The 66,477-nt window shown below is 35.4% G+C and overlaps 2 protein-coding genes across 2 annotated transcripts in view; one reads left to right on the top strand and one right to left on the bottom strand.

The window, feature by feature from the left end:
• The window catches only part of LOC125840834 (protein LSD1-like), an 11,926-nt gene extending 10,966 nt beyond the window's left edge, over nt 1–960 (bottom strand). Inside the window, exons 1-2 of the mRNA XM_049519806.1 lie at nt 808–960; nt 263–376 (exon numbers count right to left, since the gene is read on the bottom strand). Coding sequence (XP_049375763.1) covers nt 263–374 — 112 coding nt within the window. The 5' untranslated portion in view covers nt 375–376; nt 808–960. The remainder of the gene's footprint in view (nt 1–262; nt 377–807) is intronic.
• Nucleotides 961–20,667: 19,707 nt separating this feature from the next.
• On the top strand, nt 20,668–59,123 carry LOC125840831 (vacuolar protein sorting-associated protein 54, chloroplastic-like). Its single transcript, XM_049519803.1, has 20 exons — nt 20,668–21,549; nt 29,954–30,016; nt 30,566–30,645; nt 31,067–31,184; nt 31,619–31,693; nt 32,929–33,085; nt 33,428–33,516; nt 34,468–34,724; nt 39,794–39,965; nt 40,057–40,140; nt 40,228–40,497; nt 40,563–40,648; nt 41,775–41,928; nt 47,698–47,779; nt 49,392–49,471; nt 50,119–50,280; nt 56,683–56,750; nt 57,643–57,723; nt 57,945–58,181; nt 58,793–59,123. Exons 1-19 carry the CDS (start codon nt 20,782–20,784, stop codon nt 58,075–58,077), a joined length of 2,979 nt encoding a protein of 992 aa, XP_049375760.1. The 5' UTR covers nt 20,668–20,781; the 3' UTR covers nt 58,078–58,181; nt 58,793–59,123.
• Nucleotides 59,124–66,477: the final 7,354 nt, after the last annotated feature.

The raw sequence follows: 66,477 nt of genomic DNA, 5'->3' as shown, positions 1-66,477 counted from the left end.
CGTATGATATTTTCTACCCATGTTTCTATAGAGAAGTTAATCAAATTCCAAAGATGAACTTATAGTTTTGAGATATCACTCTTTGTTCTTCTTTTCCCCGTTTTCATCATTGGCATTTGGCTAGCACCAACTATCACCACCAAATGAAACAGAAATTGAATAGTATCAAAAGAAAAGGCACAGACTCAGCCCAAGTGTCAAATAAACTTGTGTTGTGTACTTCTATACAAATCATCGATAATAGAGCAGAAAGGACAGATACCAGGAGGCGGGACAGGGGTGAGAGCATTGCACACTGCACAACAGACATTAGTAGCTCCTCTGGGATAAAGAAGAATTGTCCTACACCCACTGCACACCAACTGACTCTGCATAGCTGCACTCCAAAATCAAAACCAAATATTCATACCAATCCTACAGTATAAAACAAATGCTTAACTCTCAAGCCCCCAAATTACACAAATCAAACAAAATTCATGAGCTGAACTGATTACAATAAGTAACTTTCAAATAATTTACTTCAATCTATGCCTAAAATATCAAGCACTATCAATCACCCATCCTTCAATACTTAGGGGTTCAAAAAATAAAAGAAATCCCAATCCATAAATTCATCAATACTCAGATTCTCAAACACCAAGCAAATAACCAAATTTCATCAACTAAAAAGTCAATTAAGCTTATTTATACATCAAATTTACCCTAATTTCCATATCCATAATTTGGATTCCACCACCTTCATAAGAAACTGATTTTCAAACATCGAAACAAATTAAAAACCAGAAATTAAAGAAAAACAATTCTTACCAGTGTAGGTAGGATGAAACAAATTGGGTAATATACAGCAGAATTGGCGATTCCCAATATTCTGGAAAAACAATGGAAATTTTGTAAGAATGGCAATTTATAGATTTTCAGAATGTGGATTCGGTAATCTTATCGGAATTTCTCCTTTGTGTTTTTTTATTCTTATTATTACTACATCTTCTTCTCCGTTAAATAAATAGTATTCAAAGGATGTGTTTTTTTATTCTTATTATTACTATATACATCTTCTTCTCCGTTAAATAAATATTATTCAAAGGATGTGTTTTTTTATTCTTATTATTACTATACATCTTCTTCTCCGTTAAATAAATATTATTCAAAGGATGTGTTTTTTGACTTTTTATAGGTTATCAATCGGAAGCTTCTTTTCTTTTCCCCAAATCCATCCTGGTCGCCCCGTTTGTTTCATGGTTTTTTAGGGAAAAATAAGTAAATACCCCATAAAAGTAAAATAATTACAAACATATATTTCTTTACATTCATACCCACTAAATAATTACACTATATATCCTTTACTAAATTCGCTTAACTGATACTACAGTATCATATATTATATTGGTATCATTAAGGTGGATAATTTCGCTTAACTGATAATCAATATCATATACTATATTGGTATCATTAAGGCTGATAATTTCGCTGAATTGATACTAAAATAATACATATATATATATATATATATATATATATATATGTATGTATGTATAACTTACATAAATCTCATAATGTAAAGAGTAAATTACATTTTATCCCTACTCTTTTTCTAATTACAATAATCCCTTAAAATTTGTACCTTTTGGATATATAAGTCACCATCCAGATACATTTAGTATAAATTCGAATTTACGTATCATGTCTAAAAAATTAGTGCATGATACATTATTATTTATGTAACTTATTTTGCTTGAGAGCAGAATCTATATATATCAGGAATTTGTAGATGAAAAGGTTGATATATGATAAATGATACATTTGGTAGAATTTTTGTATCAAGTATCAATACTAATTAAGGTTATGTATCAAAACTAATATTTGAACACGATACATTGTGCATGATATAATTGTAATGTATCATAATGTTGAAACGAATGCAGTATACATTAGTTTAAGAAACAAAATCAACTAGATACATTAAAAATCTGAACCTATATTTATCAGAATAGATGAACAACCAAAAAATCAGGAAAAAAAAGTCAATAATCTAATCAACGGAAAATAACGAAGATGTATCCTTCTCGAACTAATTGGGTAAGCCCAATATTGAAAGATCGAACCAATGGGATGAAGTGTATCAAGACCGCCATTAGAAATTCCTGGAACAATTCCAAATACACTCTAAAATGAACTCTCTGCATTAGCAACGTTTTCCACCTCTCTTCAAGTAAAGAGACTGAGAGTTATGTCATAAGATTGATGATATCAATAAACATATGAAAAACTGACAACAAAAAGCTTAGTTTGGCATTATGTTAGCAATTACAGTTATATGCCCATATCTCCTCGTCATATATGTGTTTAGGAGATCAATTTGTCTATGCTTAATCAATCACAATTATTTTATTTTATTTTAATTTTTAAGATGAAAAAATTGTTTTTTTTTAAAGAAATTAAAAATTAAAGTGATGGAAAGAAATTTACCTCTTGAATAACTTGAAATCATTAATTGGAAAGAGAAAAGATTTGAAATTCAAAAGTGGATTAATGTAGGTAACTGTAGAGAGATTTGTGGCTTGAAAAAAGGAAAGAAAATCATGGGTATGAGATTTCAAATTAATGTAACCAGAAAAGGGGATGATGGGAGCAAAAGAGGGGATTTTGATATTTTTTGAAATGGTAGGAAAAATATGATAATAAATGGTGTGTAGTTAGGTGATTTTTCCTATATATATTGCATTAGTATCATTAAGGTTTCTTGTTAAGAAATTACTCATTAGGCAATGATATTATAAGAGTATATATATACTCTTATAGTATCATTGACTAATAAATAATTTTTGAACAAGAAACCTTAATGATACCATATGTATATATATATACACACACGCACATACACTCTTATAGTATCATTGACTAATGAGTAATTTCTGAACAAGAAACATTAATGATGCCACAACAATATATATATATACTCTTATAGTATCATTGACTAATAAGTAATTTGTGAATAAGAAAACTTAATGATACCAATACGGTATATATATACTGATTTAGTATCAGTTAAGCGAAATTATCAACCTTAATTATATCAATACAATATATGATACTAATTTAATATCAGTTAGGCGAAAATTATCACCATTAATGAATGGGGGTATGGACTGTAATTATTTATGAGAGAATGGATAATTCAGATTTACTTTGAATTTGGGTATGAACTTGTAATTATTTTGAATTTTATGGCCCATTTACGTAGTTTTCCCTTTTTGAGGGGCTTCATGTCTCTGTAATCCACCTTTATTTTTATTTTTTTTCTCTATATTTGGAAAGTAAAATAGAGAATGCCTTTTTCAACTACCCTCTATATCAATCTTTGTTCTCCATTTATAGAGAAGTGAATAGTACTTCTCCAAATTTGGACTCTTTATTTTACCTTTTGATTATTTTATTATTATTTCTATTATATAATATTTGTAGTTAAAATATTATAAATTATATAAGAACATTAATTAAATCTCTACTATTAATACCTTTTTAATGTAATATAACATTTTAAAAAATATATTATTTAATATATACTACTTTCATTCCAAATTAATAATATTTCAATTTTATTTTTATTTTCGACACTTTAAGTAATATGATTTAAAGTTATTATTATTATTTTCACTATGACGATTGCACAAAATTTAAATGATAAGATGAAATTTTTAATTCTAAAATACAATACATAACATAATAATTCAAATACAAAATTGCTCATTTTGATCTTTGTAACGCATTAGTAGAGCATTTATGGGAGTGACGTAATAATCTTGAAGATTAAGTATTTATGTAATGCTTATGTATTATATATTTCAATAATGATTTCACTTTTATTTGAATTGTCTATTAATATGTACTATAATATATGATATTTAGTTGCAATTTATGTTATTTAAAAATTTAGAATAAAATTCTATATTACATGAAGATTATATAGGGTATTATTTGGAAAAAAGAAGAAAAGATTTATATTATGAAATAAGAAAATTAAAAAATGAAATAGAAATAAGGGGAAATGACAGTTATAGACACTGTGTTATTATCATATTATGGTTTTTTGATCCTTGTATTATTAGTCTAAATATATTTAACCTTTAATTAAATATAAGCTAATAATACAGGAACTAAAACTATCATTTCCGCTAAAAATAATAATATAATGTTGAGGAGAGGGAAGAAGATTCATTTTTAGAGAGTAAAATAAAGAATTGAGTTGTAGTTGATTCTCTCCAAACATAGATAACTCAATATTTAGAGAGTAAAATAGATAATATGGTTGGAGATGCCTAAAATCAAATTTCTCCTCCAAATTTTAATCAATTTATATTTACCCTGCTTTCCAATTGTTTGAAATATTTTGATTTTTTACACAAATTAAAAAAAACAAAGATTTTGAATTTTATGTTCTTAAATTAAAGATATATTAAATGTATCTAAATTTTATTTAATCTTGTGGTCTTAAAATGCTATGTAGAAAATTAAATTTAAAAAAACGATTGAAATAGAAAAGAGATAATCTTTTTAAAACGGACTAAAATAAGATGGGAAAATGCACAAGTACCTCCTTCAACTATACGCAAAATTCGAACAATTCACCTTAACTATACATGCGACCTATTACCCTTTGAATTATTTTAAAGTGTAATAAACGCACCCTTTCGTGTTGAGGTGGCACAACGAGTGTGTTCACTCTTTTAGAGGCATGTGAGATACAAAAAAAGGTATTAAAATCTGATTAATATGGACAAGTGTTCATTTTTAATTGAACATTTTTATAATTAATTAGTAGAGATAGTTAATCAACTTTAAAACTTAAATTGATATTTTTTTAATTAAATTTCTTTTTTTCTTTATGAAATATAGTCAAATTTTATCATTTTTCACAACATATTTAAATTATCAAAGAATTATTTTCAGTGTTTTTCATTAATTTGTACAGTATCGAGAGAATTTTTTTCTTTTTCATTTTTTACTCAAATACATTACTTGAAATTCGCTAATGAGGAAAAAATTGCATATTAGGAATTTAATTTAGGCAACATATAAAGATCATAATTTATATTAGAGTTTTTTTTTTAAAAAAAATTTAATAAATAAATAATTTAACTGTCATCCTCTCCTCAATTATCCATGTCATACCCCTACTCCTACCCCTACCCCCGGCCCTCACCCCGCCCCACCCACATCCCCACTCCTGCCCACCCACCCCACTTCAGTTCTCCAACAATATGACATCTCACCCCTACCCCAACCCAACCTCCATGCCGCTTCAGTTCTCCATCAATAACACCCTCCATCATTCTCTTCCCTTCTCACTTCAATCAGCCTTTATCTTAACCCAAATTCAATCAGAAAAAAATGACCCCAATTTTGAATTCTACTCGAATTAGAGTTCAAAATCTAGGTAGTTTCTTCAATAGAGATTTTGGACCATGTTTTATGAAATTTATTTGGATTGAAAGAAAAATAAAATTGATAGTAGATATTGAATCTGGTGGTAGTGAAGGGATAAATTTGGTGGTGGGTTATAGTTTTCATGGTGATTGTTAAGAGTTTTAATGGTTAAAATAAGTGGGTTTAGTGGTTATGGAATGAGTGTTGATAATGAAGAAGAATGAATCAAATGACATGGAATTTTTTTTTGATAGATCTGATCATTTATTGATGTGGCGCTGACATAATGATGACTTGGAGACGAGTGTAAAACACCTCCCATCATGTGAGTGGCTATACAGGTTTTAGGTTGTGTTAATGGTGCATTTATTACACTTAAAAATAATTCAAAGGGGATAATAGGACTCATGTATAGTTAAAGTGTGTCGTTGGGATTTCGCGTATAGTTGAGGGGGGTACTTTTACATTTTTCCAAAATAAGATCAAATGAATTGAAATGGAGAGAACTTATCTTACCCTTTATAATTTCTATCAATATATATATATATATATATCTTCTTTTTACGTTTTTTTCTAGTATAATGGTAATTTTCTCTTTCCCAAAGTCCCAGTTATGGACTTATATATATATATAAATAAGTCTCACTTTTCAAATAATAACTAGTATACGTGTTCATGCAATGTACAAATATTTTTTAAAGAAAAAATAACACATTATAAAATGTGTGATGTAAAGAATCTAAAAGTACTTTTTATCAAACAATATTTTGGTACAATAAAATTAGTCACAATATTAGGACTACGCAATGGTCCAACAAAATTAATATTTAAGACTTTAACATAAAAACAAATAATGTGTAGAGTTTTTTTTTTAAAAAAGATAGGGAGTATTATTAGGAAAAAAAATAAGAAAAAATAAATGAAAAAAAACATGTAAATGTCTCCAAAGACTCACCATTTACCTCAAGTCCATTTGTTTTTTTCCATGTATTTGCCACATTACTATATTATACTTGTGTTGTATGAACAATAAACTAGTATAAACAAAGTACTCATATAATTTTTGTGGATAAAAAATGATAAATAATTAAAAATATGATGAAACCTTTTGTAATGTGATATTTGGAGAACAGATGACAAATTAAAGTGCAGGATAATGGTACTCAATATAAAAAGTGAGTGGTTTGCATTGCTATAGTTTAGATTTTGAATTCAAATTAGAAGATATCATGCATGTTTTTGTAAGTTAGAGATATGGACGTGCATTTTATTTGTTTTAAACTGATAAATTTGTTATTTAAAATCGCCTATTTATAGTTAAAATGTCATTACTATTTTTTAATCTAAGTAAAAAAATAGAAACATGAAATTTTAGTTGGGTATTCAGATTATTTTTTTTGCATGTTAATTTTAAATACAGATTTAAAAGTTTTAAATTTTAATTTTTGAAACTAATTAGTTTTGTATTTTTGTGGTTTAAAACATTTCAAAAATTTTAATTTAATTTTTCTTTACAAGTGTGTTATTCAAGGCATACATAGAATCTTTGCAAAATTCTTGTGGTCTTTTAATGAAGAAAAGAGATATAAGCATTGGATGTCTTGAGATAATATTTGTCTACCTAATGAGGAAGGAAAGGTGGGTTTTAGATCATTGTTTGATGTGTCAAAAACTTTATTTGCAAAGCTCTGGTGTTCTTTCAGAACAAAGAAGTCTATGTGGACTAATTTTTTATGGAATAAATACTGCAAAAGACATAAAACCGCAGATTGTTGATTGGAATGGAGGGTCTAAGTGTGGAAGTTCATGTTAGAAGCTAGAAATACGTTTGATCAAGAAATATGGTGGGTGTTGCTTCCAATTGCACACGCAAGTGTACGTGGTCACACAAGTAATATAGTGGCTCTTAAAAGAACAAGATTATCGAACCCAAAGGATTTGTCGATTACCTATTTACTAAATTATACTAGTCTAATTATTTATTTAAGAGTGTCAAAAGTGTTTGATTTTTTTTATTTAAATACTAAGAATGCAGGAATGAAATAATAAAATTACTTACAATGATTTGGAAAATTCCAGGGCTGCAGCATGTTGGACTTCATGTATCGTATCTCAGGCAATGAACTAATTCCGGTTATCAAGTTACTAATTTACAGGGTTAATTATATGAGCAGGGTCTCTCGGCCTCTAGTCACCTACTCCAATTAGCTATCTAACTACATGGTTGAGCGGGATAGACAATCCTAATTGGCGAGCATTTATATTTCATCATGTTTCGTAACCAAGCTAGTTATTCGTCCAGGTGTCACTCCTAAACACAAATCAACTCAATGGAAGATCAAACTTTTTATATTCTTTGCTCTAGCTACCTTATCCTCTCTCGATTTTAAGAATAGAAAAGAGATTTATTTCTATGGTGATCAAGCATGAAATACTAAAGCAAGAATACAAAAGTAACTTAAAACGATAACCAAGAATTAATTCAAAAAACCTTCAATATTCAACAATCAATCCGTAGCTACAGCCCCAGAACAAGGGCGTTTAGCCACTAATCTCTAAGAAAAGAAAGAAGAAAAAAACACTAAAAAGTATTGACAATTTTATACTTAGATGCCCTATGATTGATGATCTCTAAATAATTATTTCTATGGATCATTTATAGAGGTAGAAAATCCTAAACAAAATAATTGAGTCCAAAACAAGTTGGGAAACCAAAACCCAAACGGAATTGAATTCTATTTGAAGCGTGCTTTGTCCGCCGCCTTCAAGAATTTGTGCACAGCTCCTTGTTTCATATTGTGACATGTGGCAGGCTGGAAGGTAAACTTCAAACTTCTTTAATTTCCTTTCTCCGCCGCCTTCAAGAATTTGTGCGCAACTCCTTGTTTTATATTGTGACACATGGCAGGCTTGCAGGTGAACTTCAAACTTTTTTAATTTCTTTTCTTTGTACGTTTGAATGTATATTATAATATTCAATTTATTTATTAAGTTGTCTGCTTGATTTTCTTTTTCAATCTTCTATTTTAAATTCGTTTTAGCTTTAAACTTCTTCAACTTTACACCAATTTACTCCTACAAATAAAATACACTATTTAGCACAATCCATAAAATTCATGCTAAAAAAGGACATATATAAATAATAGATGTGAGGTAAATAATGATTAAAAATATGTATTTTTGGCCTCACATCAGTGGGAACCAAGATGTGGTCATTCAAGTATCTTGTTCGACAACTGGACTAAACTTGGTGCTCTTCATTATTATTTACCTATTGGGGTTGATAACCATGATCATTTGGAGGAGGTGAAATCCTTGATGACACAAGGGGGCTGGAATGAAGAGTTGCTACAGCTAATGAATTCACTGAAGAGGTTTGTCATCACTTAACTCAGGAGGTCCCGGTGATAGAAGGGCCTGGAGATTGGGATAAGACCTGGTGGATGCAAAACAACTCAAGGAATTTCTCTGAGAACCGATAAGGCGGAGGCAAGAGGTGCAAGATGATTTAAAAAACATATGGCTCAAAGGGGTTCCTTTCAAAGTCAGCTTTCTCTTTTGGAGGCTATGGAAACAAAGGCCATCAATGAGAGAAATTCTTATCAAAATATGCATGGTAGATGAGGTTCATAGTTGTTGTTGTAATGCTAATGTACAAGAGATTGTAGAACATCTATTCATATCATGTCCAACAACTCAATTGCTATGGGTGAGTTATGCAAATGATGTAGGCATTTAAGGTCCATTTATACAGTTGCAACAGACAGTTAAGAAATGGTGGGAAGCTGATTGTGCAAATAAATTGAAGTCTATTGTTAAAGTTGTTCTTGCTTTTATTATTTGGGAGATTTGAAAAAGAAGAAATAACATTGCTCATGGAGGTAAAAAATCTATTCATGCTATGCATTTGGAGGTAAATAGAAATTTATTCCGATATGTTTCCTATTTATTTCCATGGTTGAGAGAATTGCCTAAGGGATGGCCAAAGATGGTGCAATTGCTTGAAGGTTACACACCCATCTTAAAATGCAAAGTTGTTTATTGGAAGGCATCCCAACAAGGGTGTACAAATATAACTCAGATAGGTCAACAAAAGGAAATCCTGGACCTAGTTCTAATGCTTTTTGTATTAGAGATTGTGAAGGGGAGTAGATTTTTTCTGAATACAGAATGACTGGGGATAAACCTATTTTGGAAGCAGAAGTCAAAGCTTTGTTAATGGGTTTGTAATATTACATCAATAATCAGTTGCTTCCTTTGATTTTGGAGACTGATTCATTGACTCTTACCAGGATCCTTGATGGGATTTTGGAAGTACCGTGGGCTATTTCTTTAAGGATTTTAAAGACCAGGAGGCTAATGGAAAACCAGTTGGTAGAGATGAAACATACGCTAAGAGAAGGGAATTCCTTGACGGATAATTTTGTTAACCTAGCTTTTTGTTTTGCAGGTATAATGTCAAAGCAATTTAATTCGATTTTAGATGTCCCACATCAAGGTAAAGTTATCATAAACATGGAAAAGAGCAAAAATCCTAACCTTCGATTTACTAGATGCCAAAACAGGAATTACAAATTGATGGACACCACAACAACACACAAATAATCAAGGTATTGAATAATACCACAATCACAGATAGCTAGTGATAGAGTTGAAATGTACAAAATGGTAGGAGTCTAAGAGACGAACCTCTAGATCTGGACCTTTAGTTGTGGTATCAACCTCCTTGAGGTTCAACCTGCTGAGGAAAAGATTAAATGGTAAGTTTTTGAAGCTCCGTCAACAGATTTGAATTAGTTTTAAGAGAAATCTTACAATACAGTTGATTAGAAATGGAGATAAAATGGAGTTGAAGAAGTCTTCTTTGATACCAATTTCATGACGTTCGTAAGAGCTTTGAATGTCTAGGTGAAATTCGATCAACTTCTAACTTATTTCTCCTTATTAGTAGTTTCTTTTGGTTGAGAGATCTCACGTTGAGACTTCACTGGTTTTATTGGTTGCCAATAACTTGGATTGATTGGAGATGATGAAGATGGAATCCATTGAAATTTGGTGGATAAAAGCTTCTTGTATAGAGTGTCTCTGTTCACTTCCCTTTTTAACTTTTTTTGCCTTCTTGTTGTTTTATTTTGGGTTCAGATCTTAATATGGACTTTTGTATTGTTTTTGTTTAATAATAAATAGTTCAGACCTTTTTTAAAAAAAAAAGATCACAACGTTAGTACAGTTGTTTAGACACTAAAACACATAAAACGAAAATGAACCAATTTTAGAGTCAAACGAGAATTATGGGACTCGCGCCTGGATTTACGGAATTGACACCGTCAAGAATTCCTAAACTACGTCTCAAACTTGTTTTCCGAAATTGAACATAGTTCGAGGCCTAAAACAAAGGAAATAACAATCATGCAAAGAATTTCCAATTAAACAATCAAAAGAGATAAGGCAACAACTTTAATGTGAAAATCACCTCAAACAAATATTTCTCGATGCAGCCTGATCACTCCACCACGTAGCCTCGACAATTATAGATGCGTGGGACTTTGAATCACCAAATTTCGATAAGAATCAACCAAGAATCGCCACTTGAAGCTTTGGACCAAGGCTGGTTCACGACTTGTCTTTAAATAGACCAGTCATCACGCTACTTCGTGAACATGGAAGGCCTCCACAAATGTGAGCCTCGCGAACGCCGCAAAAGGCCATGTGAACGTAAGCCTCGCAAACACGGTGAAAGCCCTACTAATGCAACTAGGAGCAAACCAGACATCCGCGATCGCGCCAGGGCTTCGCGAATGCGGTCCTTAGGTCAACTGACCTCCATGATCGCGGTCAGGGGCTCGCGAACGTGAAGAAAAAAATTGGCTGGCAAAAGTTGATGCATATTAGCTGGTTTTTTGCAAGTTTGACATCTCCAATGAGGCATCCGAATTCGTTTGGAACCCTGTGCATGCAAAATCAACCTTACCAAATTCAACATTCTGGACTCAACGGAGCAGTCATAACTTTCGTACAAGGTCTTCTTGATAGAATATGGGTTCCACACCCAACTCTATTTTAAGCCAAAATCCACAATGGGGATCAAAATTATCTCGTAAGCTTCGGGATCCAAATGAACCAAACTCAACATTCAGGAGCTAACTGCGCTGACGGAATTATCATCCGAGCTCATTTACTCAGAATGATAATTAAAGTCAAGCTTAGGCCTTAAATTGGAAGATAAAATGCTTAGGCCGTAAACTTAGGCATTATATCTCTGATTATGATTTACTTGTTTTGGGTGACGAATGCTCATTATTTTTATTATCTTCACTGTATGTAGTGGCTTGTATGTCTCTAGTTAGTTGTTGAAGCATAGTTTTAGCACTATTGAGCCATTTTTATTTATATAATTTCTATCTGAGCTCGGACGACCTAAGATGCCTACTGAGTACCTCATGTTTTGGTACTCATATTACACGTTTGCATCTCTTTTCTGATGTAGCTCCTCGTACGAGCTACCCCCGTTGATTTCAGATTTTTCTAGGTCGACACTGTTGGATCGTGGTGAGCTCTTAGTATCAAGAGTTTTACTATTTTTTCTCTTTTTGTATTGTCTATGTATTTTGTATTTTGATTAGGAAAAATTGATGTATATAGTCCCTTTTTGTACTTAGATGCTTTGTATCGGTGACACTAGGTCTGCAGTTTTGGTTCTTATGTATAGTTTTGTTTTGCTCGATCACTTTAGGGGCCTTCTATATATTTTGTATCTTATATACATATCTATGCTATGAACCCCTCCTTTTTCTTATTATTACTTCCGCGTAGTTTTATCTTGTAGTGTTTCATCACTTGTACTAATTGACTTTTTGCTTACCTACTCGGGAGTTTATGGTAGGCACTATCATGGCTTGATTTCGGGTTGTGACAGTTTAGCTACAATTTGAGGTTAACATTTGGCTTAGTTACTATTTTGAGAAGTTTAATGTGGGTTGTATCTAGTCAGGCCATTATTATTGCTTCAAAGGTTCGAACTTTTCACTATCGAGTTCTTGAGCAGTACAAATATGCAGGCTTTGGGTTCATTGTTGAAGATGATTCAAGCTTAAGCTCGAAGCAAAAATTAGTGAATGAACACTTTGAGATACTTGAGTTTGAAGATTTGAACTGAAAAGCTACACTAAAGGAGCTTGAAGCTTGAAACAAAGTTTTCAAATTTATTGTTGAAAAAAATATGTACGCAAAAGATCGGTGACTAGGGTGTTATAAATCTGAGTTGGGTTTGTTGTTTGCACTATATATTAGAGGTTTTCTTTGGTTGAATCATTTTGAAATGAAAATCTCAATCACCAACGTTGAATCTCTGAAAAAGAAATTTAGTGGACTGAATATGTCATTCACAGTCTAATATTGTTTTAACTTGTGAGCGATTGTTGTTTAAAGTTAAAATCAAGTTCAACTTCTAATTAACTGTACTAAGAAGATCGACATGCTACAACAAAGACATACTATTCACCTAATTTTTCCTCAATTGTTGGATGTTGTTTAGAGGTTATGTATTTTAGTTCTTGTGGGTTTAATTAGTTTCGTGGATCGATTTAAAAGAGGCGACCAAGTAAATCGGATGATTTTAAGTAAAATCAGGTAATTAAGGTTGATTTGGGGAATCCATCCAATTAAGAGGTATTTTTTAAACGAAAATTTTGCTCACAATCTATGGAATCCCTGGAAAAGAAATTTGGTGGACTAAATAGTCTATTCACGACCCTGTCATGACCCAGGAGTACCCCCTAGATGTGACACGGTGTACAAGACTCCGAAAAGCCTCTTAGCATATCATAACATAAGATAATAGGAAAACGGTGCGAAAATTTAAAAACTTTAACCATACAATCGAAGTCTTTTATAAAAACAAGCGGAAGTCTACACTTTGTCTCAAACCATCTATAACCATTGAAACTAAAACTTTGGGACGCAGCCCATACAAAAGTCTAAAACATAAAAGAAGGATTTAAAGGACATGGTGGTCAAGACCTCAAATGCTATGATGACACACCCATAACTTCTTTTCTTGATCTACTGTAACATCTCGCAATTTGAAATAACTAGGAAGAAACTAATAATTGGAAATAGTCATTTTTTGGAATGAATGAAAATCTGGAAATTTTGTTAAGTTAGGAAAAAGTGAGTTTTTGGTCAACTTCAAACGGCCATAACTTCTAACTCATGATGATTTAGAGGTACTTCCAGATATGTTAGGAAAACTCTTAGAATTATCTTTCCAACGCCGCTGAGTTTGTGCGATTTCGAGTTCGTATGAGTGAGTTGTACCCTTTGGAAGTTGGATTGTTGGAATAAGGAAAGTCCAATTCGGATTTTGAAAGGGTAGTTTGGTCTTTTCCTTGCCCAATTATTTTATTTCGTTTTTGGTAATTAAGTTAGGATTTAATCAAAATTAGATCAGCTTACGCTTTTACCAAAATACGCTAGGGCTTGGAGAAAAGAGAAAAGAAGAGGAGAAGCAAGATTCGTCAAAGATTGTCGAGTTTAGCTTGTGGATTTCGTCGGGGGTGATCCCTAAAAGGTATGTGAGATCACATAGCGTTGGGTTAGTTCAACCACGCGCCAATCATGATTCAATTTCAGCAAAGTTATTAGATTTGAAAGTAAATCTTTGAGTTCTTGAGTGGAGTTTCAGTGTTGATTGGAGTTTTCTTGAGATCGATTCATGTTATTAGTTGTGTTTTTCGAGTAGAATATGATGTATATTGAGGGTATTGATGATTCTAAGTGTTTGGGAAAAGAACCAATCGAGTTTAGAGTTGAAAAACGAAGGAGGAAATTCGTAAAAAAACTGGGTAAAGGGGTTGGGGCGCCCCAAAACAGTCTTTGAAGTTTGGGTCTTGGGGAGTTGGGCCAGCCAGAGCGCCCCACCCAGCTCTTTGAAGTTTCAAGGCTGGCACCCTGCGCCTTTCAGAGCGCTAGGGATGCCAGTTTTTCCCATTCGTCCCCCATCTTTTCGTACTAGTTTCGTAGCAATGTACCTATGTTTTCTAGTTGATTCCAACACTCTTAGGTACATATAAACATCATGAAATCATCCATAAACATGAGATCAAGAACCTTGAATCCATAATCCAATTCAAGGAAAGTTAAGATCAAAGTCAAGAGAAGTTCTTAGAGTTTTTCAAAAGTCTTTTCCAAATGTTTTAACTTTGTCTTAAGACTTAAAGCTCAAGTTGAGTAAAGAGTAAAGAGTAAAGTTTGAAGTTCATTTCTTCAAAGGTATATGGGGACTATGTATTCCCAAAGGGTTTAAAATGTTTTTCACATTTAAACAAGAATGGAAACCTTGATTTCCAAAAGCCTTCGGGTTAGTTTTCAGAAAAGAGTAATCGTTTTCTAAATGGAGCAAGAGAGGAAACTTTGATTTCCAAAATAGCCTTGGAGCTAAGTTTTTTTAGCACTAATCTCAAATCACAGAAAGAAGTATGTTTTTAAGCATAAGAGATAATATTATATTTTTGGGAGTAGTATTTAGCACCGATATGGGGAGAGTTCAGATAACTCACAACCCCCATAAACTATGTAGCCATCATGGGTAGAAAAGGGTCATACTTTTTAGATGATTCCTTTAGTGCTTTTTAGCATAGACTAGTGGATCCACTTAGTAGTTCATATTCTATACCCTCGGCAAGGTATATGATGGCCCTGGCAGCGTGAGGCAAAATGTTGTATCATCACAATAGCTCTTACGTGATGGTTGTCGGTTAGAGAAACTCCCACATAAGTAATTGTATTCTTATATACACAGTTTATTGTATTTTTACATACATTTCAGAGTTATATGTATCTTTGCATACACAGAGTTGACATCATGTTTTAAACAACTTTTCTTTATATTGCACTTGTTTTAAGCTGCTTTATATTGAAATGAGTTCAGTTATGTTGAGCCAGGTAAGTTCTTCAGATTCTTGTCAAGCCTATGTTGTGTTTAGCATTCCAACTCGCATACTCGTACATTAAATGTACTGATGCCAGTTGGCCTGCATCTTATTATGATGCAGACACATATAACTAGGATCGGCATCCAGCGCGTCGTTGATCCAGTGAGCACTCTAGAGTCAGTTGGTGAGCCTCCTTGCATTCCAGAGGACTCCTTTTATTGCTTTCAGTTACTTTGTTAGTTCATTAGGATGTCGTGAGGTTTGTCTCAACATCCATCTCAGTTGTTTTAGAGGCTTCATAGACAGTCATATGTTAGTTCTTTAGTCTTTTCATTGACTTTATCATTTCATATGTTAAGACTTGAGTTGCCATTTTGGCTAAGTTGAATGTTTGACTTTTAAGCATTCTCAGTATTTTATTATTCAAGTGAGTATAGTGATTTTGATCATTATAAATATACATAGAGTCTTCCGCTGAGTTAAGTAAGCCAGGCCAAGGGTTCGCTTGGGGCCAACAATGGTTCTCGAGTGCCAGTCTCCCCCAGGGTGTAGGCACGGGGCATGACATCTACTATGAACCTAGCCACGAGGATGGAAGTCAACATCGCCAAAACCTACACTTCGGGAAAAATATAGAAAATATGGGTTAGTACAAAAATGCACTAAGTATGATAGTCATGCATAAAAACCTTTAAAACATGTTAAAAATGACATTTTAGTTGAAAAACATGCATTTACCAAGTTGAGAATCATCATGCACTTTAGTATAAAAACACAAGTCACAAGCATATTCAATATATAGATCATCATAGCATAATGGAAACATACCATAATAAACTCAAAACATCCTTATGCAATGCATGAATAAGATCCCATAATCCTACCCACACTAAGGAAAGCTTCTTGAGTAACTATAGTTCATAATTCATATTCTTGTTCATACTATCATAACATAAGAGAACCATCTCATGAGTGACCCTAAGTTATACTTGTGCAATGCATAGATAAAGATCCCATAATCCCATCTATACTAAGTACCACTTTTAGGGCCACCATAATCATCCTTACCATTCTTTGATCTCATCTTTAGTTAATACTTATAGACAAGGAAACCTTTACATTTATTAAATCATATCAAGGAATGCAACTCTTAGCAACAATCCACACTAAGCATACTTCATTACAAATTAGCCTACATATCAACATACTTAGTAGCATCATCATAAGCATATTTCATAAAACATTATAACATTAAGAACACACCATAACTACTCTCAAAGCCTACTTGTGCAATGCATGGATGAGGTCCTATACCCCCACCCACACTAAGTAGTGCATTCTTGAGAAGCCATAGTTCATAATCATTCATTGTGGGGGTAAGCCTTAACCGACATAGACCATGTGAGCAAATCATGGAATCCGGTGTTACCCACACCGAAAAGGGTGGTCTATTGCCTAAGGTAGGACATATAACATTTAGCTTATGTGGATCCACTAGCTAATAACCTACGAGGGCACATAGTTTATAGGATAAATAGATTGTTAATAGATATCCCGCCTCAAGTCACATATGTGCATCCATCTCAAGAGATTGCTACTAGAATCCCCGCCCATCTCAATCAATATCCATTCGGTGCTTGACATTATTCCCCACAGAGTACTTAACATTTTTATTACTTTAGTTCATTATTATGGTAGAAATGGGATAATGAGATTGCTACTAGATACCCCACCTCAACTCACGTATGGGCATCCATCTCAAGAGATTGTTACTAGAAACCCCGCCTCAACTCACGTATGAGTTTCCATCTCTATCAATATCCATCTCAACCCAACATCATTCATAAGATAGCTCATAGATTCAATAGGTGAGAATAACCTTTCACCTAAGAATCCCCATATTGTGAGAAAACCTTTCACAACATGTCATCATCATTCATAAGTGTATAATTGAGAATAACCTTTCAATCAACACATCATCCTTATCATAATCATAGAAACTTCATTCATAAGTGTGTATGTGAGAATAGTCTTTCAACAACACCACCATTACATCATAGTCATAATCACTTTATTCTCAAAGAATTCATAAAACATGTACATAAACATCATGATCATACATAAATCTCGTAATTTGCCATTCAAGGACCATAGATCACATTCAATCAACACACATACAATTACTACATTAGTCGTGGACAATAACATGATTCAAGTAATCAATTCATAACATTCATAATTCTATAACATTCTATTTGCATCAATCAATACCCACATTTTAAGATCCAATTTGAGAAATTAGGGGAATTCATGGATTCTTGAAGAATTCAACTTAAAATCATATAAAATCATCAATATATCCATAAAAAAAAACATAATTCAATCATTTAAAACGAATTTGAAAGGAACCAATGAGATTGAAGTCAAACCCTAACTTTTGGGTTTTCTAACTTTGAATTGGGGTTTTTTTGAAGGGGCTTTATGGGTGAAGGCTACCCATAGATGAAGAGCTACCATACCTTATTGATGATTCACCATGAATTTGAGGAGAAAATCTTGATTCTTCAACCCTAGCTTCACCTTTCTTCTTTTTTTTCCTTGGAATTCTAGAGATAGTTTATTTGGGGAAAGTAGGTTATGGGTTTGGGTTTTGGGATTTTATGAAGTGAATGGGTCAGTAATGACTTAAAAACTCTTATATAGGTGTATTAAACCAATATAAAATGACCCCACATCAAACTAACCTAAAAAGGAATTACCTAAACTACCCCTTACCTTGGCTGACCTTGGACAGAATTGCAGGCATGACCCATGACCATGAACCGTCCTGGTTAGGCGTGGTTCGTGGTCTGCAGCCTGTTGAGTGGGGGCTTGAGCTACGAAGCTTACCCACAAGGCATGGATGGACCTACGCCTCGTAGGTCCCCATCCATAGGTCACTTTTTGGGCAGTTTTGGGGTAGACTTTAGGGTTCTCTTCAAGGACTCTTGGTTGGTTCTTGGGGAGTCATACCTTGACATTTAACCCCTAAACCCTTCATGCGAAGTACGAGAAGCAAATTTTACGAATCTAACACTTATGACAAGCTATAGTTAAGCTTACTAATTTCCATGGTGTTATAGGCCCAATACTATTTTAACTTGTGGGAGATTGTTTTTTAAAGCTAAAATAAAGTTTAACTGCTGATTAATCGTATGAAGAATACCGATATGATACACTAAGGGCATATTATCCACCTGAATTTTTCTTATTTGCTGGGTGTTGTTTGAAGGTTAAATTAAGTCAAATTTCTTCACTTCAGTTATGAGTCTAATTTCTTACAAGTTTAATTAGGTTAGGTGAGTGAAAATAGAAGACTAGGCAAATTAGGTAATTTTAGGTGAAATCAGGTCATTTGGGGGAATCCATCCAATTAAGAGGTATTTTTAATACTTTAATAATGATAGAGGTATATTTGACTTTATAATATAACGAAAGACAAAGTTACCAATAAATGAAGGTAGATGGATATTTTTGGCCCCTTTTCTATTTTGTAAGCCGATGATGCAAATTGATAACTAGTGAAAATTGTCTTAAAAGAAAAAGAAAGACATCTAGTTGTGTTTGGTATGAATGAAAATGTTATCCTAGAAAATGTTTTCTTGGAAAACAAGTTGATTTCTAACAAGTGGTGAGTGACAAATATTTTCTAGTGTTTGCATAGTGAATGGTTTTTTTTCTGGAGAAAATATATTTTATTTAAAGCTAGAGACTAGAAAATACTTTTTAGGAAAATAGTTTCTGACCCGAAAATCAACCCTGATAATCTATCCATGATCCAACTTCGACACTACCCTGACGATCGACCCAAAATCTGACCCTGAGACTTGATCGAGGACTTGATCCCAACTCTTGACCCATGACCCAACACCAACTCCCGATCTAGGACCCAAATGACTCCCGACACAGGCCCGACCCGACTTCTTATCCGAGATTCAACCTTGAATTTGATCAGGACCCGACTTCCAAATCGGGATTTGACAACGACACCGGAACTCAACATTTGACCCCAACTCTCGACCGAGAACTGATCCTCGACTCCCGATCCTGACTCTGACTCTGACATCTGACACTAATGATTGATCCGGGACTCCATCCTAACATCCAACTCGGAACTTGAACGCAACACCCGATCCCGATATGAGATCGAACACCCGACGCCCTACACTCGAACTGGACCCGACTTCTGAACCAAGACCCGACCCCGACTCGTAATTTTTGACTTCCAACCTGAGACCCAACCTCGACATCTGATCCTGGACCCGACTTTCGAATAAGGATATGATTTGGCCCCGACACACAACCCCGACATCTGACACGAGATCCGAACACAACTCTCGACTAAGACCTGACCCAAGACCCAACCACGATATCAGACCTTGAACCCAACTTTGAAATAGAGATCTAATCCTGACACCCGACCCCGACCCCAACATCTGACACGAGACCCGGTCTCGACTCCCTACCTAGGATCCGACTTATGACTCGACTTTTAAATCGAGATCGACCCCAACTCCCGATTTAGTACATAAGTTTCAAAGTGGGACCTAATTATGACACCCGACTTTTGAACCATGATCTGATTCCGACACTCGACCTCATCGATCGATTTGGGACCCAAACCCGAATCCGACATTTGACTTGGGACTCAACCTCGATTCTCAATATGAAACCCAATTTCAACACTTGACACGAACCCCCATCCTGACACCTGATTTGGGACCCAACCCCGACACCCTACCCGAAATCTGACCCCGATTTCTGACTCAGGACTCTACATCCAAAATGGGATCTGACCTGGGACCTAGGAGTTGGGTCTCGAGTTGAGGTCGGGAGTTGGACTCCAAATCAAGAATCATGAGTTGAATCTCGGATTAGTAACGGGAATCGATACTCGAGACTTGAATTAGGATGGAAAGTTGAGGTGTAAGTTTGAAAAAAAAGTTTTCGTATATTTTGGAGGCAAGTCACTTTCATTAAATTTGAGGTAAACAAGTTAATTTGGAAAACATTTAACAACAACCAAATATCAAAAATTGGAAATTTTCCTTGGTCCCAAACACACAAGGTACTCTGTTTTCCCCAAACTAACTGGATCCTTTTTTTAACCATAGTCTTCAACCTGCTGGTCCAAAATCAAACGATTGAGGTCCTACTTGCAACTATACTAGTCATTTCCCCTCCTTACCCGCCCACTGGCACTGACTGGCTCCTTCCATTTGCAGAGTGCAGATCCGCCTAAGCATTCATTCATTCAGCCAGCTCTTTCTCTCTCTCACTCCATGCATTTGATCCAAAAACGGTAACGTAATTCTTCACAATCAACAGTTATTACTCTTCAGATCTACACACATTCTTGTATAGATCACACCCATAGCTGAAAAAGATGGATTCAAAGCCTTCCCCATCATCGGGAAGGTACGAAAATAGCAAGAAACCATATTTGTCGAAATCAGTATCCGATGCTAATAGCCATAACCAAAGCTTAGCATCAATTCTTAACAACCCACATGCTGGAAAATCAGATGGATGGTGGTGGCCATCAAATTCCTCATCCCTTCCCGTCGTTCCTGAATTCACCCCCCTAAACCCACTTCCAAAACCCGGATCTGATATAGCCAGAACCGATTTTCTCCCTTACATTACATCCTTTTCCGACCCTTTTGCTCGTTTTCACGATATCCAACAGCACAGTAAATCCAGCCTCCTCGACGATCAAAATGGTGAAAATGCCCTTGTCGCATGTCTTCGAGAAGTGCCCTCTTTGTACTTCAAAGAAGATTTTCAGTTAGAGGATGGTGCCACATTTAAAGCTGCCTGCCCATTTAGGACTACGGCTGAGAATTTGGTTATGCAAGAAAAGTTGTCACAGTATTTGGATGTAGTGGAGCTGCATTTGGTGAGGGAGATCTCTTTGCGTTCAAGCTCGTTTTTTGAGGCACAAGGGCAACTGGAGGATCTGAATTCAAAGATAGTTGAAGGGTGTAAGAGGATCAGGGAATTGAAAGAGACAATAAGGCTACTGGATACTAATTTGGTGGGGCCTGCAAGAAAGTTGCAGGAGCTGAATGTAAAGAGGAGTGATTTGGTTGCTCTTCAGAACAAGCTGAAGCTCATTATATACGTTAATCAAGCTTTGTCAACTCTCAATTTGGTATGTTTGGTTCCGGAACATCTTTAGTTCTATATCTGTTTCTTAATTCTGCCAACAATCTGCACTTATGCTTACATTATGGATAATGCCACTAACTGTTATCTAGAGAATAGATGAAGTCGGAGAAGTTTCATGGAGACTATGTGAAAATGATAGTGGATAAACAGTTTTTATGATCTTCTTTGATAGAAGAAAGAAGTTGTACTTATGTAGCTCCTCATATATAACACGGTCCAGAAGTTGAAGGTATTGGAGGAAACCCTCTTTTATGATGTTGTTAGAATAGTGTACTCTCTAGTTGACAGTTTTTGAAAAAATAGATTTATGATAGATGTATGAAAACAGAGGATTGACAATTTCTTCTTAGGTGTAGCTTAAGGCCAGGTTATAAAATTCTGACAATAAAACTCTTTATCTTTTAGAAATCTTGTTTTTTTCTTTGTGGCAACTTGAATCTCAATGGTGATTTGGTAGGTCCTGGTAGTTCAACTTAAGGTTAGAAATGAAAGAGTGAGTAGAGGCCGTGATAAAAAATAAAAGAGTGAGAAAGAGGCCCTGTTAAAAATTAAAAGAGTGAGAAGAGGCCCTGATATAAAAAATAATAAAAGTGAGTAGAGGTCTTCCATGAAAGAAAGGTAAGAACAAACTAGTTACAATAAAAAGGCGAGCAAAGAGAAAACCTCTTAAAAATACAATCTTGCACTTAGAAATTGACCCTATGACGCACTAAAGCAAAGTGACAATCAAATGGAAGAATACATGGAACTTTCTTAGTGTCCTGTTAACATTAACTTCAGTAATATTAAAGCTTTTGGTGGAGATGCCAAACATAGATGCATATAAGATTATAATTGTTTTGATATTGGAGAAATCCCCTGTGACTTCTGCCCGTCTTTAGTTGGCCCAAAGGTTTGAAATTTCGAGGAGTATGACCTCGCCACTTTACCTTCCTCCCAACTTAAATACTAGCATGCAATAGGGATCGAATCCATAAATGTGCCCTAATCCACATATCACGTGCTGTTTTCTTACTACTAAACCAAAGCCTCGGGACATTTTTTTTGGATTATAATTAGGGGATTAAAAATGTAACTTGTTTCTTGTTTTTGGGTGGGTCTTCCATGGAAGAGAAGTAAAGATGAAAAACCCGAGGTTAATCTCTACATGGCTTACACCCAAAGTTAGGGATGAGGATAAGGAAGAAAAAGTGTATACCAACATGATTGAGAGAGAGGAGTAAAGACTTGAATGGGTCAAGTGTAAAACTTCTCCCGACAAGTTTTTGGGAGGAGATAGTGATATAGAATTAAATAGATTGTTTTTAGATATCTACTATGTTGGAATTGCAAGAATTGGCAAAGCTGGAGGAAATTTCATGGAGGCAAAGATCCAAATTCTTGTGGATAAAGGCTGGTGATAAAAATATAAAGTTCTTTCACAAGATTGCAAATGCTTATAGAAGATACAATAAATTGAGAACCCAAAAGTTTGGGGAACTGGTGGAAGACCAGGAGGAGATCAAAGGGAAATCGTCACTTTTTACAACAATTTGTACATGGAGTATGAGAAGTGGAGCCCAACCTACTACTCAGATTGTTCCAGCATATCTGAAGAGGACATTGAGTGCTACAATGCCTTTTCTCTGTGGAAGAGGTCTAGAAAACCATTAGAAGTTGTGAAGGAGAAAAGGCTTCGGGTCTAGATGGATAGAACATGGCCTTGAAAAATAAATAACATTAGAAGCTTAGGGTGTAAAGTTCATTAGCCATTGAGAAATAAATAACATTTCATGAAACAATATATAAAGTATTAACATTATTTATAAAAATTAATATATTTAATTATAAACTTTATGTATATAATTTATTGCTTTGGTTCGGCTTTTTCTTCGGGTCGTTTTTAATAAAGTCTTACCAAATCAAATACTATCGTTTTAAAAAAAAATTAAAACTAAGTCAAACCAAAATAAAATTTGGTTTATTTAATCGGTTTGGTTCGGTTTACGTTTGGATCAGTATTTAACCAAACCGAGAACACTCCTAACAACATGTACAACTCGTAAATGAATCTACTAGTCCACTGCATCCAAGATGGAGCATGGTACAATTGAAAATCTTGCCACAAAATTCTCGATCATATTATCTCAAGAAGAGATTGTTTTGTTGTTGCTATCACTTGGTTAGTGATAAAGAGAGCATGTTTAACACAAGAAGTTCTACAGAAGAGTAAAGAGAGCATGTTTTACAAATTTCCTATCAACTCTACAATTTGATCTACATCCACTATACATAATTGTTTACACCAAAAAAGTAAAGATACTAAGCAATTCCATTTTCCTTTGTGAATGGAATTGGATCTATCTTCAAAACATCTTCCATTCCTTCCATTCCTTTCTCTCCACACAGACCACCATATACATGATGGTATCAATTCCCACCATTTCTTTTGAGTCTTGCTTCCCCCTCTTCTGCTCCAACAACTGAATAGATTAGCTGTGCTCTGGTATGGCCCAACTTTGACTGGTGATGTTGAGAAAAAGTTCCTACAGCTGTGCTGTGAACTTACAATGTAGGCATAGGTGACTCTTTGTTCCCCAGTTAGATTACATAGAAAACATCTTGGTACTAGTGTCCTTCCTTTCTTCTGAAGGACTCCTTGGGATAGGCATGCTTTTCTGATTACTAACCAGGTGAAACTTTGCACTTTTGTGGGAATTAAACCTCTCCAAATATTCTTCCTTTTTTTTGAGAAAAAAAAAAAAAAAAGGAAGAATATTTGGAGAGGTTTAATTCCCACAAAAGTGCAAAGTTTCACCTTATAGGCACAGTTAACTGTGAACTTGCCCTCCTTGTTGTGTTTCCAGATAACCCTGTCTGTTGCATTTGCGTCAAGGCTAGTACCCCCCAATTTTTCCAGTAATGAGGCCACTCTCTCTATTTCCCAATCATTCAAAAGTCTTCTGAAGGATAAGTTCCATCCTTGTGTACCAGCAATCACATACCTTGGCATCAGGATTGCTGCAAATGGAGAAGAGGTCCGGAAATGATTCACTCAAAGGGGTCTGATTAATCCAACCATCTCTCCAAAATTTTAAGCTGTTGCCGCTTCCCACTTTTAGAATCAGATTTTCTTCCATAAAGCTCCATAATACTCTTATTTTATGTTATGTTGGAATTTGAAATAAGAGTAATATGTTAATATTTTTTTTTTTGAATTTATGGTTTATTTTGAGTTCCAATTTATTTCCTTTAGTAGTATGGACGTGCTATTTCACATTACATGCCATTCATTTTTCAGTTAGAATTGATAGATTATTTTTTTGGTCAAACATTTGAATAATTTTATAAAATTATATTTATAACATTGATCTTTTTGTCAAACATCATGCAATCTATGATGTTCTTACAAAATGTTTACTTTTTAGTTTTATAAATCTGTTAAATTTAATTTGAAAAATATATATTTATTAAATAACATATTTTCAAGAGACAATATGTAACTTAAATACCTAGTTTAATATCATTTATAAAGGCACCTATTTGTCAAATATTAAATTTTATTTTATAAATCTAATTTGTATAATTGCCCTTGTGAAACCAAACATTACACTTGTTATTACATTATGGCAAACAAACAGGTTGTCGTAATTACTATATTGTGTAATTACTAGGCTGTGTAATCACTACCCTAGTAATTACACCAATTTCAATTACCTAGGTTTTCCAAACAAACCCTAAAATGTCCCTACACGAGCCCTATCCCCAATATTATTCTCTTTGACCTTGAATGAGATATTTTTCAAAAAATAATCCTATCCCTTCATGATATTTCTCTACAAGCCACAACCAAAAGGCAAAATGATCTCTCTAGTTCTCCACCACTCTTCCGCAATGCCATATTTATCAACTATCACCCCCATCCGCTAAGCTTGTACCTCCACCCCAAACCTCCAAAGCCATTTGCCCAATAAAGCTTTATTAAAGACCTTTAAATCTTTAATTCCAAGGCCTCCCCATTTTTTAGGGGACCTATGTATAAAAGATGATTTCTACAGTTGATGATCTCCACGGTTGAAGTTTTTGGCTTATCAATGCTATCCACATGGATTTTTCTCTTCACATAAGGTTCTTAGACAAGAGGGTCCCCCCCCCCCCCCCCCCCCCCCTTCTTATTCCTCTCAGTTATGGAGGGACTGAATTCGATGTTAAAACGCTGCTGATTTGTGATGGATTAAAGGCTTTGCAGCAAATCATCAGAGCTCTACTTCCCTGGAAATATCACATTTTATTTGCAGATGATGCTCTTATCTTGTGATGCTATGACTGATCAAGTGCTCTATTTAAGAATTATACTGTCGGTTTTTGAGTTGGTTTCTGGGCTGCATGTGAACTTCTAACAGAGTCATCTCTTCCCTATAAACGAGGTCCTAATCTTCAGTTCCTTGCTGATATTTTAGGTTGTGTGGCATCAGTTCTCTTCCTACTACATACCTTGGCCTTCCTTTGGGTGCTTAAGGCAAGCTCTATTGCAATCTGGAAGGGAATGGAAAAAATGCGAGAGGAAGTTGTTGGCTACTTGGCTTGGAAGAGACAATACTTGTCTCTTAGGAGTCGTTTGGTAGGATGTATTAATTAAAATAGTCCTTGGATTAAAATTTAATCCATCCAATACAATGTTTGGTAGCACATTTCAACTCAAACCCACCTAATACATGGATAACTTAATACACCATATGTGGTCTTATCTAATACCAAGGATACCTAGGGATTACTAATACCATGTTTAATAAGCCTTGGATAAGGCAACAAAATGACTGAACTGCCCCTCAATTTCTTTATACACACTTCAGAATTGGTAAAGAAACACAGGATGGACCATGTGAATTGTTTTCCAGCCTCCTCTTTTTTTAGCCTCCTTCTCTTGATATCATGTATTAGTTCCATTGGTTTTGAATTAAATATAAAATTCGACATGCCAAAATGGTGGTATCTGCAACCTTTTGACAATACCAGTAATTCAACTAATTTAAGTGAGCCTGAGTTGTCTGGCCTTCTGCATTTGCTCATTGCACTTATCTTGTATGGTTATTAATTCCCAGATCCCTCTATAACAATTTGTTTATCGAAACAGTCATATTTGAGGGGATAGGATAATGTGATGAATAATATTTGCCAATGGAATGCACTGAAGCTCACCAACGGAATGAACATGAAAATATGTCAAAATGCTATACATAAAATAAAAAATCACATGATAATTCAAGGGTATAATTGGAAATAAGCTTCATGTAGAGTCTTAAACCACACACAAGATTAGGTTGGAAATAATGAACCAAACACGTGATAAAAACCGATAAGTCCTGGTGGCATTCAAGACTTCAAATGGCCTTGGAAGCAAATCTGGAGGATCAAAGTGCCACACAAAGTGGCATGCTTTACATGGCTACTAGCCAATGAAGCACTTTTGACATTGGATAATGTGGCCAAGGGAGGAATCTCTCTATGCAACAAATGTTCCTTATGTGGTAAGGCTAATGAGACAGTGAGACATCTCTTCTTACATTGCAACTTTACTGAGCAGCTGTGGCAGATTTTCCTTAATCTCAGAGGCATATCTTGGTGTATGCCTAGCAAGATTGATGAGACTCTATTCAGTTGGGAGATGGCTGGAGTTGGGGCTACAAATAGAGAAAGATGGAGGATGATCCCTGCTAGTATTTGGTGGACTATATGGAGGGAGAGAAACGAGAGATGTTTTGAGAATAGGAACAACAACTTGCAGGAAGTAAAGCTTAAGTGTATTTTGTTGTTTTGCTTTTGGTGTACAAATGTCTACTCCAATGAAACTGAGTCAATCGTAGATGTTTTAGGATCCATTTAGATTTGGTTCAGTTTTTGGATAGATTATACTTCCTTTCTGCTTTTGTAAATATGGTTTTTCAGTACTACCTAAGTACTAAATGAAATACAAATGTTACCAGTTTCAAAAAATAAAATAATCCCTGCATTACTAATCCCTACATTGCTAATCCCTGCATTACTAATCCCTGCATTATCACTCTTTCTACCAAACGACCCCTTAGCGTCGTGTTTTTTTTTTTTTGGTTGAGAAGTTAACATCTCTATTATCAACAACGGAAGCTACACCAGAGGTGTACTTTCAGTATTAGTTACAAGTAGTAGCTAAAGGAAGCAAAACCTACCACCTAACCTCTTGAACAACCTAAGATGCTAGAAATGTTCTCTGTCTCTTTGGGAAATTCATGAATACACCAAAAATAGATAAAACACTAAACAATTCATTTTCAGTTTCTGGAAAGTGTTACTCTTATCTTCATAACATCTCTGGTTTCTCTCCTTCCATATTGACCACCAGATACAAGCTAGGACAATCTTCCATGTCTCTCCATGTCCTGACAAATTACCTTGTCTGTTCCAGCAAGCCAGAACTTCTGATGTTCCTTGGCATGGTCAGTCTGAGCCCTCTCAACTTGATGTAGAACTGCCAAACTTGTTCTGTCACTTTACAGTGTAAGAAAAGTTGAATATGGTCTCAGCTTCAGATTCACAAAAAAAAAAAAATCAGTTTGTCTTGTGTTAATACAGCTTGCCTGGCCATCAACCAGAGAAAACATGCCACCTTGTAAGGGATCTTAACTTTCCAGATCATCTTCCAAGGGCAGGAACCAGCTTGAGGACTTGTTTTGCTGTTGCATCTATAGGCAGATTTGACTGAGAATCTCCCCTACTTGTCCTTCAGCTACTAATCTCGCTACCTTGGTAGAAAATTCCTTGAACTGTTCAATGTTATGTTAGAAGGCTATCAACCTTTCCATTTCCCAGTCATTGAACATTCTCGTAAAGTTGAGATTCGATCCTTGATTATCTCTGACTTCCAGTATTATTGCTCCCTGTTGTTGATTCAGAAGGTATATTTGAGGGAATACAATCTTCTAAGGTTTATGACCAATCCACATCACTCCAAAAGGCAATGAAACAAAGGAGCAAACATATATCTTATTTGTGTGATGCTTTGATAGCTAGATTATTTTGGAACTTTTGGACTTCTGTTGAAAAGTGCTGATGTATTGTATATCAAACATGGAGTTGTATTGTACTTCCTGAGATTAGTTCATAAGTAGCTGCAAATAGGTGTTGTTCCCTCTTTTCACTTTTTGGTTTGTGTGAACGAACGTTTGCAAAGGAAGGAAAGAATGTGTGAAGGAAAGGTGAATATCGTATACACAGAGCATTGAATTTAGGTACAGCTTAGTAGAAGAATGAGAACCGTGGTTCTGCGAAGGAAGCAGGATGTTCACTGGGATATGGAGACATTCAGGTCTTAAAAAGATTCTAATGTATTCAAAGTGGAAAAAACCGATTGCTATGTTTGTTCCTTGAGCGGTTAACTGAGGAGGTTCTATTGGCCAACTAAACGTCTGTGTGTTGGGTCTTGAATAAAAGGTAAAAAGAACTCAGGAGACCTGGATGAAGAGGGAAATGTTGGAACAGGGGTATCATTTTATCTCTCACATGCCTGAAACATATATAAATCCTGAATTCTTTAGTTTGGGCCTGCAGGAAGAGCGTACGGGAACCCGACGTGCCTCAACACGCCGCTAGTTTGACTCCTTATATCAATTACGAGAAGAGGGTTTTCTTAAGCCAAGTGAAAATTCACTATAGGTATTCCATTTGGATGGTGTAGTGCGAGGTTGAAGATTTTATCTGTATCTCACTCCTTGTATCATTCAAAATTTTAAGATATTTTCCCTTATGTTTTCATGCTTGCATGGACAAGCAGTGGTCATCTTTTACCAGGTCGCCATGTGAAAGCCATTTGAATCTTTGCTTTTTTGTAATTTTAATGTTTTTTGGCATGAGAAATTTGGGATGCTACTCCATTTGTCTATTGACATCATAACAAAGGAGTGATTACTACCAAGTATTCTTCTATTCTGATTTTCATGTTTTGGTGTGTGATTTGCCTTTTTATTACAGTATTTTGAATCCTTGTATGAAGAACAAGGACAGGTTGTACTTCTGGATATGTAATTATGGATTTCAGCACAACCTTTGGGTTGATGAATACACTGTTACCTTTCTCAATATTAATCCGAGTTAGCTCTTCATCTGTGTTCAGACTTATCCTTGATTTTCATGTTTTGTGTGTGATTTGCCTTTTTATCACAGTATTTAGAATCCTTGTAAGAAGAACAAGGACAGGTTGTACTTCTGGATATGTAATTATGGATTTCAGCACAACGTTTGGGTTGATGAATACACTGTTACCTTTCTCAATATTAATCCGAGTTAGCTCTTCATCTGTGTTCAGACTTATCCTTAAGCTATTGAAAGTGATATTTTCAACTTCATGGTATTTATCTAACAGCTATTTTATACAGCTAGTTGCATCTGCAGATTGTGCTGGAGCTTTAGATGTTACAGATGACTTGCAACATTTATTGGTATGTGAATTCGTGTTCAATTCCATTCTTAGCCTTTTCTATATATTGACTATGTCACTCTAGATTCTTCTTGGATTTCATTGAGGTTGTACCTTTTCTCTCTCTCTCAATCTCTTTCTATCCTTTCGAAGCAGCAATACATCAAACTTCGGAAATCCGTTCAGTTTATAATGCTTTGATTTTTATTGTTGGCTTAAAATGCTAAATTACATAAAAAATTAGAGAAAATTACAGCCCAATACCTTTGAGCCACCATCTAGTTTACAAATTATGTTCACAGTGTATAGGTAGTGTATACTTTATACTAATATACATACCTCTACATATAATATACATCCGTATTCACCCACATACATATAATTTACGTACATATACACACATTATACAACCGAGTGTATATGTAGTGTATACTTCGGCCATGTTCGGTAAACTAGATGGTCTAATAGTATATATTGGTAACTATCACTAAAATTTATCTATGGATTTTGAACATTGCAAATGCTTATGATGGAAGATGTTCTAACTGTCAAATGATTTACTTCTTGATAGGATGGAGATGAACTGGCTGGTTTACATTGCTTTCGACACCTTCGTGATGAATTAACTACTTCAATTGATTCTATCAATAGGTTAGTCTATTCAAGTTAGATTTTTAATCAGTTTCTTGGATTTGCTGACTTCATTTTATTATGGTTTTTGCAATTTTTCTAAGAAAAGTTGCATCTTCCGTTGTAAAATTTGGTGCATTTATCTCTTGATATGTTCTTATTGAGATGCTTGTGCTTCCAAGATAGGATTCAATAGTTTATCCAACAAATAAACTAAGTTCAGGACATAACCATCCTTTGCATAATTAATTTGCCCATCTGTTTCTACTCAGAATTGAAAGTTGTACCTACTGCTTCTTTATTTCTTGTTTTCCCAAGCACTTGGCGAGCGGATCTATTATGCTAGTATTCCCTTGAATCACCTTTTGGCATACTTTTCCTTGTAATAAAGGTACAATATAGCATTCTTTAGAATTGTCACTTACCAGATTCAATCTTGTAGCATTCTTTCAGCAGAATTTTTGCGTATAACCATACAAGAAACTGGCAACATGGATGCGGCAATTACATCAAAATTTAAAGCACGGGCAACCATTGCAATTAATGGAGAAGGCCATGAAGTAAGGGCCAAGTGTATTTTGTATTTTGATGTTATTGCTGCAGATTATTTTCGTTCTGTATGTTAGACTGGAAAGCTTGTCTCACTTTTGTAAAAGATACAGTACCCAGTAGTTTGCATAAAGAACAGGTGTTTTGACTCTTTATAAAACTCTAGTCGGAAGATGAAGGAATCCTACACAGCTGCTGTTCAAAACGTGCTACATGCTTGATTCTAATTGTAGTTTATATATTTTCTGTTTTTCAATAATCCAAATAAGTGGGGGTAGATGGGAGCGGAGGGTTTACATGTGTCCTCTTTATATCATCCTGAATTTCAATATATCGGTCGATAAGAAAGTTGTGGTATTAATGCCTACTATAGCAATGCTCTCCACTGCTGTGCCTTAGGCAACTTGCAACAGATCAAACTAAAATTGATTTTGAAATATTGCAGGCTAAATTGGATGAAGAAGAAACCTCAAATTTCCGTGACCGGCTTCTTCCATTTGTTATTGGATTACTTAGAACTGTGAGTTTTCTCTCTGGTTAATCTGTGGCATCATTGCTTATCTGTGTTATTGAAGTTTTGGGTTGATCTCAATTTCCTCGAGGTGGAGACTATTCAATGTCATATCATGATCTAGGTGACCAGGTCATTGTTCAGTGTCTTCCGACGACTCACACATGCCACTTCAATTTATACTCCCTTAGAATCTCGGGTAATTTTGATGAAGCAAAAATGTGTGTAGAAATCTGGATCATATCATATTGAGAAGTGTTAAATTGTTACTCTAGCATGTTAGGTGAAGTATCGAGTTATGTAGGTCATAAGGTAAAAGGTAGGAATCAGATGCGAAGGAGCTCTGAACATAAAGAATAACATAGAGGATATTAGAAACGGTGAAAGCCGCTGGATAGATGGAGATTAAAGTTGGAATCTGCCAAACTCTTAATCTTTTGTTGTGAAAACATAACTGTTTTAAATGGAGCATGCAACAATGTACAACTGCTAGACTAAAAGATGGGGGTGTGTTTATTAGTTTGATGAGTATAAGTGAAGATTAATTTTATTTAGTTACCAAATTAGAAGTAGGTTGGCATAAGAAGGAAGGGGCTGAAAACTGCCTAGGATGATATAGTGGATAGAGGCTATGTAAACCTTTCGTCCCCATTTGGTCCATAGTTTTCTCCGTCTGTGTGTGTGTATGATTACTTATCATCAACTAGGCTCATTATCATGAGAGCCATCAAGTTTCATTATATGTGAACTAGAAAATATTATACTCTGGTCTTCTTTAATGGCTATAATTTATGGATCTATTTTCCTAAAGAAGCAGTGGAGGTCTGGTGCTCAAGATAGCTGGTAAACCCATCAAGAAAATCTGGAATACAATTCCAGCACGCATTTTCTGTGTAGTATGGAAAGAAAGGAACAACAGATATTTTAATGGTTTATCAACTTCAAATTTCAGTACTCAAGTCTAAATGTATTCTACTCTATAGTTGGTGCAAGCTCTCCCCTGTAAATTCCCCTGAACACTTGTTGGATTTTGTTAGCTCCCTGGAACTTTAACTAGTGCGTTTTGGAGCTAACTTATATCTTCGGTAATTCTGCATCCTCTTGATGCCATAATAGGAATTTCTTACTTCATCAAATAATAAATAACTTATTGATCTATTTTCATGAATGTTTTTTGAGCATTTGGAGTTTTACACATAAATTTTTGTACGAGCATTTTCATGTTTGAATTTTATAAATTCCAGGCAAAACTCCCTGCTGTGTTGAGAATATATCGTGACACTCTTACAGCTGACATGAAAACAGCCATTAAAACAGCAGTTGAAGAGCTGCTTCGTGTTCTGGTTGCTCAACCTTCAGATTCAGATTTTATTGCAGGAGAGCGAGTAGCTGATACAGATGGTGGGTTAACAATTTAATATATCACAGCTACTTGACTTTGACGAGAAGAGCTTGATAGAAAAGTAAATTTTTTCAACTATATTGTGCGGATCCTCTAAAGATGCGTCCCACCCGTGTAAGATCCTCCAAAAATGCACTTTTTTGTGAAGGACCCGACATGGTCTTATGGCAATTTTGGAGTATTCGAGCAACATAGATTTTCAATAGGAAAAGGGTTTATTTCCTTTTTCTTTTAATTAGAAATCAAATGGTGCTAAGGAGGCTGATTCATTTTGGTCTGCACAGTTAGGGGAAGGGGGGATTGATGCTTTGGTTTTTGATTTCATGTATCTTCTGACTTAGGTGGGAGCTCATCTCTTGCCAGTAGATTGAGAAGCCTGGCACCAGAAAGTTTTGTTCAACTTTTAAAGGCAATTTTCATGATAGTGCAGGTAATGTGTACTTGCCATACCTTTCTCTGTTTATTTCGATTTGTGCTTGAATCAGGTGATGTTGCTTTTCTTTTTACACTTTTTGACATATGAAGAACTCCTTTAGTTATTGTGGAACAAACCCACCAATCAAGCATATAAAGTTCATTTTCATGCAATATATATTCCTAAAAGGATTCTATTGCAATGTTAATAAGATCCTTAGACCCTTTGGATCAATGCTTGAGTTGTTAATTTGTTCTAACCAATGATAAGTACCTGAGATCCTCATCTGGTTCAGACTCTTAATAATTAGTTGATTTGGTGGTTGCTTATATTGATTTCTGGATAAGTTGAACTGTGTGAGTTAGCATTTCTCTGCTTTATAGGCCAATTGCATATCTTATTGCGTCTAGTCTTGATTTTGATGTTTTAAAGTTGTTACAATTTAACTTTCTGAGTTTTCTTCTCACAACCTCATTTCTTGGGGCATGAATATGATCCCATTTAAGGTGTGTAGTTATCTTGAAAATGTCTTGAAAGAAACAACTAGTGCCATCTATAAGTAGAAGTCTTTTCGACAATGACTCACTTCATCATAGTCCAACCAACTATTCTGTACTCTTTTTGTCAGGTACCACTATCACCTCACCCCTCACTACCTCTTCACTACCATCATAGCTGCCAAAATTTACTATAGCTTGAATTTGAACTAAAGACCTAAATGATTAAGATAGTTGTTCCTGTAAAACATTTCATTTCAAAGATATTTTCTCTTAAAGCTGTTGTACACCCAACCTAAGGACCCTAACTTTGCAGGGGATTCTTTGGTTGGTGTTTACGAATTGGTAATTATACCCTTACTCCCAAACTAGATTGCTTTACCAATCTAGTTTTTGCCCTTTTTTTCTTTCTTTTTGTTATTTAATTTTGGTATGATGTAACTTGATATTTTTCTTTTAGTGAATGCAGGCGCACTTAGTCCAGGCTTCTGAAGTTAAAAAAACAATTGAGTGGATTATCTGCCATCTTGATGATCATTATGCTGCTGACTCAGTTGCTGCTGCAATTGCACTTGGAGCAGCAGCTGCAGAAACTGCTAGTGAAAGTGATGGTCAGATCACCACCTTTTCACAATTTTCTCCCCCAAGCAACTTTTCCAGGGTTTTTTCAATTCAGGAGAAGGGAAATGATGCAACAACCATGTCAAATTTGTCGAGAAATTTCAGGTTTATGTACATTCATTTGCGTTATTCTTAGATGTTTGTGCTATTATGTTTTTATTTTCGGAACCTGTAGTGAGGGAAAATCAACTTCTTGTTGTGTATTTGCTTGTTGAAAATATGTCCTTCAAACTGTGGGTATTCATAATTTCATATACATTTATTTGATAGATAATTACACATTTGGTCATTCTGTCATTGAAAAATTTCAAAATTGGTTCTCATAATATCCCAGTGGCATATGTAACTCCAAATTAATTTAATGTGCCTTTTGGTCTCCAAAAGAATTAATAAATTAGTGGATTTTTCGCTTCTAAACCATACATCATCCTTGTGTTATGCTAGTGCAGGTTATTTTGGTGGGTTTTGTTTTATAGTTTAAGAAAGACAGAATTTCAAATATCATAACAATATAGTGTATTCTCTCCAAAAAAAGATTGAGTAAAAAGAAATAAAAATTTCCTTAAAATTGCTCTTGGCAATCACATAGTCCAGTCCAATCATTAAGAATCCATTACATTTGTAGTGGAGGTCAACAACAACACATTTCTATCAATAAAAGGTTTAATGTGTGTAGTCGGCCTTCATGAGGACTAAACTGAACTTTTGCCTGATAAACCAAGACCACAATTACCCATTTCGTATCTGTATGGCAGATTTTTCCTTTAAGGACATCCAAATGGTTGACACATATATACAAGTAAGGATACCATATCCATTTTATTTAAAAAGATTACTTAATCCATCTACTGATTGCAGAAATTCAAATTCATTTAAACAAAGATGTAATGTTATTACAATGACTAATCAACTTCTACTTCAATGATCCTTCCACTCTTATCGGTTTAATTTTACTATAAGTTACTTCATTTAACCTATAGTCTAGTGAACCATGTCATTTAAGATAGGAAGGAAATATACCGTATTTCTTTTTCCAAAGTTGTTCTCATACTTTGTTCCTAGCATTCTATGTTGGTGGAAGCACATACCTCATCTGGAAAGCATGTTAACTGGCTGCTGAAATTTTCTTGGCAATTCTTTTTTTTTCTTCCTTTTTTATTTGTTCTTTCCTTATTTAGCGGGTTTCTGTTGGGAATGTTCCAATCCGGACTACAAAGGATTTTATTTGATTTACCCTTCGGGATGGCCCAGTGGTTTGGGCTTGGGACTTCTATGTTGGAGGTCTCAAGTTCAAAACCCCTTGCCAGCGAAAGCAAGGGTGGGCCGAGCTCGTCTAACTGGGCTTGCCTAGTGTGGGTTACCTCTCCTATGTGGTTTGCAAGCTATTGCATAGGAGCGGGGGTTTTACCCTGTTCGCACCCAAAGGGTAGTTGCTGTGGGTTTCCCTTGTCATAAAAAAAGATTTTATTTGATTTGGTTCTATTACTAGTATTTAGGGCATTGAATGAGTCGAGTTTTTTTCACCCAAGGGTGTGACCCTGGGTCAATGAAGTGGGTTGAAAACTATGAGGTCTCAAATTTAAATTCCAACAAAGCCAAAAACACTAGCGCAATTTCTTTTTATCTGTACAAGCTTGGTAGACAAGGTTATTTGGTACCTGTGCTGGTGGAAAGTAGCCCATGTAATTAGTTAAGATGCGGGCAAGCTGGCCCGAACAACATTTATTGAAAAAAATGAGTCAGTTGTTTGCAAAACAAATTTCAAATTCACTTGTATTAACTCGAGTGATTATTTAGCTCTTAAAATCAATCATGAATAAGAAATGGAGCTTAACCTTATAATGCTACTTGGGTGTAGCAATAACAAACTAATTATGCGGATATACTATATTTTATTGAATTTTATAATATATTTTTGAACATTAAGCTTGAAATTTTCTTTTTGATGTGATTTTTATTGATTTTCAGCTTATCTTACTAAGTTGAGTAGCTTGGTAGAAAGTAGTTATAAGAGTATATCTAAGGTGCTTTCCAATAAACTAAAAAGGTTTAAATGTGACAGTATCTACTTCACAGAATGCTTTTGTGAAAGAAAGACAAATCCTAGATGTAGCTTTGGTGACAAATGAAGTGGTTGATTTGAGAAGAAAGCAAGGAAACTGAAGATTTTGTGCAAATTGGATCTTCAGAAAGCCTTTGATCATATCATTTTCAAAGAAAAAGAAAGCCTTTGATCACATCAAATTGGGGGCTTAAATGTGACAGTATCTATTTTTTTTTTTTGAGAAGGAAAAAAATAAAAAAAAAAAAAAAAATTCGGCCTTTTGGCTAAAGATCTGTTAAATTAGGTCTTAGCCCTAACTCACACTCCAAAAGCTAGCTCAAAGGGAGGAGGATTTCCCAAGCCTTATAAGGAGTCCACCCATCTCATTAACCACCGATGTGGGACTTTTGTCATTCTTTAACATTAAAGAATGACAAAAGTCCCACATCGGTGGTTAATGAGATGGGTGGACTCCTTATAAGGCTTGGGAAATCCTCCTCCCTTTGAGCTAGCTTTTGGAGTGTGAGTTAGGGCTAAGACCTAATTTAACATGGTATCAGAGCAGGGCCCGTCTCACCCGATCTTGGGGTGTGAGTTAGGCCCAAGACCTAATTTAACAAGATCAATTGTAGTATCTATTTCATAAAATGCTTTTGTGAAAGAAAGACAAATCCTAGATGCAGCTTTGGTGACAAATGAAGTGGTTGATTTGAGAAGAAAGCAAGGGGAACTATGGATTTTGTGCAAATTTGATCTTGAGAAAGCCTATGATCACGTCAACTGGGAGTTTCTTGATTTCATTATGCTGAAGATGGGCTTTGGGACAAGATGGGGGATGTGGATAAGTTTTTGTATTTCAATAGTTAGGTTCTCGGAATTGCAACTCATGTGGTTTTCTCAGTAGTTTGAGAGGTGTGAGGCAGGGAGTTCTGCTATTTGCTATCACCTAAGTTGTTCATACTAGTTATGGAAGCAATGAGTAGGATATGGATAGAGCTGTGATGAGAGGTTACCTTGAGGGGGGTTCATCTTTACATCAGATGGGGGTAAGGTACAGTAAGGGGTTCATCTTTATTAGCTGACGACACTTTAGTGATTTGTGATGTTGACAGGACTCATGTGGAGTATTTCAGAAAGTATTGACATGGTTCCAGGTGGTGTCGGGCTTAAAGATTGATCTCAGGAAATGTGAAAATAATCCAAGTTGGTGAGATGGTGAACATTGAGATCTTAGCACAAGTGTCAAAGTCAAACTGTAGGGTGAGAGAACTTCCTACTACTCATCTTGGTCACCCACTAGGAGCATCTAACAAGGAACAACTTGGAACCCGGTTTTTAAGAGGGTTGAAAAGAGACCCACGCTATGTAAACTTTCGAGAATTCCTGCATACTTTATGTATGTCTTGGATGCATGCTTCAGTTAGCGTTACAAAGAAGTTGGAACATTCTTAGAGGGACTATCTATAGGATTCTCAAGTAGGGAGGAAAAGTTTCACCAGGTATAATTTTGAGACTGTCACGACACTCAAGTGTTGGGGTGGACTTGGGATGAAGATTTAAAGGTTTTCATCAAGGCGCTATTGGAAAAATGGTTATGAAGATTTGGATACAGGAGAGCGCTCTATGGAGGGGGTGATTGCCGAGAAATACAGAGTCTTAGAAGGAGGACTAAAATTATCACTCTTCCTTGTGGGCGTGGGCTTTAGAAGGAAATCTTAAAGGGGTGGGACGAGTTTATGGGAATACATCTTTAGTGTAGGAGATGGGAGTGGGTAAGTTTTTGGAGACACAGGTGGTGCGGGAACAATTCTTTGAGTATTACTTTATTTAATATGTTGAGGATTTCATGCCAAAAGGAGATGTCGGTACAACAATATACAAAGGCTTCAAGGTGGAGAAGTTCATTGGCATTTGGTGTAAACAAGATATGATAGGGGATATAGGACTTTTTGCTGACTTTATAGGTAATTTGTAATCTCCCATAGGGTAGTTTGATATGCTTTGATGAGATGGTAAGTGACCTATGCTCATCATTTGTTTGATGATGAGCCTTTTGTCAATACACAGTTACCTTTATCTCAAAAAAAAAATGAGTTACTTAACTAACAAAGTATCACATTGGATAGCCATGATGTATGAAGATGGGGATGGGGAATAATATCTTCTCTGTTAAGTCCTTTTGTGAGAATCTTTTGGATAGGGAGGTTCATTTTCATACTTCTAAGTGTGGATCCCTAGGGTACAAAGAAAGGTGTGCCTTTTCTCTTGGTTAGCTACAAGAGGGGTAATATTGATGGTGGATAGTATGAGGAATAGGAGGATACAATGAAAGGTGTGCCTTTTCTCTTGGTTAGCTGCTAGAGGGGTAATATTGATGGTGGATAATTTGAGGAATAGGAGGAGTACTTGTGTGAGTTGGCGCTTCATGTGCAATAGTTTGGTAGACACTAATCATCTCCTTCTACATTGCTGGAGAGCATCTGGTTTTTTGGCGGGAAATACTGTGTTGGTTTGGTCTTCAATGGGTAATGCCAAGTACAGTTAAAGAAGTCTTGTTAGCTGGACTTTTAGGGGAAGGAAGAGAACAACTCATGATGTGGGATGTTTCTCCATTAGCACTTATGTGGACCGTGTCAACCTAGGTCAAACTCGTCCATAGAGTGTTGTTTGATTATTTTACGAGCCGAGCTAGTACATAGCATGTGTGAGAACCGCCCTAACCGTAGCCGGAATTTGACACGGTGACTTGAAGTTTCTCACCAATGATCTAATATCATGTGAGAAATATAGAAGAGAATATTATCGAATTGTGTATCTAAATTGTTACATAACGACCCTATTTATCGACACTACATTAGATTCCTTTTCCAACTAGGATTCCTATTCCTATTCCTATTCTTATTCGAATTCTAACAGCATGCTTGACCTTGGTTCATCTCGAGTATAAACCTGCTAGTAATTTGACTACTTTAGAAACATGCTTATTTTTTTGTTAGCAAAGTCTGCTTGGCACACTAAAATGGGATAACTATTTTATTCTGTGCTTTAAATTGGTGTCTTATTTTGGAAGACTGCTTAAATTGCAACGATAGATTTGCTGGATACTTATACATCTATATTTCTTTGATAGAGCTGATATATTGAGAGAGAATACAGAAGCTGTATTTGCAGCTTGTGATGCTGCTCATGGAAGATGGGCAAAGATCCTTGGAGTCCGTGCTCCTCTTCACTCTAAGTTGAGGTTGCAGGAGTTCCTAAACATATATAACATCACTCAGGAATTTATTACCGCCACTGAGAAAGTAAAACTTTGTCTTTCTATGAAGTATATCCTTCACTAATTTTAATTTGTGTGTCTATGCTTATAATTCTCTGTTATTCAAATATAAGCAGATTGGTGGAAGGTTGGGGTATAGTATCCGTGGAACCATACAATCACAGGCCAAGGCCTTTGTTGATTTCCAACATGAATCTCGAGTTTGTTCCTTTTCCAGCTGAATTTATGAATCTCGAGTTTGTTCCTTTTCCAGCTGGATTATTAATTGTTTTTGTTGGTTAATTCAGATGGCAAAGTTGAAGGCTATACTTGACCAAGAAAATTGGGCTGAGATTGATGTCCCCGATGAGTTCCAGACTATTGTCACATCACTGTTCTCTTCCAAGTCAGAGACCAGTGGACATGCTGATGATGATTCTGCTGACACTGCAACAAGCAAAACTGAAGTGGTTCGAAACTGCAGTGATCCTTCAATGGTGGATGCTGGACTCCTAAATATATCACATAATACAGAGCAGACTGATTCTACTAAAACACATCCAGATAATACAGCACAGGTTAGTTTTTCACAATTAAGCTGATAAGCTCAGGGCAGTACTGATTTGAGATTATTTTAATTCAGAGTAATGACACGAAATCAAGAGAACGCGGAAGATCATCTCCTAGAATGCTATCGTTTGGGGGTGTTGCGTATCACATGGTAAACTGGTCAGTGATTCTTTCTTATTCAGATAAATTCATCTGTTCTTTTGAGTTAACTTGCAGGTTTTTTTTCCAGTTTTCATTTCTTTGTCATAATTTTCTCTCTCAAACGTTTCTCTTCTTGGCCCTTGGTTCTTAAATACTTAGGGGTTGTTTGGTACAAACATTGATAACGCAAGGATGAGTAACACATGGATTAGTAATGCAGGGATTAATAATACATGGATTATTTTTTATCAAGCGTTTGGTTCATTCCTTCCCACTTAATCTTGTGTTTGAGTTAAAACTCTACAAAAAAATTCTTTCATATTATACCCTTTATTATGAGATTTTCTATTTCTTGTAATTGGGTCAATGTAGATAACCGCCGGACAATATATTTTTTTTGTAGGATTTTCTATTTCATTTAACTAGTTAAGTTAAATACTAATATATATATATATATATTGTTAGTTAATTTTTAGGTGTGATGTACCACTATGGAGATCCTAGATGGCACGGTGTATTTCTATTTTTTTGTTGGTCAAATATATCTTAAACTTAACATAAATTTAAGGGTACTTATATTGTTCAAATACCGGATGCTTATTAAAAAAAATAAAAAACAAATAGTTCAAGTGGTCAATTGGCGAACTACTTTGAATAAAAAAACCCAAAAAAGGGACAATTTTATTGTAGTAAAATCATCAAATTACACTAAACGGATTTGGAGAATTAAAAAGAACATATATAACCATTCCAATATAAATAAAAAGGACATCAAATTATAAAAGAAATTTATAACCATTCCAATATAAACCTTGGGGATAGTTTAGTCATTTAGGGGTCTTATATTGTTAAACCTTGGATTAGTTATCCCTCCATTTTCTAGGCATAAAATAAGACCTCATATGGTGTACTAATCCATGGATTAAGTTAAATAAAGTAACCAAACGATGTATTTGATGGACTAAATTTTAATCCATGGACTATTCTAATTAATACTGCCTACCAAACGGATCCTTAATGCTGCCTGGTACTTAATATTACCTTCTTCCCCTTATTGCTACTGTTTCCTGGTCATTTAGCATGGTTTCATTTTTCTTCTCAAGGCTGGAACCTGCAAAAATAACATCATAATGTTGCTTTTCAGTGGCTTGATTTTGGTGAAGATGTTGTCAGAATATATTGACATGAATAATAGTTTAACTGGCCTATCATCAGAAGTAGTTCACCGTGTTGTTGACATCTTGAAGTTTTTCAATACGAGAACTTGTCAACTTGTACTTGGAGCTGGAGCCATGCAGGTATACTCTTGCTATCTAAATCAACAATGTGTACCTTATGGATCATTCCTTGGATATACCAAGGAATTTGGATGCAATCCACAAACCCATCATCCCTTCTGCTTCCTATCCTATTCATCGATTGTGTTTCCTTTTAGGATAAAATGGGCCTGAACAGACTAGTGCATGTAGTTTGGGAGTGAGGATAGTTGATTGGTTGATTTATACTATTTTTGATAGGCAAAGTAAATGTTCCATTATTGTAATAAAGCAACATAAAGAGAGGCACTTATAGACAAAATTGATGTACTAAGGCTAAGCCCATGGGAATTTTAAAATTTTATCAGACTATCTATTGCATATACATCTTTGGGTTTTCACCAAAATGCTAATTGCTGCAAACAAATATCTTTTATCTATGTATATGTTGAGCTATCCCATCAGAACATCTTATATTTATATGTTTTGACTGGCATTTCAAGTACCTTGGGCTTATGCAATGCCTATTACATGTATAATAACGGTCTTTAGCCCTTGTAGGTGTTATGTGGGTAGTATGGAAGGAGAAAAATAGGAGAATGTTTGAAGGGGTTGAAAATGATTTTGTACAATTAAAGAAATCTTTTATTTCTAGTTTCATGTAGGTGTAGAAATAAGGATTTATTTGTCTAAAAGATTGAGTATCTTTATTTGAGAAACATATGTTTGTGTAGGTTCTGATATTCTTGGTGTATGACTTGGATACAGGTTTTGATGCAGGGGTTTCTCTACCATTAATAAAATCATTTACTTTATCATCGCAATAGTAGATTGCTTAGTTGATTTTCTTTTTATAAGATATTTTAGGAATTAGCTTCAAAGTGAGTCAGGGGGATTCACTGGAGTGTCTATCTCCCACCTACAATATGCTGATGACACATTAGTATTTTGTGATGCAGAAAGTGAACAACTGAACAGTTAAAGGTTATTTTCATTTTGTTTGAAGCAATATCTGGACTCCATATCAATTGGGGAAAGAGCTTTATTTATCCTGTGAATGAAGTACCACAGATCAGCCTCCTGGCAAACATTTTAGGTGGCAAGATAGGGGAACTTCCCACCACTTATCTTGGCATGCCTTTGGGAGCTAAGAGTAAATCTTTGAGCATCTGGAACTCTGTGGTAGAAAAATGTGAAAGGAAGTTGGTTAACTGGAAAAGTCAATACTTATCCTCGGGTGGTAGAATCACACTTATCAACAGTGTTCTTGATGCCATGCCAACCTATATGATGTCCCTTATTCCTATGCTTGGGAAGATCATTCAGAGGCTGGACACAATCAGAAGAAATTTTATTTGGCAAGGTAATGGGGAAGGGGTTAAGAAATTTCACTTGGTTAAGTGGGATGCTGTTATTTCCAACAAAAAAGAGGGAGGTCTGGGAATTAATAATTTGAAAGCCCACAATAAGAGCCTTCTGCTAAAATGGCTCTGGAGACTAGCAAGTAGCAACAGATGATCAGAGCTTACGGAAGGACACTATCTTTGCAAGATATGGAAAGGAAGGATCATGGACTACTAAGGAGGTTAATACTCCTTATGGTGTGGGTCTATGGAGAACTATTAGAAATCAGTGGCCAAGAATTTGGAGCAACTCTGTGATTAATGTGGGAAATGGGAGGAAAACCTTGTTCTGGAATGATATATGGATGGGACAAACACCTTTGAAACAACAGTTCCCAGACATTTATATTCTCAATCAGCAGAAAATGGCTACAATTGTAGAAGTCGGAAATGAACAAGGATGGAACCTGATTTTTAGAAGGTTCCTCAATGACTGGGAAGTGGAGAGAATGACTCAGTTCTATAATACCTTGGAACAAGCCAAGAACCTCACTTGTGAGGAAGACAAACATAGAAGCTGGAGAAAGATGGCAAGTTCAAGGTGAAATCAGCCTACAAATTACTAGACATTTCAACTAAAACCAAGGAGTTGTGGCCTTGGAAGATGATCTGGAAAGGGAAGATACCACATAAGGTGGCTTACTTCAAATGGCTTGTTGCAAGACAATCTGTTCTGACTCAGGATAACTTAATGAAAAGAGGAAAGGACTTGTGCTCCAGATGTCTTTTTTTGTGAATCTGAGTCAGACAATAAACCATCTTTTTTTGCATTGTAAAGTGACTGAGAAACTATGGAAGTATTTCATTAACCTGAGAGGTATCACATGGACCATGCCTAGAAATACTGTAGAAGTCCTAGCATGTTGGAATAGAGATGGAAATCAGTCAGGACACAAGGAGAGATGGAAGATTGTCCCTGCCTGCATCTGGTGGACAATATGGAGTGAGAGAAATCAGAGATGTTTTGAGAACAAGAGCATCCCTTTCCAAAGCATTAAAATGAATTGTTTAGTGACCTTTTACCTTTGGTGTATCCATTCTATTCCCAAGGATCCGGGGGACATCACCCTATTCTTAGATAGTTTATGAGGGAGATAGGTGTTTAGATTCTTTTTGGTAAACCCTCTATACTTTTGATGTAATTACTACATGAGTTCACTATTGGTGTACTTCTATGTTTATAATACCAGTTAACTTTCTCAAAAAAAAAAGTGACTAGGAGGCCAATTTTTTTTTGTTAGAATAGATAACATTTGTATTGTAAACCAGCACTTGGGTAGTGCTAAACCCCTTTAACAGGAGAGAGTATAGCAATAAAACAAAGAGCTCATAATTCTAGCATGACTCTAACACTTCTAGGATATCTTCTGCATCTATAGGATAGTTTTTTTTTTTTGAAATCGGTAACTTTCTATAGGATAGTTCTTTGTACACCTAAAACACAAAAGCAATATACAATCTGTTTTTTTTTTTTGTTAAAGGTAACATTTGTATATCAATCATCAGCTCAAAGCTGGTATCCAAAAATTTACATCATATCCTCCCTCCACACATGTGTGTCGGGCATAAACAAAAGATAAAGAAAAGAAAAGAAGAAAAAAGAGAACTATCCTTAGATCCTCCTTTCACCTTTATAAGGACCCTAGAATGTCTACAATAGCCACAGGGTCATCTATATACTCTGAACTACACCAATAGCAAAAAGTGATAATACAGTTCATTTTAATCTTATGCAGAGGGCTGCTCTTGTTATCAAAATTCCTAGAATTCCTTTCTTTCCATATGGTCCACCAAATAACAGCTGGGACAATTTTCTATCTACTCTTGTCTGTGCTGCCACTGCCCTCCGTATTCCAGCTTTCTAGAGCCTGTCCTGTTCTCCCTGGAACAGTCCAACTTATACCTCTGAAGCTAGTAAACAAATTCCACAGCTGGCCAACCACTTTACAATGTAAGAACAGATGATTAATTGTATCTGCAACCTGCTCACAAAAACAGCATCTTGGGTACATTTGTATTCCCCTCTTCATAAGATTCTCTTGTGTAAGTACAGCCTCTTTCACCACCAACCAAGTAAAAACTACCACTTTGTATGGTATTTTAACCTTCCACATAAGCTTCGAAGGCAGAAAGTTAACTTGGGATCCCATCTGATTCATATTTCTATATGCAGAACTAACAGTTAATAAACCTTTATTATGACATTTCCATTTAAGAGTGTCTTCTCCTTCCTTGAATCCTAAGAACTGATCAAGTGTTCCATAAAATTCAGCCAATCTTTCCACCTCCCAGTCTTGCATCAGTCTTCTGTAGGTAAGGTTCCATCCATGTTCAGACCAAACTTCATAAAGAGTTGACTCTTGTTGTTGGTTCAGGTGATGAATATCTGGGAACAAGCTGTTTTAATTTTCTGTATTGTTCTACTCCTGTCTTGAAAAACCTAGCATTCCTCTCCTTCCAGATGGTCCACTATATACAGGCTGGGATGGTTCTCCAGTAGCTCCTGCTTTTAGCTCCCTTCTGAGCTTCTTCCCAACTAGATAGAGTGTCAACAATCTTGCTAGGCATTGTCCATTATATGCCGCTGAGATTGATGAAAATCTTACATAGCTGGTCAGTGATTCTGCAATGCAGGAACTAGTGTCCAACTGTCTTAGCTGCCTCTCCACACAAACATCAGTGTGTGACTTAAGATAATGTTCCTCTTCCTTAGGTTTTCATGTGTCAAAACAACTTCTTTTGTTTATATAGAGGGTAGGGTTGCAACTTCTTTCCCTAGGCTTTTAATTTGCATGCTAAAATGTACTCTGGTTTCCCTGAATATGCAAAAGAATTCCACCAAGAACTGATTTTGTCTATAAATCTCTGTGTGTTAGCCACCAATATTTGAATTTGAAATAAGATTTATTCAGGTCCCCATGGTCCACAGTATAAGGCTATAGGCACATGGTCTGACGTCAGTCTTTGTAGAGCAATCTGCTTCACTTTACTGAATTGTTCACTCCACTCAGATGTGAATATAATTCTATCAATCCTTGATGCAGCAGTGTTCAAATCTCCCCTGAACCATGTATGTGCTCCTCCTTCAAGTGGAAAATCAAAAAGCTCCAACTCTTCTATGGTATCTGAGAATTCTACCATGGCAGAAGACCTTCTTTGTCAGTTCCTCTTCTCTGTGGGGAACCCTACACACATTGAAGTCCCCGCATACTACCCAAGGACTGTCCATTACACCTCTAGGAAGTGCATTCCATTCATATCAGTAGCATAAAACCCCACATAAAGTCTCCAATAACCATTTACTCGCATGTGTACTCTTCTCCACTTGCCATTTCTGCACTGATTCACCAAATCATCCAGATAAGTAACGTTACAAGAATGTTGAGCTTGCCTTATCGATTATCACATGCACTTCAATGACCTGGCTAGCTGATTTGAACTTTTTGGTAGTCTTGAATTGATAGCCGCCACTTGTTAATAATTCTTCTGACTTGTTCAGGCTTCCATCTTATGATTGATGACTTCTCTGCGTATCTCTGTGTATTGCAGTAATTTCGATCCTTCTGGTCTCTTGGTGGAAATTGATGACATGATCTTTTATATTCCTGAGGCATGTGGTTTGAGCTTGGGACTTCCATGTTGGAGGTCTCAAGTTCGAAATCCCTTGCCAGCGAAAGCAAGGGGTTTGCTTTCTGGGTCGAGCTCGTCGCACCAGGCTTGTCTAGTGTGGGTTACCTCTCCTATGTGGTTTGCGAGCTATTGCATAGGAGCGGGGGTTTTACCCTGTGCGCACCCAAAGGGTAGCGGCTGCGGGTTTCCCTTGTCATCAAAAATAAAATAAAAATACACACTGCCTAAAAAATTGGACTGCTCACAATATGATAATCATAGATCTCTATTCTCTTTACTCCATAGCTGACATGGTCATGTTTTTCCTTTCCTTTTTTATGCCAATTTGTAGGAGATGGGTACACCATCAAAGCTCTTTCAATCTTTTGCAACTTGACTCAAAATTATTTTTGTGCATCATGATTTCATTTCAATAATCAACTGCTACTCCTTTCAAAAGATGTTTTCTTGCAATAAAAAAAGGCTATTATCTTGCCATTTCACCACATTGACTATTGACTTCTGATTGTTGTTGTATCCCACTTGAAGGATCTGGGGTGTATGTTAGTGAGCACATATTTCTGGTCTGCGACTTGTTTTTGGTGGTTTTTAAGATCACGAATATGCCAGAAAAAGTATTATATTGATGTTTTATTTTTTCAGATATTCTTCTGAATCATTATCAACCAATAGAAGCTTTCAGCTTTTCTATAGTTTGCCTGTAACTTGGACTAAACATTTTGTAGTTTCTATCTTGTATATGCAGTATTGGTGTTGTTAATTAGAGAAAAAATTGCAGGTGTCAGGTTTGAAGTCTATTACTTCTAAACACTTGGCTTTGACAAGCCAAGTCATCGGTTTCACATACACTATAATTCCAGGTAGGCAATGATGACGAAGCTTTTCACTGGTGGTTCTTATATTGTTTCTGGCTTTTGTCTAGTTCCTTGTCTACTATTGTATTCATTGTTGATCTTTGGTTTAGGATATATCAATGTGCTCAGACATTGTTCCAATGGTAATAACATGCCATTACCATTTGTGTAAAGTTTCTACCTGAATGGTGGTTGGAATTTAAAGGGGAAAGTATGCTGTTTATTTACATTGTTATCTTTCTACCTCTGTCAGTGTATAGTTGAAATCATTAACAGTGGGAAGTCCATTGCCCATCATACTAAAAATCATGTATTGACATCTTTCAACTTGAGTGTCTGAATAAGTATTCTGAGGAAATCAACCATTCAGGTTTTCGGTAGAGTTAATCTATTTTCATCAGTGAATGCATCCTACCTTGGGTGTTTTTTCATTACTCATGATCACCTCTGTCAGTTGGTAATTCTGAAAGCAGCAAGTTCCATCAAATCTTAATAGTTGTATAATTCCTTATTCTTATTGAGAACTCCTGGTTTACCACAATCATGTCAAAAATTGTTGATTTCCGACTTGAACCTGTGTCTTTAATTGCAGAATCTCACCTATCTCATCAGCCATTTTATTTTCCCTTCATCTCTCTGTCCCATATGCATAGTGATTACAAACCTGAAACTCTGTTGACCATGCTCATTTTCTCCAGTTATTCAGCCTTTCTTCATTAGACTATTAAGTGCTACATCTCTTTTTTCACCCTTTTTTCATTAGGCTCTTTAGTGCTACATATAATTTCTCATTCTTTCTAATTAGATTACTTACTTAGTGGGGCCGATTCATGACGTCCCAGGTTCAAGTCCCAGCGAAGACAAAAATACTAGGTGATTACTTTCCATCTGTCCAAGCCGTGGTGGGTAGAGTTGCACAGTATCTGTGTTGGTTGGAGGTAGCAGGTAGTGGAATTAGTCAAGGTACAAACAATTGGCCAAAATACCACCATATTAAAAAAATTAGACTACTTGGTACTGCATTGAGCAGAAATCAGGCATAGACCCCTATCCATAAATTAAAATCCAAAAGGCATATACATATGGAGGGGGACATGGTGCCTTACCTCTTCAAAACTAAGTAATGATTGAGTGTACTCTACCCTTTGCAGTTTTGTGCAGACCTAGTCTAGTTATCTTGACTTAGTCTAAGAAAGATTAGAAAAATACTAGGCTTAGGAGGACTCCTCCTAATTACATGTGATTACTTTATATGTTACTTTCTTTAGGCCATAAAGGGTTTCTTTTCTCAATATTAGAGTTGTCTCTTCTTCCTGATTCCCAAGATAAATTGGTAAGGGACACCCAAGAGACAAAAGTATTTCATTTTATCTGAAAAGGAGAGGAGGATCAAATTCGTCTAACTCAATTTGTTGACGGCAGATGTTAGAAATCATCTTGAGTAATGATTCTTATTACTAATGTTTGAAATATGATATGGTTGTGTAATAACGTATGCTCTCCCTTAACTGAATAGGAACTGTGTAGAAGTATTTTTCATGCTTAAAGAACTTTTAAAAATTTCTTTGTTACCTGTTGTGTAATCTGTTTCTATTTCGGACATTTTGTGTGTTGAAAGAAATCAAGAGAATACTGTTTCTGAGAGTGCCTGAAACACACAAGGGATTGCTAATGCTGGAGGTTGATCGAGTAGCACAGGTAAGGAAGAAATTTTGCTTATATTTATTCCAGCATATTCCTTCCATCCTAGTAGAGTAGCACTTGAAGAATGAATATTTTCTGTTTCTTCACCAGCCTTCAAGATTTTTAATGAGGTTCCATTTTCATTTGTGAAAGTTCCTTGGGTATTTTTCATTTTTCTGTTCTTTCTGTAAACTTGATGTAGATTCTCTTTTTCTTCTTTTTGGGAGGGTGAGGTTGGGATAGGGAGGGAGTATTACTTCAAGGCTTTTATCCTCTCTTCGCTTGTTAAGTTTGGACCACCTTGATGCCTGTTAGTATATTATTTTTTTACTTCTAAAAGAGAGATGGTACCCTTTTAATTGTACTATATGTGAGTAAGATATTGTGTGGAAGAAAACAAAGAACAAAGGGCTTCTTTTTTAATGTTACCGCTAGTTATGCAAGTATGTACCATATCAAGCTATACCTATCCCACACTATTCCTTGTATCTATTCACATTTATTTGTTTTTCTCGCTCATTCTCAATAGAAAATCAACTGCTATTATGTTTTAGTGTGTCCCAGTCAAATATTTTTCTATGCTGAGATCATTGTACTTTTAAAGCATCACAATCCAAGATTTTGGCTGGACATCCTTGACCCTAATCTCTCTCTGGAATTAGGACTACAAAGTTCATCGTGATGAAATACATTCGAAGTTGGTACAGATAATGCGAGAAAGATTGCTGGTACACCTTCGGAGTTTGCCACAGATTGTTGAAAGTTTGAATAGGCAGGAAGATACTGACTCACAGCCAAGCCAATTTGCTCGTTCAATCACAAAGGTAGAAGTTTGTTTGTTATAGGTCTCACTGCATTCTTACCCCAGTTTCCCCATTTTCCCAACTTTTTTTAAATTAAGAAATGTTGTCAATTGTGAAAAAGAAAGTTAGGGTGGGCTTACCCATTTGTTATCATTTCTCAATGATTTCACATTTGCTTTTTGCAAATACAAGATATATAAGGTTTCATCATTTTAGAGATGTTTTTGAAATCAATAGAAATTAAAGGTTTTGCAAGTTTAATAAACAGATATGTAATGGTCTATTAATAATAAACATGATCAACTTAGAACGTGCTAAGGTCATTACGGGATTAGAGTTTCCCCAAAACAAAAATAAAAACAAAAAAAGACACCTTTTGTACAAAGTTCCTATCCGTGTAGAGAATCTATGAATTGTTGCATGCTGTATTCATCTTTGACATCCTGTAGATCGTACCAAAAAGCCAAAATCTGTAAGCATCTAAAATTGATCTTTTGTAAAAACATCTGCCTTCCCTTCAAAACATCTTGCATTCCTTTCCCTCCACAATATCAAACAAACGCAAGCAGGTGCTGTATTTCAAACCTTTCTTGAAGATGTCCTTAATCCCCCAACACTCTTTAACTGAAAAGTTCCTTGACTGAGTAAGGCATGATAAACCTATGTGGAACAAGTGAAAAATTAAGTACCAGATCTTCCTTGTCACTGCACAATGCCAAAAAAGAACACGGTTGCTGCTTTCCTCCGTGTTGTTGCACATAAAACATCTACTGAATAATGCCAATCCTTTTCACTGAAATTGCTTTGAGTTAAGCATGCTAAGAGGAGCCTTGGACTTCCACAGTTGCTTGAATGGCCAACCAATTACCACTTCTCTAGAATAACAGAGAAATGCCCATTCTTATGCCTAATCCAGGTGGTACTCTCAAGTACCCCTTTATGTAGTGACACTTTTTCCGAGTGTTCCATCAGTAAACCCATTTGAGGTACCTCCTGATCAAAACAATTTTTTTCTAAATGATAATCTCCAGCTATTTCCGTTCCAGCAATTGGAGACAAACTTTTTAGTATTGGAGGTGAAACTATGAAGATCAGCACAAGGGGTGTATATACAATTGAAGTATCATGCCAAAACCTTGTCCTTTTCCATTCCCCAACATGATTATACTGTTACTTCAAAAAATATGCCATAGGCTGCTAATATGTTTGCATAATATACCAACACCATGGGAAGTATTAATAGGACCGGTGAATAGAAACTTTGTTTCCCATTTTCAGAAATCTTCTTTCTTGATAAGATCCTCACTTTTTTGCCATATCACCACGACCACTTCAATAGGGGGAATTTGCAAGAGTGACCTCCATAGGGTGATCTTGAAAATTTTGGCCCTGCTTAATAAATTTAAGAAAAATAACCCGTGTAGCCCATCGGGCATAACTTGTGGGCATTTATTAGTTTTGCCTATGAGACAGAAATTGGGGACATTTCAATATAGTGAACCTGCTCAATTTCCATGAGTTTTGCCTCATAGAAAAAAGTTGCATGTGCTTCTCAATTGTTTATAAGTCGCTGCAACTGAACCTCCTGCCCAATAGGAAACGTATTATCTTCGTTGTCTGTAACTTCTGAAATGTCCTGGATTCTTGCCTCATAGGCAAAATTAACGTATGGGCACATTACAATTAGAGCCCGTTCGGATTGTCTGAAAAAAAAGTAGCTTTTAAAATGTACTTTAAAAGCACTTTTTAAAGTGCTGAAACTTATTTTTTAGAAATAAGCACTTTTTCTGGAATTTCTTGCTTCAACACTGTATCCCACTATCAAGTGAAAGGCCTTCCTTGTTACCTTCCCACAAAGAATTTCACCTTATCCTGTCCAATTTCTTCTTCAGGCAAACTGGCACTGGAAAAAAGAAGACATGAGGTAGATTGGGAGAGAGTTTTCCACGCTAGTTTTAACTTGAATATATCCCCTAATGACCTACCTAGGTATTCCATAGGTAGTTTATCAGTCTGACAACCCAAGATATTACCCTGCCTATGTACATCTTGCACTATATTTACAGGGAACACGAAGCTCTTTCCAGGTTAAACTTCAGTCCAACTACTGCTTCAATTAAGATTAAAAGCACCTTTAGATACTTCACTCGTGACTCCTCAACTTCGTATTAAATAAGTGGATCATCTGCAATTGTATATGAGAGACTTACACTCTATTGTAGCTTGATGTCCCATCTCTGGAGCCCTTAATTCATTGTAAAGACATTGCTTTGTTTGAGCATCGAACTAGGCCCTTGCATTAGCCAAGATGGATAAGAAAGGAGATACGAGACTGTCTTAATCCCTTAAAAGTAGGAAATAAGCCTTATGGTGCACCATTAATAATTACAGAAAGCTTCACAGTGGTGATTTTTTTCGTCGTCACCACTTCTTAGCAATCCTGCACACACTGCAAAACTTCAGTGACACACTCACACACGTCTAAGTACTTAGACTGTTTCGTAGGCAACATATGAACAATAAGAACACAACAGACACAAAAAGTCCCAACCTTTTCTTAATCTCTCAGATACGAAAAGGAAATGGTCACACATTTTGCTAAGACATAGAACACCCTCTCTACTGCCTTCAAATCATTCTGCTAAAATCTGCAGACAGGCTGTTGCAAACAGTTACAACTGGCAGCATGCCAGGCACATGACTTAAATAGAATTCTATCCAAATAAAAATAAGTACAAACTGATTATCCTAACATTTGGAAAACAATTAAAACTCGAACTTAATGACCCTATGTGCCACGCACATGGGCAGCTTTTGCGTTAGCTGAATTTCCATGCCTTTAGCAATTAGAATATTTTCAGCATCCTTCCAACGTTAGAATTTTTTCAGCTTTTGCCTATGCCATGCCATCATCGTAAAGCCAACTCCAATGCCTTGCCGTCGTCAAGCCAACACCACTGCCTTTCCTAGATGATGCCACTATCACACGCATGCTCATCAGGTGCCATGCTCCCGCCCTTGCCTACTGCGCCCAAGGCTGCCTTGCCAACACTCAAGCACCTTGGAACTTTGCTGTCCACCAACACTTAGTCGCCACAGTCATGTACATTATTTCCATAGTTCATGCCAAGACCAATGCGCAAGCCTTGACATGCCTTGCCAACATCTATCTTTGAGACAGAGGGTTTAACAAACCATCTCCACTAGTTGAACTCGACACCCTCGTCGAGGCTGTTTTGACGTAGTCGTCAACTTGCTTGTCAAACTGCCACATATCCTTACTTTTCTCCCAAATTGCATCTTCCTTAGCTTTGCCCGTCAACCGCACTAAGAATTTTGTCTTTGTATTCCTCTTACTGTTTTCGACAATCTGGTGATCTAGTATTTCCTCAATCTTTACCTCAAACTACGTTGGCACCGAAGGAGGAGCCGTCCTTGACCTGCTTCTGTCTGGATCATCAACATCTTCAAAGTACGTTTTAGATAGCTTACATGGAAGGTGGGATGAATTTTCAATCTGTCCAGCAACTTCACCTACCCTTTTAACTACTTCAAATGCTCCGTCATACCTTGGAATCATCCCTCCATGTCTCTTCTCGTTCACAATCTGCTTTCAGATTTGGGGAGTGAGCTTAAGCAACACTTTGTCTCCGACATTGAACTCAATTGCACGTCTATGCTGATCAGCATACTTGTTCATGTGTTTCTTTGCTTTCCTCAAATTGCCTTGCACCTCAACAAGCACTCATGCTTGTCCTTTGCACATCGGTAAGCAGCTGGACATATACGATGACTCTTTTGCGTTGCAACATGAAGGGGTGTCATGGGCTGCATGCCTAGAACAAGTTCAAATGGACTTTGCTTTGTTTTCAAAGACGTGTGTAGATTATAGCAAAACTGCGTCATGACTAACAACTCTGCCGAGTTGTTACATATGTTAGAGTGGAACTCGGTAGACTTGTTAGATATGACACAGGTTTGCTATAATCTACGCAAGTCTTCAGCATCAGAGAAGAGTCCATTGGAAATTGTTCTAGGCATGCAGCGCAGGACACCCCTTGACGTTGCAACGCAGAAATGATATATGCAGCTGCTTACCGGTATGCAAAGGATAGGCATGAGATGCTCGTTGAGGCCCAAGACAGTTTGAGGAAAGCACAAAAATGTATGAAGAAGTATGTTGATCAACATAGACGTGCAGTTGAGTTCAATGTCGGAGACAAAGTGTTGCTTAAGCTCACTCCCCAAATCAAGAAGCAGATTGTGAACAAGAAGAGACATAGTGGGCTTATTCCAAGGTATGACAGATCATTTGAAAGGGTAGGTGAAGTTTCTAGAAAGATTGAAAATTCATCCCACCTTCCATGTAAGCTATCTGAAACCGTGTTTTAAAGATGTTGATGATCTAGACAGAAACATGTCAAAGAGGGCTCCTCCTTCGGTGCCTACGTAGTTTGAGGCAAAGATGAAAATACTTGATCATGGGTTGTTGGAAACATTAAGAGGAATTCTTAGTGCAGCGGAAGGGAAAAGCTAAGGAAGATGCACTTAAGGAGAAAAGCAAGGATCCGTGGTAGTTTGACAAGAAATTCGATGAGGGCGTCAAGTTCAACTAGTGGGGGTGGTTTGTTAGACCCTCATTCTCAAAGATAGATGTCAGCAAGACTTGTGCATTGGCCTTAGCATGATCTGTGAAAATAATGTACATGGATGTGGTGACTAAGTGTTGGTGGACAGCAAGGTGCTAGAGTGGTGGCAAGGAAGCCTTGGATGCAGTGGGCAAGGACAGGCGCTTGGCACCTTATGGGCATGGTGCGACAGTGACGATGACATTGACGGAAGCTGAAATAATTCTAAGTGTTGGAATGATGCTGAAAATATTCTAAAGTGTTTAAGGCATGGAAATTCGACAAAAGACTGGTCATGTGCATGGCACATGGGTTTGTTAAGTTCAAATTTTAAATGTTGCCCGTCTCAACATCCACTCCACCCAATCCACTTTTCCCTGGCTCATCTTTTACTGATGTGAGTAGATATGACTACAGGTGTTCATGGGTCAGTTTTGGGATAAAACCAATTTAGTCGGTTTTCAATTATTCAAACCAACCCAAATAAAATTCATATCCATCAGTTTGGTTGTTGTCGATTTTTTCAATTTTTTTCGATTTTTAAGAAATATAATGATATTTCTCTTTTATTTTTTCATTAGAAAATAATTTTCCAACTTATAATCCGTTATTAACCTTTCATTGTAGTGGCTATAATTTTCTTAGACCATGGAGGAATTGTCTTTTATATATATATATATATATATATATATATATATATATATCATGGTTGTTTCGTTGAATATATGAGATTGGATTCCTGATTTAAAAAAAAACAAATGAGCTGAAAGTGTAAAGTTCATTTGCCTACTAGAGATAAATAAAATTTTCATAAAATACAAAAAATATTTTTTAAAAATATTATATTGTATATATACAACTATAAAATTTGTGTATATAATTTATCGGTTCGGTTTTTATTTGGTTTGTTTTTTAATAAAATCAAATATTATCGGTTTTTTAAAACGTAAATCCAAACCAGATAAAAATCAGTTTACTTAATCGGTTTGGTTTGGTTCGGTTCATGGTGAATCAATTTTTAACCAAACTGTGAAAGCCATGACTATTTTACTTGGTCAAGTGCTTTCTCTATGTCAAAAAAGTCTGCACATTATCCCTGTATTCCTTATCTTATTCTACTGTTAGGTATTCATTAGCAATATGGACTGTCTGTTAGTTACTTTCCTTTGATAAAAGTCATTTGTATATCTGCAAACATTCATCACCCTCTTGATTCGTGCTGCCAACATCTTGGATATAATTTTGCAAACCTTATTTGCCTGAAGTCCATCTCCTCTACACCAGCCCTTTTGTGGGTATTTCTGTGATTGACAATGTCCTAGCTTATCAACATGAAATGTATTGGTGCAAAGGTGGTGTGAGAAGAAAAGTTGTGTTGAAGAAGGGAAACTATTGAAGATTGATTACTAACTTCCACATTGGAATGTGGTTGGACCAATCCGTGAGTCAGAACATCACCCATATTGAGTTGATATATTAATGACTAACAAGTTCTATCACCTCTTTGAATATTCACCCTCTAACTAGATTAGCCGAGTTTTTTGATTCATTCTTGAAATAGTTCTATCTGATGTATTGTTAGAATGATTTGTGGCTGTCTTTCTTGTCCTTCTTGCTTGAGTTGTCTCTTAATGTTTCTGTAATCTTGCTAGTGAGTTTTCACTGTCTTACTTTCTCTGTTTAGCTCTTACATGCTTGCTACTTCTGTTTTCGTTGTTTCCTTAGTTTCTCTTTGTTTAAGTTTATTATCAGAAAGCTCCCTTAAACTGATTTTACTTTCTTCATTTGTTTATAGGAGGTTGGCCTTCTCCAACGTGTGTTATGTCGAACTCTGCATGAGGTTGATGTTCAAGCTATTTTCAGGTGAGGATTCGAAACTTTGGCAAAAGATTAGCCTTTTTTTTTTTTGAGGGGGGGGGGGTGCAGGGGGGGGAGAGTCAGGGGGCACGGATTTCTTGCACCAACAATTCTCTAGATCATACACTATCTTTTTTCCGAATATTGTTAAATCTGAAAACGACCTACCGGATTACTAAATTATTGTTGTGATTTTTAAAATCATTATGTTATGTATTGTATTGTTGTCTTATATTTAAATTATTATGTCATGTATTGTCTTTTTCAATTAAATTTTTCATTTTATCATTTAAATTTTGTGGTGAAAATCAATAATAATATCAAATTATCTCTTAAAGTGACGAAAATTGAAAAAAATATATTTAAAATATTGTTAATCCGGGATGAAAGTAATATATACTAAATAATATACATTTTTAAAACTGTTATATTATATTTAAAAAGAATTACGAATATTAGAAATTTAATTAATAGCCTTATATGAAAAATAATATGTTAGTTATAAATAGTAGAAATAATATTAAAATAATGAAAAAGTGAAATAGAGAGGTGAATAGTAGTTCTCCAAAGTTGGAGACCCAATTCTCTATTTTACTCTCCAAATATAGAGAATGGAGAGTAAAATAGAGTGGGGTTGGAGATGGTCTTAAGTATGGATTTCCATTGCTACTTTCCATGTTATATTTACTGGTTAACTAATTTATACGTTGGATGTTGGCTTTGCAAACTGTTTTCTCTCTCTTCACCCTTACTTCCAAACATGACTTTATGTATTCAAGACCAAATATATTTGTACTAATTATCATTACTAATAATCAGTGCAAGATACTATGTGTAAGTATGTCTTAGAAATAGTCCTTGCTTCCATCAGATAGTCCTAAGAATGTGATCCTTGCAGGCAAGTGGTTATCATCTTTCACTCACAAATTTCAGAGGCATTCTCACGATTGGATATTAGCAGTCAACAAGCTCGACAAAGGTACTGTCTATATAATCAGAAATTTTACTCATACGAGACAATTTAATAATTAGTACTATTCAATGTTCTTTGAATGATGAAATTCTTTAAAAAATTGTGATCAAGGTAACATAATTTTTATATATAAGTTGAAATTTCTAACTTTTACTTCCTTTCTGTAGGAGTTTTTTTATTTATTCCCTCACTTTTTACCTCCTATGATTTGTTTTTTCTTCAAACAGAGCATATCGTGATGTTCAGCATCTTCTTGGATGTATCAGATCATTACCTTCTGATAGTAAATCCAATCCTCCCAATTGGGGGCAGCTTGATGAGTTTCTGGAACAAAATTTTGATGCAGAAGCTAGTCAATAGGTTCCTTGTAAACTAGGCGGTTCTTGCAAACATTGGATAGGTGTGATGGGAGCAATCCGAGGACACCTGAAGACTACACATCGACGCTGTACAATTAACTTGAGGTAAAATCTTGTGTTACTGGATCCTTCATGTGTGTGAATAAATAGTAAGGGACACTATAAATGAAGCAAAGATCAAAAAATTATTAGGGATAAACTGCATTCGAAACTCCTTTAGTTTGTGCATGAATTGCATCTCCTGTTGCTCCATTAACGAAAATGCCTTTGCTCATCTAATCAGTTACATTCAACTCATACTGCTCCATGATTAGCTGGATTGTATAATTGTGTCTAAGTAACTAACAGGGGAGAGTATGTTTGATGAGATTAAAGCTTGTTTAGAGATATGGAAGATGTCCCCGAGTTTATAACAATTATGGAAGAAGTGAACTGCAGAAGTTCATTAATTTACACTTGCACAAGCGTATATTTAATTTTGTTTCATCTTAATATCTAATGTGAGTTTCTTTGCTAACTGATTCAGAATAGTTTAGTTTTATTTTCTGTTGTCAAATTGTTGGATTTTCTTAAGTTGTGTCAATTACTGCTATCAGCATTTTGTCTAGAATTCCTTTCAGATAATTATTGTTGGATAATTCTCTTATTTGCTCTATACATCAATCCACAATGTACCCAGATGGGTAGTCTTCTTACTGGATGTCTTAATACCACAGTTGAATTGAGTTTTGAGGGAGCAAGAATCTTTGACAGCAAATTTGGAGCTATCATACACAGTTTGTGATCTGTCAGATGTTTGATATTTTTTGGATGATTGTATTCTTTTTGCCTGGACATTAGATTATTTTTTTTCTTCCCTAGATTTTAGAGAAAAGAAAAAAGACATCAGCAGAGAGTGGAAGCTGAATAATAATATTTATAGAGTGCAGTTGTAGTGTATACTAGTGAAAATAATTGTATGTATCAGTTCCTTGCTTAATTTGAGCATATCTTCTTCTGTATCAAATATCAATGGTCTTAAGAACTGTTTTTGTACCCTTCCTCTCAGCTGCTTATTTTTCTTCTAATTATTCCCACCTTTGATGAGCACAGGTTACTTTTAGTTTTGTATTGTAAAGAATAGACTTGGAGTTGACTTAACACATTTACTCCGTCCCCGTCTCTTGAAAATGCTAGCAATATGACTCCACCTTGAAAAGTTCGGTTTGCGTTTTCTCAATAGAACTTTTCGAGCTGGTGGAATAGTTTTGTAACATTTCGTCTTGGTTTTGAGGTTGCTCACACTTGTTGAGATACATACAGTGCCTGTAACGAGATGTCATTCATTCACTCTTTCCATAGTAATTGTTCGCATTGCCAGTAAACAGCACATGCTGTGTGTGACATTGAGAATAGATCACAAAGTAAGTCCTAAGCATCTGAAAATTTGTTATTGGAAAGTAAGTTTAACTTTGCAGTGACTGACGAGAAATTAATAATGTACTAGTTTCATTCTTTCTAAAAAACGATTGTTGAGTTACAAAAAGCTAAAATTCAGTGATTGTGGGATTGTCTTGTACGATTCTCGGGTGTGTTTGGTCGGTCAAAATATTCTCTAGGAAAACAATCTCTTTAAAATTGAGGATAATGACTTTCATGATGAAAGTAAGAAACAAGTTTCATAAGTTATTTAAGTTCACTATTTCCTTTCCCTCCACCCACCCAGCCTCTTCAACCCTCGTCTCTCTCCATCCTCTAATCCCCACTCCCCACCCCATCCCATTCTTGTCCCCTAATTACCACTCCCCACCCCATCCCACCCTTCTTATATTTTGCCGACTTATATATAAATGTTTTTAAGATTTTTTTTTTTTTTACTTATCAAACATTAAAAAATAAGTAAAAAATTCACTTGTTTCCAATAAAATATTTTAGAGAAACATTTTCCTTCAAACATTTCCTCTCTTTTAAGCAAGAAATTCACTTGTTTCCTAGATGGAGATAATCCGTGGGTAATTAAAGGTTGAGTCTGGATTTACTCCCAACTACTTTCCTCAAACTCGAAAGATATTTGAACTTTCTCTTCTGTATCCTATAACAAACATTTCCTTCTTTAATTTTTCATCGCGTGTATATTGAGTCATGTAATATATATAATTCTATAAAATGAAATTAATATAATTAAAACAAAACCTCTACAAATTATCCTTATGTCATTTGAAGGGTTCAAATTTTTAAGTAGTGATATATGTGCATTTTCTTTTAAAACTAACTTGTTCTAGGAAGCATAAGTATATTAAATTTTTTGTTGGTGTTGGTAAACACACATACTAGTTTCTCAACAAATGTGTGCATGTGTATGTCAAGTCATATAAGGTATGATTTTATAAAATAATATCAATATTATCTATCTATGCATGTATTATTTTAAAAGCAAGAACTTCTAAATTTAAAAGTCTACTAAAATGTTCTTATAAATTTAATTATCCTATTTATTTCTAAAAATGCACATAAACAACCCCTAACCGAATGGATGTGTTCTTTCACCTTAAAATAAATCAATTAATTTTTTTTAAATACATTTTTGAAGTGACTTTTCATAATAGTCACAACAATAACCTTTTTTAAAAGGAGCCATTATTTCTGCAAGATATCCTTCTCTGCTCTTACCATATGTAGTACACAAGTAGTTCATATCCTATTAAGTTGATAAGTTTTCAAATACCTTGTGATATATGGAAGTTGTATATTCTCATAAACCTAGCTACTTAAGTTTGATTATTAGATTTTCATTGAACATTTTTAAAAAAAGTATTAGTACTAGATATTTTATGTCATAGATTTTTTATTCATGTATGTCACGAGATTTGATTGCGTTTGTTAATATATGTATACATGACAAGTATTGCTATTGTTTTTTTTTCTTCACAAAAGGGATGCCTACAAACCTCAACGCAATAGTCACAACATTAATAGTCAAAACTGATGTCTTTTTGTTGTTGACTTCAATTATTCACATATAGAGATCTACCATTTATGCCAGAATATCAACACCAAGGATCCTTCCTCTAAGAAATATAGGGTAATGCAGAGTCGCAAAGTATGACTTTTGCTTTCCTTTTCGATTTTGATTGGGGTGCTTCTTTCAATTTTTGTATTTTAAAATTTTCAGACATTATAATTGTGGTTGGAATTTTCTTTGTCAAATAAGAATGTATTAATTGTTATAAAATAACTACTTAGCAAACTAAGATTAACAAATTAAAGTAAAAGGAAGAACAAGCAAATAAATAGAGTAATGTATTGCAGTATGTATATCTTTCTTCATAAAATGTAGAGGCTATTTATAGCCAAAATGCTATGTACAAATGTATAACTTGGCCATCTAATTGGTCAAGTGATGATATTCTCCTAATGAGTAAGTTCCACATGGCATGCACATTTGTTTTACACACCATTACAAGTGATGAAAGTCTTCTAATAATTGGGCCCACGTGGCATTCATATTTGTTTTACAATCCTCCCCTTGGATGTCCATGTAAAAGAAAAGTTGAAGGAACAAAAATATACATAGACATACATAATACGCATTACTTGTTGCCTCATTAAAAACCTTTTTAGGAAAATCCCGTGGGACAAAATCTAGACTAAGGAAAAAAGGTACAATGCGTATTTTACTCCCCTTGATAAAAACGATTCAAATGGTTAAGTCTTCGCATTCCAATCTTGTGTTCCATTTTTTCAAGAGTTGAGGCTAATAAAGATTTGGTGAATAAATCTGTTGGATTATCACTTGAACGGATTTGTTGTACATCAATGTCACCATTCTTCTGGAGATAATGTGTAAAGAATAATTTCGGTGAAATATGCTTCGTTCTATCTCCTTTTATGAAGCCTCCTCTTAATTGAGTTATGCATGCATCATTGTCTTCAAAGATGACTGTGGGTATTTTGACATCACACTTCAAACCACATCTTTCTTTGATGAAATGTATCATCTCAACCATACACATTCTCTACTTGCTTCGTGAATAGCTATTATCTCAGCATGATTTGAAGAAGTAGCGACAATGGACTGCTTCGTAGATCGCCATGATATAGCAGTACCTCCGTATGTAAACAGATAGCCTGTTTGAGATCGAGCTTTATGTGGGTCAGATAAATAACCTGCATCTACATGACCAACAAGATCTGCACTATATTTGTTAGTATAAAACAAATCCATTTCACTGGTCCCTTTTAGATATCACAATATATGTTTTACTTCGTTCCAATGCCTTCGTGTAGGGGAAGAACTATATCTTGCTAACAAATTAACAGAAAATGCTATGTCAGGTCTCGTAGCATTAACACGATACATAAGTGCACCAATTGCACTAAGATAAGGTACTTGAGGACCAAGAGGTTCCTCACTCTCTTCCTGAAGTCGGAACAGAACTTTACTCACTTCAAGTGATCGAACAACCGTTGGAGTACTTAATGGATGTGCTTTGTCCATGTAAAATCATTTCAAAATTTTCTCTGTATAAGAAAATTGATGGATGAAGACCCCGTCTGCTAAATGTTCAATGTGTAGACCAAGACAAAGTTTTGTCTTTCCAAGATCTTTCATCTCAAATTCTTTCTTTAGATATTCAATTGCCTTTTGACCTCTTCTGGAGTTCCAATGAGATTGATGTCATCAACATAAACAACAAGAATAACAAACCCCGATGTTGTTTTCTTAATAAAAATACAAGAACAAATGACATCATTTATATAATCTTGTTTTATCAAGTACTCCTAAGGCAATTATGTCACATGCGCCCTAATTGTTTTATGCCATATAATGACTTTTGTAATCTGATTGAACACATTTTCCGAGATTTTGAACTATATGGTATTTTAAGTCATTCCAAAATTTTCAAATAAATTTCATTATCAAGTGAACTGTAAAGATAAGCTGTAACCACATCCATTAGATGTATTTTAAGATTTTCATGTACAACTAAACCGATGAGATACCGAAAAGTTATTGCATCCATAACCGGTGAATATGTTTCTTCATAGTTGACATCGAGTCGTTGAGAGAATCCTTGTGCAACGGGGCGTTCCTTGTATCTTACAATTTCAGTTCTCTCATTTCTTTTTCGTACAAAGATCCATTTATTGCCAACTGATTTAACATCACTAGGTGTTTGGACTACTGGTCCAAAAACCTCATGTTTAGCAAGTGAATTCAATTCTGATTGAATTTTCTCTTGCCATTTTGGCCAATCATGTCTTTGTCGACATTCTTCGATAGATAAAGGTTCAAGATCCTCATTGTCTTGCATAATGTTAAGTGCAACATTATATGCGAAAACATTATCCACTATAATTTTGATCGATCTAAACTTATCCCATCACCTGTATAAGTTCTTCATTCACTTAAGTCTCGGGTTCACTGATTTCTTTAATAATATCAGGATTAATCAGATCTTGAACTTCTTCATGAGACTCTTTTATAGTGTCATCTTTATTATTTTTCGCGCTTTTTTTTCTAGGATTTTTGTTTTTTGAACCCAATGGTCTACCACGCTTCAGGCGTGTTTGTGATTCAGAAGCCATGACACTTGTAGATGGTCCTTTTGGGATGTCAATCCGGATAGGCACATTCACTGCAGGAATATGTGACTTTGTTATCCTTTTCAAATCAGTAAATGCGTCTGACATTTGATTTGCTATGTTTTGCAAATGGATGATCTTCTGGACCTCTTGCTCACACATAGGGGAACGTGGATCAAAATGAGATAATGATGAAACTTTCCATGTAATTTTATTTTTAAGTTCCTTTTCCTTTTTCTATCCTCCTAATTGCGGAAAAGTTATTTCATCAAATCGGCAATCTGCAAATCTTGCAATGAATAAATCTCATGTCAATGGCTCAAGGTAGCGAATTATGGAGGGTGAATCAAACCCAACATATATGCCTAACCTTCTTTGGGGGCCCATCTTAGTGCGCTGAGGTGGTGCTACTGGCACATATACAACACATCCAAAAATCCGTAGATGAGCAATATTTGGTTCATGACCAAATATCAATTGTGACAGAGAGTATTTATTATAATGAGTCGGTCTGAGACGAACACGTGATGTTGCATGTAAGATAGCATGATCCCAAAGAATAGTGGGCAACTTAGTTTTCATAAGTAAAAGTCTTGCTATCAATTGTAAGCGCTTAATAAATGACTCAGCAAGGCCATTCTGAGTATGCACATGAGCTACATGATGTTCAACTTTTATCCATATTGATAAAAAATAATCAATGTGAATTCTCCATCATTATCAAGGCGAATTGCCTTAATGGGATAATCTGAAAATTGCGCTCTTAATCGTATCATTTGTGACAATAATTTTGCAAATGCCAGGTTGGGAGATGATAAGAGGCACACATGAGACCATCTTAAAGATACATATATTAGGACCATAAAATACCTAAACAACCCACTAGATGGGTGAATAGGTCCACATATATCCCCATGTATACGTTCTAAAAATTGAGGGGATTCGATGTTAACCTTCATTGGTGATGGCCTAGTAATCAATTTTCCTTGACAACAAGCATCACATGAAAATTCATCATTTGTAAGAATCTTCAGGTTCTTCAATGGATGTCCATTTAAATTTTCAATGATTCGTCTCATTATTATTGATCCAGGATGACATATTTGGTCATGCCAAAGTACAAAAGTTTTTAAGTCAGTAAACTTCTGGTTTACGATAGAGTGTGCTTCAATTGTACTTATTTTTGCATAATATAAGCTAGAAGATAAAGTTGATAATTTCTCCAACACATATTTTTGGTCTGAGACAATCTTGGTAATACCAAGGTATTCAATATTCATTTCATTTATTGTCTCAACATGATATCCATTTCGGCGAATATCTCTAAAACTAACAGGTTTCTTGGGGATTTAGAAGAGAACAATGCATCTTCTATAACAAGTTTTGTCCCCTTAGGAAGAAATATAATAGCTCTTTCGGAGCCTTTTATTAAGTTCGAATTACCAGAAATTGTAGTAACATTTGCTTTCCTTCTAAGCAAGTAAGAAAAGTATTTCTCATCTTTGAATATGGCATGCGTTGTTCCACTATCAATCTTCATGATTGATCATTGATCCAAACAAAATTTGAGGGGTATCCATATACTCTTCAAGATAAAAGATGTAAACGAAGTAAACATTATAATATTATTACTAAAAAAAATAATATTACACAATCTTTTATTTATTTACAAGACTAGGAAAACATATTCATACTAGTTCATACAAAGGACAGAAATGAAATATATTTACATTATTACAGATCCATCACCTATCAGGTGATCTATTTTTCCTTCGGGATTCTCAAAGAAATCCGTTACATCTAGATGCATGGGTTCAACATTATCTTCACAGATAAAGTTTGCTTCTGCGTTATTTTTCACCTCCTTCAGGGAAGCTTGATATAGCTCAACCAAGTGCCTTGGTGTACGACAGGTATGTGACCAATGCCCTTTTCCACCACAACGTTAATATTTGTTGTCTGAATTTTTCTTCTGCACCACTTCATGCTTTTCATCCTTCTTTTTACACTGCTAGTGGTGAAGGTTATTATTTAGTGCAAGACGATCATCATGATTGAAATTTCTTCCTCAATCACTACCACGACTAGGGCCACGACCTTTTCCACGCTTAGATTGGTGAAAATTTACCGTATTCACTTCAGGAAATGACATAGAACCAATAGGTCGACTTTCATGATTTTTCATCAGTAAGTCATTATGTTGTTCAACAACAAGGAGATGTGAAATTAATTCTAAATACTTTTTAAATTTCATTTCTTGGTATTGTTGCTGCAGAAGCATACTCGAGGCAGGAAAAGTGGAAAATGTTTTCTCCAGCATATCATGGTCAATGATATTTTCTCCGCATAATTTTAATTGTGAGATGATTTTAAACATGGAAGAGTTATACTCACTGATAGATTTAAAATCTTGAAGTCTCAAATGGATCCAGTCATAATGTGCCTGTGGAAGGACGACCAACTTCAGGTGGTCATATCTATCTTTTAAATTATTCCACAACACCAAAGGATCTTTAATAGTGAAATATTCCATTTTTAAACTCTCATCAAGGTGATGACGGAGAAATATCATTGCCTTGGCACGATTTTGATTCGATGCCTGATTTTTTTCTTGGATGGTGTCTGCCAGACCCATTGCATCAAGATAGATAGTCTTTTCCCGATATGTCTAAACCAATAAATTCAAGTTTAGAAAAATATGAAATTATTTAAGAAAGGAAAATTTATACCTTGGAGGCTTTTAAAGTCTTTACTTGAACTGACAGAAACTCGTGCTGATAACGTGTTATAAAATAACTACTTAGCAAACTAAGATTAACAAAGTAAAAGGAAGAAC

The sequence above is a fragment of the Solanum verrucosum genome, unplaced genomic scaffold (assembly GCF_900185275.1).
Source record: "Solanum verrucosum unplaced genomic scaffold, falcon-dt-bn FXZP01000194.1, whole genome shotgun sequence".
Classification (NCBI taxonomy): domain Eukaryota; kingdom Viridiplantae; phylum Streptophyta; class Magnoliopsida; order Solanales; family Solanaceae; genus Solanum; species Solanum verrucosum.
This window is presented reverse-complemented; position numbering and strand designations above follow the sequence as displayed.

Bases quoted from the DNA above. Each gene is read 5' to 3' on its own strand.
- LOC125840831 (XM_049519803.1), top strand. From the start codon at position 20,782: ATGGATTCAAAGCCTTCCCCATCATCGGGAAGGTACGAAAATAGCAAG. The intron at 34,725-39,793 runs GTTTATGTACAT...TTTCTTTGATAG, and splicing joins AATTTGTCGAGAAATTTCAG to AGCTGATATATTGAGAGAGA. The intron at 57,724-57,944 runs GTACTGTCTATA...TTCTTCAAACAG, and splicing joins AGTCAACAAGCTCGACAAAG to AGCATATCGTGATGTTCAGC.